Below are 72,089 nucleotides of genomic sequence, written 5' to 3'. Positions count from 1 at the left end.
AGTACACACCTCAGTGACCTGGGAGTACACACCTCAGTGACCTGGGAGTACACACCTCAGTGACCTGGGAGTACACAGCCCAGTGACCTGGGAGTACACAGCTCAGTGACCTGGGAGTACACAGCCCAGTGACCTGGGAGTACACAGCTCAGTGACCTGGGAGTACACACCTCAGTGACCTGGGAGTACACAGCCCAGTGACCTGGGAGTACACAGCCCAGTGACCTGGGAGTACACAGCTCAGTGACCTGGGAGTACACAGCTCAGTGACCTGGGAGTACACGGTTCAGTGACCTGGGAGTACACACCTCAGTGACCTGGGAGTACACAGCCCAGTGACCTGGGAGTACACACCTCAGTGACCTGGGAGTACACAGCCCAGTGACCTGGGAGTACACAGCTCAGTGACCTGGGAGTACACAGCTCAGTGACCTGGGAGTACACAGCCCAGTGACCTGGGAGTACACAGCTCAGTGACCTGGGAGTACACAGCCCAGTGACCTGGGAGTACACAGCTCAGTGACCTGGGAGTACACAGCTCAGTGACCTGGGAGTACACGGTTCAGTGACCTGGGAGTACACAGCCCAGTGACCTGGGAGTACACACCTCAGTGACCTGGGAGTACACAGCTCAGTGACCTGGGAGTACACAGCCCAGTGACCTGGGAGTACACAGCTCAGTGACCTGGGAGTACACAGCCCAGTGACCTGGGAGTACACAGCCCAGTGACCTGGGAGTTTCTACCTTGTGTATCATAATCGATAAAACATTGTTGTTGTTGTTGTTGTTGTTGTTGAACGTGTTTGCCTGTTTCTACAACTCCAACACACCAGCACAAGACCAGCAGTGAGAGGTGACCAACACACCAGCACAAGACCAGCAGTGAGAGGTGACCAACACACCAGCACAAGACCAGCAGTGAGAGGTGACCAACACACCAGCACAAGACCAGCAGTGAGAGGTGACCAACAGACCAGCACAAGACCAGCAGTGAGAGGTGACCAACAGACCAGCACAAGACCAGCAGTGAGAGGTGACCAACAGACCAGCACAAGACCAGCAGTGAGAGGTGACCAACAGACCATCACAAGACCAGCAGTGAGAGGTGACCAACACACCAGCACAAGACCAGCAGTGAGAGGTGACCAACAGACCAGCACAAGACCAGCAGTGAGAGGTGACCAACAGACCAGCACAAGACCAGCAGTGAGAGGTGACCAACAGACCAGCACAAGACCAGCAGTGAGAGGTGACCAACAGACCAGCACAAGACCAGCAGTGAGAGGTGACCAACAGACCAGCACAAGACCAGCAGTGAGAGGTGACCAACAGACCAGCACAAGACCAGCAGTGAGAGGTGACCAACAGACCAGCACAAGACCAGCAGTGAGAGGTGACCAACAGACCAGCACAAGACCAGCAGTGAGAGGTGACCAACAGACCAGCACAAGACCAGCAGTGAGAGGTGACCAACAGACCAGCACAAGACCAGCAGTGAGAGGTGACCAACAGACCAGCACAAGACCAGCAGTGAGAGGTGACCAACAGACCATCACAAGACCAGCAGTGAGAGGTGACCAACACACCAGCACAAGACCAGCAGTGAGAGGTGACCAACAGACCAGCACAAGACCAGCAGTGAGAGGTGACCAACAGACCAGCACAAGACCAGCAGTGAGAGGTGACCAACAGACCAGCACAAGACCAGCAGTGAGAGGTGACCAACACACCAGCACAAGACCAGCAGTGAGAGGTGACCTCCCTCCCTGTACACTACATGATCAATTATTACCACGTAAACACGTTGGAATCACATGTTGTACCAATTATTCTATGATTTATTAAGAAATGTTTTATTAGTTTATAACTTATAAAGATGACACTGAAATATCAACTGATGAGCAAGATGTCTGTCATTATACTGTACTTCTTTTAATAATGAATATGTACGATTAATTACGTATTCAGATATACGAAAGACGAAGCTGGTGCTCATTTGCTTAACATTAGACGAATTTAGGAAACTGATGAACAGTTGTTCTTGCCTAAAACTTCTTATGTTCTTTCATGAACAAGAGAAAGGTTAAGGTAGACGTTGACATGCTATTGAACTTCACCTTATGACAGAACCTTGTTTATTAATCTGTAAAAACTGACGTTTAATCATGAAGGAAAATGTCAATGTAATTGTCCAACCAACACCTGAACTCACAAGCTACGTAAGTACAAGTGTTCTTTGTTCCACCTGGAGATGGTGAGCAGGCCAGGAGAAATATCTCTTGTGTAGGTAAGGTTGGGAAGGAGACTTAGATGGTTAGTTGTAGAAACAGATAATGTTGTGTAAATATCTGTAGTGTAGATTGGTTGACGAGTGTGTGTCATGTACTGGATATACATTTTTTTTTTTTTTTTACCTATTCTTTGTAGCCTTAGAAGGAGACAGATATCTTGTATAATCTAGGCTGTACTGTTCATTGTAGGAATTGGTAGTTGGTATTTATCTCAGGGATTTGATGCTCCATGACAACCAACTCATGTCTTCCAATGTTATGCAGCTATCAAGATTTTGAATATGATGTCTAGATTGTATGTTTGATTCCTGCCATATTATGTCTAGATTGTATGTTTGATTCCTGCCTTATTATGTCTAGATTGTATGTTTGATTCCTGCCATATTATGTCTAGATTGTATGTTTGATTCCTGCCATATTTTGTGTGGTGCTGCTGTACCAGTTGGCAGGTCGCCCACTTAATGTGGGTCTTGGCGTTGGGTTGGCATATTCCCAACCCCCAAAGGGCCACATAATCGTTGTTGAGATATAAGTTGGTCTTCATAATGTAATGCACTGCAGGTATTTACCATTTGTGACAAATCAAAGCACCACATTTCATAACCTCTTCAGCATCAACATTTGGTGATTAGGAAGCGAGGTGATTGAGAATTGAGTGAGGGGGAAGAAGGCGGGATGGGTTGTTTAACAAAGGACTTATCTTTTACCACATTCTGTTCAAGCAAGGCTGGGATATAGTAGGTGGATGACTCAAATTTATCCGTTAACCCTAGATTTAAACAGTAAACAAAAAAGAAAATGATACAGGAGCCTTGCAATCAATATTGTTTTTCAAAACATTAATATGTAAACTATAATCATTATACATAAGCACTATATATTCCCAGGACCCCCTCTATGGGGCTTCTGCAGCTTAGAGGCTGTGCTTTATATGGGAACAGGGTAAGTTATGCTCCTTTGGACGAGAAGGTTTTACCATCCACTGACAATCATTCAACTTTCTTGAAGGTGATTTCTCACTTGTGGTCTTACCACTCACAGGCTGAGTCCACTTACGTTGTATGATTCATTAAGAAAAACATGCAAGAAATTTATTATTATTATTATTATTATTATTATTATTATTTTTCCTTTTTTTTTTATACCTCGTCGCTGTCTCCCGCGGTTGCGAGGTAGCGCAAGGAAACAGACGAAAGAAATGGCCCAACCCTCCCCCCCATACACATGTACATACACACGTCCACACACGCAAATATACATACCTACACAGCTTTCCATGGTTTACCCCGGACGCTTCACATGCCTTGATTCAATCCACTGACAGCACGTCAACCCCTGTATACCACATCGCTCCAATTCACTCTATTCCTTGCCCTCCTTTCACCCTCTTGCATGTTCAGGCCCCGATCACACAAAATCCTTTTCACTCCATCTTTCCACCTCCAATTTGGTCTCCCTCTTCTCCTCGTTCCCTCCACCTCCGACACATATATCCTCTTGGTCAATCTTTCCTCACTCATTCTCTCCATGTGCCCAAACCATTTCAAAACACCCTCTTCTGCTCTCTCAACCACGCTCTTTTTATTTCCACACATCTCTCTTACCCTTACCTTACTTACTCGATCAAACCACCTCACACCACACATTGTCCTCAACATCTCATTTCCAGCACATCCATCCTCCTGCGCACAACTCTATCCATAGCCCACGCCTCGCAACCATACAACATTGTTGGAACCACTATTCCTTCAAACATACCCATTTTTGCTTTCCGAGATAATGTTCTCGACTTCCACACATTTTTCAAGGCTCCCAAAATTTTCGCCCCCTCCCCCACCCTATGATCCACTTCCGCTTCCATGGTTCCATCCGCTGACAGATCCACTCCCAGATATCTAAAACACTTTACTTCCTCCAGTTTTTCTCCATTCAAACTTACCTCCCAATTGACTTGACCCTCAACCCTACTGTACCTAATAACCTTGCTCTTATTCACATTTACTCTTCACTTTCTTCTTTCACACACTTTACCAAACTCACTCACCAGCTTCTGCAGTTTCTCGCATGAATCAGCCACCAGCACTGTATCATCAGCGAACAACAACCCAAGCTCTCTCATCCCCAACAGACTTCATAACTGCCCCTCTTTCAAGAAATACAGTTACTTTTAAAATTTATTATTTACACAAATCCCAGAGTTCATCTCCATCTCATATCTTTAACTTTATTCCTTTTTACACAGGGAGGATCAAAAGCAAGCAACCTCTCAGTTCATAGAGCACAACCTTAATTGATATTTTGGTGTGCTAATGCTAACACAGGCTCCTACACTAATACCATAAGAATGTTCCATGGAACAATTATGTCACCTGCAGTGCAGCAAAGTTATTCATTGTGAAATAAGCAGGGGTGAAAATATATTAGGAAAATGTTCAAAACATATGCATTATGATCCATGGCTATAAGTGGTATCTTCTTTAGTCACTGGAACTATACTTACATGAGTTCAGCATGGCGAGTGCAACCATTTTATGGGTTTCCTCTTCAAGGCCTCAGGTAAATTAAAAGGTGTGCTTTTTTCCTGTCTATCTGCCAACCATCCCTGATGCTCGTTCCTTCCGGGGACTTCCATCAAGGGGTTGGTCGTGACAAAAGTCCCCACTTATCCCTGTCCTTACATGCCTCCCTCACATACACCATTCCATGCTTTCTTCCACCATTTCTTTCCCTCCAGTACTCTTCTGTATTATTTCCCCATGTCACAGCTGGTCTTCCTCTCATATCAACCCCTTTAATTGTACTATAAAACACTCTTCTTGTAAACTCCCCATCTTGCATTACTTCCTTGTGCCCAATCTACCTCGAAAGTATTGTTTCACCTATTCTACCACTGCACAATTCATTCATTTTGCATTACCTGCCACACCACATCTCTCATACACCCCCTCATTTCTTTCTTCATATTACCTAGATATACTACTTGCTCCTATCAAATAGCTATTTCCACAGCCTGGATTCTTGACCTCTGTGTCTCATTCCATGTCCATGGTTTGGTTGTCCATTAATCCTTTCTTTGATAACATACTTACATCTCTAGCCTTTATTCTATTAAGATACCCAGTGACTCTTCCACCCTGTAATTGCTCTCTCCCTTACGTTTCCTTCCTTATCACCAATCTTACCCAAAATAGCTCCTAAATACTTAAATTCTCTCACCTCCTTGAGTCTTTTACCCCCTTATCTTTAACACAGTTTAGTGTACTTTCTTCTTTCACCCTAAAGGGGTTTGCAAAATCTATAATCATACTGTTTCCTTAGAAATTCCATTACTTTACGTTTACTTGCATTCACCTTCAATTGGCTATGCTTACACACATCATAAAAAGACGCTTACATCCTTCAACTCTTCGCTCTGAGCAAACAGCACAGTATCATCTACAAAAAGGCTTGTCGCTAGCCACCATACCTCATGCAACACTCCATCTCTGCACCCACTTTCCCAAGTTTTGCTTATCACTCTACCCATATATATGTAATAAGCCATGGTGACATGTATTATGAAACTTTTGCTCAACTCTCCATCCACTCTTACACATGCATTTGCTACTCTACAGAAGGCTTTCATACCATCCAACAGCTGTCCCCCTATACTATATATTCTTAACACATCCCATAAAGCATTTCAAGCAGCTCTGCTGTATGCTTTCTCCAGATCCATAAAAGCTGCATACAACTTTTATTGTCATTTTCTTCACAAAACTCTGATCCACATATCCCTACCTTTCCTAAAACCCACTTGCTCCTCACTTATTCTGCATTCAGTTACTTCTATAACTCTGTCAACACTCTTGCATACACTTTTCTTGGGATACATAACAGAATTATTTCTCTAAAATTGCTACATACAGCCTTAGCATCTCTTCTTTTGAATAAAGGAACAACAGTAGCTTTCAACCCATCCCCAAGCACAACTTTTGTGATTCCATGCTAAATTACACATCGAATGCATCCAGCCTATCACACTTTCTTCTTCACACATGAGCATTCCAGCCTTAATCCCATCCACTTCAGGTGCCTTTCCTAACTTCAGTCTCATTGTTGCCTTTTTACCTCCCTTTTTTGCTATAGGTACTTGCACTTGTATCCTCTTCCCTCCATTGTCTGTAACCACGCATGTAACAACTGCTGCCTAACCTAACCTGTTCATTAGTTTTTCAAAATATTAATTCCATCTGCCTTTCACTTCCTCTTTTTGATTCACCAATTCCCCTTCCTTAATTCTCACATCAACATTTCCAGTCTTGCATTAACCTCTTTCCTTTTTCACCTCCTTCTAGTACAATTTTTTATTTTCCTAAACTTTTCACTCAACATTCTTCCAAAATTTTCATCTACTCTTTCTTATGCCCTTAAACCCTTCATTTTCTTTCACGAGGTTGAGGCTAATGGCCTTAGGCAATTTTGTCATCATACCAAATTGGTGTGATCTTAAAGTCATTGCAGAAATCAGAAATTTTTGATGCACCCCAAATATTTCAAACCACTCTTTCATAATATCCTTTATTCTAAGACAGAAGATTATTCTCATCGTAAAGCTCTCAACAACACTCAAGTTTTCCATGCACACTGTAAAGCAAGGCATTTCCAGAGTGCCTTTTTACTACTGTTACTTCATTTAAAGCTTTTCCATGTTCAATACTGCTGCATAGGTAGAATTCTCTTCGACCTGCTTTGTTCAGAGAACTGGTCTATACACCCTCTTTTCATTCTAAAGCCAATTTTTCTCCACCAACAAAATGTTCCTTTAAGCTTCCAAAGTGACCAGCCACAGCCCAACCATATACCTTTCCAACTGTATTAAGACCAGTTCCTCTATAATATTGTGGAATAATAAGCTACTCAAATAATAAAAGCATATGCAACTTCAAGAAATGTAATGTCGAAGGAGTGAGGAAAAGAAGAGTATTAATTTTTTTTCTATAAACATTCGAAAGTCAACTCACAGTAACCAGAAATATAATTCTCATACATTCACATGCTTTTCTAAGTATTTCTCACATACATTCTTCAAAGCAAACACCTGATCCACACATCCTCTACCACTTCTGAAACCACACTGCTCTTCCCCAATCTGATGCTCTGTACATGCCTTCACCCTCTCAATCAATACCCTCCCATATAATTTGCCAGGAATACTCAACAAACTTATACCTCTGTAATTTGAGCACTCACTCTTATCCCCTTTGCCTTTGTACAATGGCACTATGCACGCATTCCGCCAATCCTCAGGCACCTCACCATGAGTCATACATACATTAAATAACCTTACCAACCAGTCAACAAATGGATTTGTATGTAGCATTTATGGATCTGGAGAAGGCATATGATAGAGTTGATAGAGATGCTCTGTGGAAGGTATTAAGAATATATGGTGTGGGAGGCAAGTTGTTACAAGCAGTGAAAAGTTTTTATCAAGGATGTAAGGCATGTGTACGTGTAGGAAGAGAAGAAAGTGATTGGTTCTCAGTGAATGTAGGTTTGCGGCAGGGGTGTGTGATGTCTCCATGGTTGTTTAATTTGTTTATGGATGGGGTTGTTAGGGAGGTGAATGCAAGAGTTTTGGAAAGAGGGGCAAGTATGAAGTCTGTTGGGGATGAGAGAGCTTGGGAAGTGAGTCAGTTGTTGTTCGCTGATGATACAGCGCTGGTGGCTGAATCATGTGAGAAACTGCAGAAGCTGGTGACTGAGTTTGGTAAAGTGTGTGAAAGAAGAAAGTGAAGAGTAAATGTGAATAAGAGCAAGGTTATTAGGTACAGTAGGGTTGAGGGTCAATTCATTTGGGAGGTGAGTTTGAATGGAGAAAAACTGGAGGAAGTGAAGTGTTTTAGATATCTGGGAGTGGATCTGGCAGCGGATGGAACCATGGAAGCGGAAGTGGATCATAGGGTGGGGGAGGGGGCGAAAATTCTGGGAGCCTTGAAGAATGTGTGGAAGTCGAGAACATTATCTCGGAAAGCAAAAATGGGTATGTTTGAAGGAATAGTGGTTCCAACAATGTTGTATGGTTGTGAGGCGTGGACTATGGATAGAGTTGTGCGCAGGAGGATGGATGTGCTGGAAATGAGATGTTTGAGGACAATGTGTGGTGTGAGGTAGTTTGATCGAGTAAGTAAGGTAAGGGTAAGAGAGATGTGTGGAAATAAAAAGAGCGTGGTTGAGAGAGCAGAAGAGGGTGTTTTGATGTGGTTTGGTCACATGGAGAGAATGAGTGAGGAAAGATTGACCAAGAGGATATATGTGTCGGAGGTGGAGGGAACGAGGAGAAGAGGGAGACCAAATTGGAGGTGGAAAGATGGAGTGAAAAAGATTTTGTGTGATCGGGGCCTGAACATGCAGGAGGGTGAAAGGAGGGCAAAGGATAGAGTGAATTGGAGCGATGTGGTATACCGGGGTTGACGTGCTGTCAGTGGATTGAATCAAGGCATGTGTATGGGGGTGGGTTGGGCCATTTCTTTCGTCTGTTTCCTTGCGCTACCTCGCAAACGCGGGAGACAGCGACAAAGCAAAAAAAAAAAAAAAAGAAAAAAAAAACATTCACATGCTGGATAACAAGTTTGGAAATTAACCCTAAGGATTTTTTTTATTTTTATTTGTCGCTGTCTCCCACTTTAGCGAGGTAGCGCAAGGAAACAGATGAAAGAATGGCCCAACCCATCCACATACACATGTATATACATACACATCCACACGCAAATATACATACCTAAACATCTCAACATATACATATGTATATACACACACAGACATATACACACATGTACATAATTCATACTGTCTGCCCTTATTCATTCCCTGTCGCCACCCCGCCACACATGAAATGAAAACCCCCTCCCCCTCATGTGTGCGAGGTAGCGCTAGGAAAAGACAACAAAGGCCACATTCGTTCACACTTAGTCTCTAGCCGTCATGTATAATGCACCAAAGCCACAGCTCCCTTTCCACATCCATGCCCCACAAAACTTTCCATGGTTTACCCCAGACGCTTCACATGCCCTGGTTCAATCCATTGACAGCACGTCGACCCCAGTATACCACATCGTTCCAATTCACTCTATTCCTTGCACGCCTTGCACCCTCCTGCATGTTCAGGCCCTGATCACTCAAAATCTTTTTCACTCCATCTTTCCACCTTCAATTTGGTCTCCCACTTTTCGTTCCCTCCACCTCTGACACATATATCCTCTTTGTCAATCTTTCCCCACTCAATCTCTCCATGTGACCAAACCATTTCAAAACCCTCCTCTACTCTTTCAAACACACTCTTTTTTATTACCACACATCTCTCGTACCCTTTCATTACTTACTCAATCAAACCACCTCACACCACATATTGTCCTCAAACATCTCATTTCCAGCAGATCCACCCTCCTCCACACAACTCTGTCTATAGCCCACGCCTTGCAACCATATAACATTGTTGGAACCACTATTCCTTCAAACATACCCATTTTTGCTTTCCAAGATAACGTTCTTGCCTTCCATGCATTTTTCAACGCTCCCAGAACTTTCACCCCCTCCCCCACCCTATCATTTACTTCCGCTTCCATGGTTCCATCTGCTGCCAAATCCACTCCCAGACATCTAAAACACTTCACTTCCTCCAGTTTTTCTCCATTCAAACTTACCTCCCAATTGACTTGCCCCTCAACCCTACTGTACCTAATAACCTTGCTCTTATTCACATTTACTCTCAGCTTTCTTCTTTCACACACTTTACCAAACTCAGTCACCAGCTTCTGCAGTTTCTCACCCGAATCAGCCACCAGCGCTGTATCATCAGTGAACAACAACTGACTCGCTTTCCAAGCTCTCTCATCCACAACAGACTTGCCCCTCTTTCCAAAACTCTTGCATTCACCTCCCTAACAACCCCATCCATAAACAAATTAAACAACCATGGAGACATCACTCACCCCTGCCATAAACCAACATTCACTGAGAACTAATCACTTTCTCTCTTCTTACACATACACATGCCTTACATCCTCAGTAAAAACTTTTCACTGCTTCTAACAACTTACCTCCCACACCATTTATCCTTAATACCTTCCACAGAGCATCCCTATCAACTCTTATCATATGCCTTCTCCTGATCCATAAATGCTACATACAAATCCATTTGCTTTTCTAAGTATTTCTCGCATACATTTTTCAAAGCAACCACCTGATCCACACATTCTCTACCACTTCTGAAACCACACTGCTCTTCCCCAATCTGATGCTCTGTACATGCCTTCACCCTCTCAATCAATACCCTCCCATATAATTTCCCAGGAATACTCAACAAACTTATACCTCTGTAATTTGAGCACTCACTTTGCCTTTGCCTTTGTACGATGGCACTATGCAAGCATTCCGCCAATCCTCAGGCACCTCACCATGAGTCATACATACATTAAATAACCTTACCAGCCAGTCAACAATACAGTCACCCCCTTTTTTAATAAATTCCATTGCAATACCATCCAAACCCGCTGCCTTGCTGGCTTTCATGTTCTGCAAAGCTTTTACTACCTCTTCTCTGTTTACCAAATCATTCTCCCTAACCCTCTCACTTTGCACACCACCTTGACCAAAACACCCTATGTATGCCAATCTATCATCAAACACATTCAACAAACCTTCAAAATACTCACTCCATCTCCTTCTCACATCACCACTACTTGTTATCACCTCCCTATTAGCTCCCTTTACTTATGTTCCCATTTGTTCCTTTGTCTTACGCACTTTATTTAACTCCTTTCAAATCATCTTTTTATTCTCCTTAAAATTTAATGATACTCTCTCACCCCAACTCTCATTTGCCCTCTTTTTCACTTCTTGCACCTTTCTCTTGACCTCCTACCTCTTTCTTTTATACATCTCCCAGTCATTTGCATTATTTACCTGCAAAAATTGTCCAAGTGCCTCTCTCTTCTCTTTCACTAATAATCTTACTTCTTCATCCCACTACTCACTATCCTTTCTAATCTGCCCACCTCCCATGCTTCTCATGCCACAAGCATCTTTTGCACAAGCCATCACTGCTTCCCTAAATACATCCCATTCCAACCCCCACTCCCCTTACGTCCTTTGTTCTCACCTTTTTCCATTCTGTACTCAGTCTCTCCTGGTACTTCCTCACACAAGTCTCCTTCCCAAGCTCACTTACTCTCACCACTCTCTTCACCCCAACATTCTCTCTTCTTTTCTGAAAACCTCTACAAATCTTCACCTTCGCCTCCTCAAGATAATGATCAAACATCCCTCCAGTTGCACCTCTCAGCACATTAATATCCAAAAGTCTCTCTTTCATGCCTATCAATTAACACGTAATCCAATAACGCTCTCTGGCCATCTCTCCTACTTACATACGTATACTTATGTATATCTCTCTTTTTAAGCCAGGTATTCCCAATCAACAGTCCTTTTTCAGCACATAAATCTACAAGCTCTTCACCATTTCCATTTACAACACTGAACACCCCATGTATACCAATTATTCCCTCAACTGCCACATTACTCGCCTTTGCATTCAAATCACCCATCACTATAACCCAGTCTCATGCATCAAGGAATTGTGCATTATTACCTCCCTTGATGATTGGGGCTGGGGACCCTAGATCTGCAAAATCTATTCCCACAAAAGATGCATGCCTGCATGCACTTGACCCACTCTGCGTAACTAAGAATTGAGTTTATGATACCATAAAAAAAATGCAATGGCATGTAACATGCATACCAAAAAAATAAAAAAACTGTTTCTTGCTTGTAGTATAACATCCTATATTCTCCAAATTTCTTTTATTCCTTAACCTGACTCTGCTCTTTAACTAAAATGTGGTCCACCTCAGAATTTCTACCACTCTATCTGTATTTCTAATGCCCATTCCCTCAGAACTCCCATGAAGGGGATGGCAACAGCAAAAAGTCTTGACATTCCCGTCCTTACATGCCTCCCTCACATACACCATTCCAAACATTCTTCCATCACTTCTCTCCCTCCAGTGCTCTTCCACTTTATTTCCCCATGCCACAGGTAGTCTTCTACTACTCAACTATACAGTATTTATTATCAGTAATTCTCACCAGTCATTCATAATCAGGTTATACTGCATGATACTGTTATTCATAATTCACTTACGTTTTATAACATTACTTATACTCTTCTAACCCACGTAGCAGTCTTTTCTTTCTGCCTTACCCACACATGGACTGCTGGCATTCTGTCCACAGATATACAGTCTCTCCTTGTCACGCATGACATTTGACAACATTTAACTCACACAACCATTCTTCATAAATCTAGATTTTACTGTGGTGAGCATTATGTGCTAGCCCTGCCCTTTGGCAATATGGTTGGAGCAATAAATAGTATTAGGTAAGCATTTGACAGGAGCATTTGGTAGAAAAAATAGGTAGAAGTGATAGACAGGAGCATTAGTTCGGGAGCACTAAGTAAACGTAGTTGGTTGGAGCATTAAGCGGAAGTAGTAGGTTTGAGCATTTAGCAGATACATTAGGTTGAAGTAGTTGATAGGAACATTATATAGGAGCCCCTGAAAACACTGCACAAGAGTTGCCTTCTGCCACTGGTGTGTTAATGGTGAGACACCAAAGGCTAAGAAGCAGCTGAAGTTCACCAGTTATAGAGACTCTTGCTGTGGCTACCCCGTTAAGGGAGTTCCAGAAGGGAAATAGGCATCAGAGATATAAATGGACAGATAGAGAAATAGATTTTATGACAAAGTGGGCATTTCTTGTATCACAAATCATGCAATTCTTGATACTATATGATGAATGAATAAATATACACAAATTTTGCCAACAGATTTATGCATTAAAACAGAGTACATAAAACATATATACATCAAAGTATAATTCAGTTCCCTGAATTTCAAAATCTACAAAATTCTCAACCAGCATACATTTATTTAACAAGATAAATATTCAAACATACATATTTATACAAAATGTTCAATGACAACACTAATGCGTTAATATATATGTTTCTTTTTAAAGTCTTTATACATATTATGCACCCATACTTATTTTGATTCAATAAAAATGATATTAAGTTTTTCATTATACGATTATACAAAGACTAATAGTTAGGATATATTTGACTGGCAAAATTCTCTCCTTAAAAGAGTCCTTATTTTCAGCAACCATAGAATTCTGTATGGTATTTTCATAGGAAATTATTGCTTACTAATATATTCACTGGAAATCTCACTCTTATATACATCCAAAAAAGAACAGAAGAAAAGCAGATCTAAGCAAACCATATTTTGAAAACAAAGATATAAGAAAGTACAGAAAAATAAAAGGTATGGAGTTTCTGATATATTTATTATATCAAATTACAGAGGTATAAGTTTGTTGAGTATTCCTGGTAAATTATATGGGAGGGTATTGATTGAGAGGGTGAAGGCATGTACAGAGCATCAGATTGGGGAAGAGCAGTGTGGTTTCAGAAGTGGTAGAGGATGTGTGGATCAGGTGTTTGCTTTGAAGAATGTATGAGAAATACTTAGAAAAGCAAATGGATTTGTATGTAGCATTTATGGATCTGGAGAAGGCATATGATAGAGTTGATAGAGATGCTCTGTGGAAGGTATTAAGAATATATGGTGTGGGAGGAAAGTTGTTAGAAGCAGTGAAAAGTTTTTATCGAGGATGTAAGGCATGTGTACGTGTAGGAAGAGAGGAAAGTGATTGGTTCTCAGTGAATGTAGGTTTGCGGCAGGGGTGTGTGATGTCTCCATGGTTGTTTAATCTGTTAATGGATGGGGTTGTTAGGGAGGTGAATGCAAGAGTTTTGGAAAGAGGGGCAAGTATGAAGTCTGTTGGGGATGAGAGAGCTTGGGAAGTGAGTCAGTTGCTGTTCGCTGATGATACAGCGCTGGTGGCTGATTCATGTGAGAAACTGCAGAAGCTGGTGACTGAGTTTGGTAAAGTGTGTGAAAGAAGAAAGTTAAGAGTAAATGTGAATAAGAGCAAGGTTATTAGGTACAGTAGGGTTGAGGGTCAAGTCAATTGGGAGGTGAGTTTGAATGGAGAAAAACTGGAGGAAGTGAAGTGTTTTAGATATCTGGGAGTGGATCTGGCAGCGGATGGAACCATGGAAGCGGAAGTGAATCATAGGGTGGGGGAGGGGGCGAAAATTCTGGGAGCCTTGAAGAATGTGTGGAAGTCGAGAACATTATCTCGGAAAGCAAAAATGGGTATGTTTGAAGGAATAGTGGTTCCAACAATGTTGTATGGTTGCGAGGCGTGGGCTATGGATAGAGTTGTGCAGGAGGATGGATGTGCTGGAAATGAGATGTTTGAGGACAATGTGTGGTGTGAGGTGGTTTGATCGAGTAAGTAACGTAAGGGTAAGAGAGATGTGTGGAAATAAAAAGAGCGTGGTTGAGAGAGCAGAAGAGGGTGCTTTGAAATGGTTTGGGCACATGGAGAGAATGAGTGAGGAAAGATTGACCAAGAGGATATATGTGTCGGAGGTGGAGGGAACGAGGAGAAGAGGGAGACCAAATTGGAGGTGGAAAGATGGAGTGAAAAAGATTTTGTGTGATCGGGGCCTGAACATACAGGAGGGTAAAAGGAGGGCAAGGAATAGAGTGAATTGGAGCGATGTGGTATACCGGGGTTGACGTGCTGTCAGTGGATTGAATCAAGGCATGTGAAGCGTCTGGGGTAAACCATGGAAAGCTGTGTAGGTATGTATATTTGCGTGTGTGGACGTATGTATATACATGTGTATGGGGGTGGGTTGGGCCATTTCTTTCGTCTGTTTCCTTGCGCTACCTCCCAAACGCGGGAGACCGTAAAAAAAAAAAAAAATTTATTTTGCTTTGTCGCTGTCTCCCGCGTTAGTGCAAGGAAACAGACGAAAGAATGGCCCAACCCACCCACATACACATGTATATACATACACATCCACACACGCAAATATACATACCTATACATCTCAACGTATACATGTATATACACGCACAGACATATACATATATACACGTGTACATAATTCATACTGTCTGCCTTTATTCATTCCCATCGCCACCCCGCCACACATGTAATAACAACCCCCTCCCCCCTCATGTGTGCGAGGTAGTGCTAGGAAAAGACAACAAAGGCCCCACTCGTTCACACTCAGTCTCTAGCTGTCATGTAATAATGCACCGAAACCACAGCTCCCTTTCCACATCCAGGCCCCACACAATTTTCCATGGTTTACCCCAGACGCTTCACATGCCCTGGTTCAATCCACTGACAGCACGTCGGCCCTGGTATACCATATCGTTCCAATTCACTCTATTCCTTGCACGCCTTTCACCCTCCTGCATGTTCAGGCCCCGATCACTCAAAATCTTTTTCACTCCATCTTTTCACCTCCAATTTGGTCTCCCACTTCTCCTCGTTCCCTCCACCTCTGACACATATATCTTCTTGGTCAATCTTTCCTCACTCATTCTCTCCATGTGCCCAAACCATTTCAAAACACCCTCTTCTGCTCTCTCAACCACACTCTTTTTATTACCACACATCTCTCTTACCCTATTATTACTTACTCGATCAAACCACCTCACACCACATATTGTCCTCCAACATCTCATTTCTAGCACATCCACCCTCCCGCGCACAACTCTATCCATAAGCCCACGCCTCGCAACCATACAACATTGTTGGAACCACTATTCCTTCAAACATACCCATTTTTGCTTTCCGAGATAATGTTCTCAACTTCCACACATTCTTCAACGCTACCAGAATTTTTGCCCCCTCCCCCACCCTATGATTCACTTCCACTTCCATGGTTCCATCCGCTGCCAAATCCACTCCCAGATATCTAAAACACTTCACTTCCTCCAGTTTTTCTCCATTCAAACTTACCTCCCAACTGACTTGGTCCTCAACCCTACTGTACCTAATAACCTTGCTCTTATTCACATTTACTCTCAACTTTCTTCTCTCACACACTTTACCAAACTCAGTCACCAGCTTCTGCAGTTTCTCACATGAATCAGCCACCAGCGCTGTATCATCAGCGAACAACAACTGACTCACTTCCCACGCTCTGATATATTATTTACATTTACCTTTTATCTCCCTGTCATATATATATATATTCATTCATTATACTTTGTCGCTGTCTCCCACATTAGCGAGGTAGCGCAAGGAAACAGACGAAAGAATATATATATATATATATATTTATTTATTTTTGTTTATTTTGCTTTGTCGCTGTCCCGCGTTTGCGAGGTAGCGCATATATATATATATATATATATATATATATTATCCCTGGGACAGGGGAGAAAGAATACTTCCCACGTATTCCCTGCATGTCGTAGAAGACGACTAAAAGGGGAGGGAACGGGTGGCTGGAAATCCTCCCCCTCTTGTTTTTTTTATTTTTCCAAAAGAAGGAACAGAGAAGGGGGTCAGGTCAGGATTATTTTTTTTTAATTTTCCAAAAGAAGGAACAGAGAAGGGGGCCAGGTGAGGATATTCCCTCAAAGGCCCAGTTCTCTGTTCTTAACGCTACCTTGCTAATGCGGGAAATGGCGAATAGTTTGAAAGAAAGAAAAAGATATATACTATACATGAATTATTTCAAAAGAACATGTTAGCTAAAGGATATCGTATAAAAAATGCTAAACCAGAACATAAAATCTGTAGCACCAGTAATTTGGTGGTGAGACTAGCCTCATGTTGTGGACCAAGGTTCATTAACACCAAGTTGATAAGAGTCAAATTATTTACTCGACACATTTCACCATCTTCCCCAATACCCTCTTCCAGGTGTGCAAGACCTAGCCTTGTTAAAATTCGAAGAACAACCAGGAGAGGTTTTTTAATTTCATCTGCTTTAAATTCAGCAACACTGGGTTCCAGTTTGTCTTCCTTTGCCACGTACCTACATTAAAAAGGAATCGAAAAATTATGAAAGGTTTTACTTGGTATCTGCTACTCACATGATTCATAAAACCATAGTTACAAAAGAATGAACCAGCATACTGTAAATGGATTTCATAAATTTAGAAATGAAGCAGGGGAAGAATCACAAACAAATAAGAAGTACAATTACAATTGAGTCATACACAAAACATTATTCATATCCTCAAAGACCCCTTCTTCTCCAGGTGCTCTTTCAGCTTCAAGGCTGCATTACATTCAGAAGCAGGGAGAAGATGAACTCCTTGGGAATAAGATTCTTTAACAAAATTGTACTCTGGTGATATAACTTTTTCAAGGGAGACTCTCCATTTGTGGCCTAACCTTAAGGAGGCAGAGTCCAGTATTGTGTAAGTGGTATCAACATACTGAGAAAGAATATGGATAAATAATGAAGTTTTTCTAAATAATGAAGTTTTTCTTCAGGAAGTGGGAAGGTAAAAATGAGGATCAAAAGAGTAAGGCAAAATATGTAATACTGTGGTTTCTTTATGGCAGTACAATGTAAAAATAAAAATGTCAAGATTTTTGAAGGTCCAAGCTGCTTAAGCAGTGGGATATCACATAAGATTCAGCTGGGGTTACAGGTGAGAGCAAAAGACTGAGGACCTCAGGAAGTCACAAATATGTACAGATACGCAAAACTGATATATGCGTCAGAAACAGACTTGAAGAAGACAAATTGGAGACAAAAAGATATAGTAAAAGATTTAAGTCCTTTGGGGCCTGGACAAGCAGGAGGGTAAACAGCATGCACAGGATAGAGTGAACAAAAGCGATGTAGTACACATGGGGTGATGCGCTGTTAATGCCTGAACCAGAGCATGTGAAGCAGCTGGGAGAAACCACAGAAAAGTCTTTGCAGCCTGGTTATGGATAGGGGTCTATGGCTTTGGTGCATTACACATGACAGCTAAAGAATGGATGTAAAGGAATGAGACCTTTCTTCATTTGTTCCTGGTACTAACTTGTGAATATAGGAAAATGCAAACAAGTTTGAAAAAAATACAAAATTAAAAAAACAACATAAATGAAAGATAGCACAGTGACAAATCTGATGTCCTGGTAATGGCAAAGACACAACTGTACAACACTGTCATGATATTAATTTATCTATTTTATTTTTTATTTATTCTACTTTGTTGCTGTCTCCCGTGTTAGCGAGGTAGCGCAAGGAAACAGACGAAAGAATGGCCCAACCCACCCACATACACATGTATATACATACACGTCCACACACGCACAGAGACATACCTATACATCTCAACGTTTACATATATATATACACACAGACATATACATATATACACATGTACATAATTCATACTGTCTGCCTTTATTCCTTCCCATCGCCACACAGCCACACATGAAATAGCAACACCCTCCCCCCACATGTGCGCAAGGTAGCGCTAGGAAAAGACAACAAAGGCCACATTCATTCACACTCCGTCTCTAGCTGTCATGTATAATGCACCAAAACCACAGCTCCCTTTCCACATCCAGGCCCCACAGAACTTTCCACGGTTTACCCCAGACACTTCACATGCCCTGGTTCAATCCACTGACAGCACATCGACCCCAGTATACCACATTTTTCCTATTCACTCTATTCCTTACACGCCTTTAACCCTCCTGCATGTTCAGGCCCCGATCACTCAAAATCTTTTTCACTCCATCTTTCCACCTCCAATTTAGTCTCCCACTTCTCCTCGTTCCCTCCACCTCTGACACATATATCCTCTTGATCAATCTTTCCTCATTCATTCTCTCCATGTGACCAAACCATTTCAAAACACCCTCTTCTGCTCTCTCAACCACACTCTTTTTATTACCACACATCTCTCTTACCCTATTATTACTTACTCGATCAAACCACCTCACACCACATATTGTCCTCCAACATCTCATTTCTAGCACATCCACCCTCCCGCGCACAACTCTATCCATAGCCCACGCCTCGCAACCATACAACATTGTTGGAACCACTATTCCTTCAAACATACCCATTTTTGCTTTCCGAGATAATGTTCTCAACTTCCACACATTCTTCAACGCTACCAGAATTTTTGCCCCCTCCCCCACCCTATGATTCACTTCCACTTCCATGGTTCCATCCGCTGCCAAATCCACTCCCAGATATCTAAAACACTTCACTTCCTCCAGTTTTTCTCCATTCAAACTTACCTCCCAATTGACTTGGTCCTCAACCCTACTGTACCTAATAACCTTGCTCTTATTCACATTTACTCTCAACTTTCTTCTCTCACACACTTTACCAAACTCAGTCACCAGCTTCTGCAGTTTCTCACATGAATCAGCCACCAGCGCTGTATCATCAGCGAACAATAACTGACTCACTTCCCACGCTCTGATATATTATTTACATTTACCTTTTATCTCCCTGTCATATATATATATTCATTCATTATACTTTGTCGCTGTCTCCCAAATTAGCGAGGTAGCGCAAGGAAACAGACGAAAGAATATATATATATATTTATTTATTTTTGTTTATTTTGCTTTGCGCTGTCCCGCGTTTGCGAGGTAGCGTATATATAATATATATATATATATATATAATATATATATATATATATATGTATATATATATATATATATATTATCCCTGGGATAGGGGAGAAAGAATACTTCCCCACGTATTCCCTGCATGTCGTAGAAGACGACTAAAAGGGGAGGAACGGGTGGCTGGAAATCCTCCCCCTCTTGTTTTTTTTATTTTTCCAAAAGAAGGAACAGAGAAGGGGGTCAGGTCAGGATTATTTTTTTTTAATTTTCCAAAAGAAGGAACAAAGAAGGGGGCCAGGTGAGGATATTCCCTCAAAGGCCCAGTTCTCTATTCTTAACGCTACCTTGCTAATGCGGGAAATGGCGAATAGTTTGAAAGAAAGAAAAAGATATATACTATACATGAATTATTTCAAAAGAACATGTTAGCTAAAGGATATCGTATAAAAAATGCTAAACCAGAACATAAAATCTGTAGCACCAGTAATTTGGTGGTGAGACTAGCCTCATGTTGTGGACCAAGGTTCATTAACACCAAGTTGATAAGAGTCAAATTATTTACTCGACACATTTCACCATCTTCCCCAATACCCTCTTCCAGGTGTGCAAGACCTAGCCTTGTTAAAATTCGAAGAACAACCAGGAGAGGTTTTTTAATTTCATCTGCTTTAAATTCAGCAACACTGGGTTCCAGTTTGTCTTCCTTTGCCAGGTACCTACATTAAAAAGGAATCGAAAAATTATGAAAGGTTTTACTTGGTATCTGCTACTCACATGATTCATAAAACCATAGTTACAAAAGAATGAACCAGCATACTGTAAATGGATTTCATAAATTTAGAAATGAAGCAGGGGAAGAATCACAAACAAATAAGAAGTACAATTACAATTGAGTCATACACAAAACATTATTCATATCCTCAAAGACCCCTTCTTCTCCAGGTGCTCTTTCAGCTTCAAGGCTGCATTACATTCAGAAGCAGGGAGAAGATGAACTCCTTGGGAATAAGATTCTTTAACAAAATTGTACTCTGGTGATATAACTTTGTCAAGGGAGACTCTCCATTTGTGGCCTAACCTTAAGGAGGCAGAGTCCAGTATTGTGTAAGTGGTATCAACATACTGAGAAAGAATATGGATAAATAATAAAGTTTTTCTAAATAATGAAGTTTTTCTTCAGGAAGTGGGAAGGTAAAAACGAGGATCAAAAGAGTAAGGCAAAATATGTAATACTGTGGTTTCTTTATGGCAGTACAATGTAAAAATAAAAATGTCAAGATTTTTGAAGGTCCAAGCTGCTTAAGCAGTGGGATATTACATAAGATTCAGCTGGGGTTACAGGTGAGAGCAAAAGACTGAGGACCTCAGGAAGTCACAAATATGTACAGATACGCAAAACTGATATATGCGTCAGAAACAGACTTGAAGAAGACAAATTGGAGACAAAAAGATATAGTAAAAGATTTAAGTCCTTTGGGGCCTGGACAAGCAGGAGGGTAAACAGCATGCACAGGATAGAGTGAACAAAAGCGATGTAGTACACATGGGGTGATGCGCTGTTAATGCCTGAACCAGAGCATGTGAAGCAGCTGGGAGAAACCACAGAAAAGTCTTTGCAGCCTGGTTATGGATAGGGGTCTATGGCTTTGGTGCATTACACATGACAGCTAAAGAATGGATGTACAGGAATGAGACCTTTCTTCATTTGTTCCTGGTACTAACTTGTGAATATAGGAAAATGCAAACAAGTTTGAAAAAAATACAAAATTAAAAAAACAACATAAATGAAAGATAGCACAGTGACAAATCTGATGTCCTGGTAATGGCAAAGACACAACTGTACAACACTGTCATGATATTAATTTATCTATTTTATTTTTTATTTATTCTACTTTGTTGCTGTCTCCCGTGTTAGCGAGGTAGCGCAAGGAAACAGACGAAAGAATGGCCCAACCCACCCACATACACATGTATATACATACACGTCCACACACGCACAGAGACATACCTATACATCTCAACGTTTACATATATATATACACACAGACATATACATATATACACATGTACATAATTCATACTGTCTGCCTTTATTCCTTCCCATTGCCACACAGCCACACATGAAATAGCAACACCCTCCCCCCACATGTGCGCAAGGTAGCGCTAGGAAAAGACAACAAAGGCCACATTCATTCACACTCCGCCTCTAGCTGTCATGTATAATGCACCAAAACCACAGCTCACTTTCCACATCCAGGCCCCACAGAACTTTCCACGGTTTACCCCAGCCACTTCACATGCCCTGGTTCAATCCACTGACAGCACATCGACCCCAGTATACCACATTTTTCCTATTCACTCTATTCCTTACACGCCTTTAACCCTCCTGCATGTTCAGGCCCCGATCACTCAAAATCTTTTTCACTCCATCTTTCCACCTCCAATTTAGTCTCCCACTTCTCCTCGTTCCCTCCACCTCTGACACATATATCCTCTTGATCAATCTTTCCTCACTCATTCTCTCCATGTGACCAAACCATTTCAAAACACCCTCTTCTGCTCTCTCAACCACACTCTTTTTATTACCACACATCTCTCTTACCCTATTATTACTTACTCGATCAAACCACCTCACACCACATATTGTCCTCAAACATCTATTTCCATCACATCCACCCTCCTCCGCACAACTCTATCTATAGCCCACGCCTCGAAACCAACCCTATCTATAGCCCACGCCTCGCAACCATATAACACTGTTGGAACCACTATTCCTTCAAACATACCCATTTTTGCTTTCCAAGATAATGTTCTCGACTTCCACACATTCTTCAACGCTCCCAGAACTTTCGCCCCCTCCCCCACCCTATGATTCACTTCCACTTCCATGGTTCCACCGGCTGCCAAATCCACTCCCAGATATCTAAAACACTTCACTTCCTCCAGTTTTTCTCCATTCAAACTTATCTCCCAACTGACTTGTCCCTCAATCCAACTGTACCAAATAACCTTGCTCTTATTCACATTTACTCTCAGCTTTCTTCTTTCACACACTTTACCAAACTCAGTCACCAGCTTCTGCAGTTTCTCACACAAATCAGCCACTAGAGCTGTATTATCAGCAAACAACAACTGACTCACTTCCCAAGCTCTCTCATTCACAAAAGACTGCATACTTGCCCCTCTTTCCAAAACTCTTGCATTTACCTCCCTAGCAACCCCATCCATAAACAAATTAAACAACCATGGAGACATCACACACCCCTGCCGCAAACCTACATTCACTGAGAACCAATCACTTTCCTCTCTTCCTACACGTACACATGCCTTACATCCTCGATAAATACTTTTCACTGCTTCTAACAAATTGCCTCCCACACCATATATTCTTAATACCTTCCACAGAGCATCTCTATCATCTCTTATCATATGCCTTCTTCATGATACTAACAGTTATTTAGTCAGTAGTTCCAATGTTTCCATAAATCATTATTCAAAGTCTACTGGTTTTATTAATGAACCATCCAAATGAATTCTTCAAATGTTACCACATATACTCTGGTAAAAGAAACAAAGAAGAAAGGTGAAACACTCAGAGGAAGAAAGTATCATGAAAACTACTGCTGATCACTCAATAACTCCAATCTTAACAAAAAACATCACCTCAAAACTAATGATGGTACCAAAGAACCTACAAATTGAATTCTTACAATTTTTTATTATTTATCTATTTTGCTTTGTTGCTGTCTTGCAATACTACTGTATATATATCACTAAAAAACAATCATCTACTACACTATGGTAAATAAGAATAAGAAAAACACATTTTTCTCATACTTTATCGTCATTTCCCGCATCAGTGAGGCAGCATTGGGAACAGACAAAGTAAGGCCACATCCACTCACATCCATTCTCTAGCTGTTTTGTGTAATGCACTGACACCACAGCTTCCCATCCATAACCAAGTTCCACAGATCTTTCCATGGTTTACTCCAGATGCTTCAGATGAGTAAGGAAATAAAATGAAAGAAAAAGATACTGACTGATAAAAAAAGCTGGCAGATGGCTGCAGAAGTTTGCTGCACACCCTATTGCAAATGATCCTGGGAAAGCTGTTAGTTCTGAATTGCCAGGAGGATATAAGTCAATGACATCACCCCCAAAGAATGAGTGAGTGGCTCTGAAAATCCTTAGGTCATTCAAAAAGGATATGTAAAGGTTAGTGCATCTTTGCCAAAAGTGAGTTGGAATAACCCTAAAAAATATTTCTCATACTTGTAAGACAGACCACAAATGAGATAACTAACTTTAGTAACAAAGTGGTAAGTACATGGAACAGACCAAGAGAGAAACATGTATGTGCAGACCTTATCCGTAAGTTTCATATATTTCATGATGAAAGAAATTACAAGATGGGGTCCCACAAGTGTAAAACCCTTTTCCATACTGCATAAAGAGGTTTCCACAAGTGCATAGATGTAAATTATCCACAAAGCTGTTCATGTCCTACATTAAGCCAAAACTATAATATGTTTCTCGAGTGTTACCAGACTCCACCTACTTGTGTCTGGCGAGGCTGTATCACTAGGAGTACAGTCTCATCGAAGAACTTTTCACTCTAAAGGAGTCTACATTTCCCTGCAAGTCAAAGTAGCACAGCCTTGGGCTGTAGGTGCCTTTACAGAGGTCTAAGGTAACACCAGGATTTCTTCAAAGGAATTGGTTCTCGGGTAATTGCAAGTAAATAAAATAAGTTTGGTACCACACTTAAAGAAATAAAAAGAACTAATAGAGAAGGTACATGACTTCAGAAAGCTGAGTTTCATGGAAAGGCTAGAGTCTGGGCAGCATAAAGGAGTTAAAAAATTTGTAAGATATTATAGAAAGTTCAAGATATGGGGCCACACAAGTGTAAACTTCCACACCTGTATGGTACACATGGGTAATTACACACACACACACCCAACAAGACACTCCCATATCTGTGACTATACCGACTTACCTTGGTAACCGATGTCTTGGGCAAGGTACAAAATGAAACAACTGAGGAACAGAGTATATAAAGTTGAATATCTGTGGTAGAAAAAATAGTAGGACTGTTTTGCTAAAGTGACCAATGATTGCTACTACTGCAAAAGTCATCCCCGCAAAGTAGGTAAATGTATCACCCACGAACGCTCTTGCTGGATATCTGTTTCAGAAAAAGAAATATCATTAATAAATTGACTAAGGAAATGATCATGATGTTGTCTGTCCAAAGTCTGTAATTCATGGTGATGTATACCTAAGCAAAAACAATAATTTTAGTACAATGAAACATTAAGAGCTTGTCTAATAAGAATCAGTCACTGAAACTTGACATGTTAAACATGTCTTACATGTACATCAGAATAGCAAATGCTAAATTATAAAACCTCATATATCTACACAGTTACAGTGTAAATTACAAAGTTATCAGCATCTTTTTCAGAAATATAAACAATATTGGTTTTGGTGAAAGATGCAAAAAACTGCAGTAAGGAAACTTACACTTTGCAATATGAATCTCTAAGCAACCTGCACAACAATTAACCTGGAAGCTATAATAATCTATAACTGTAAGTAATATAAACATATGTGAAAAGTGTGTTGATTGCTTTGCAAGGGAGGTTAACTACAAAAACAAGATGGGGTCTGACCTTCTGACCCAGGCAGTTCTTTTTTCTTTCTGCCTCATCCACACGTGGTCTACTGGCATTCTGACCACAAATATACAATCTTTCCTTCTCATACACACCACTTGACGACACTGAACTCGCACAGCTCATTCTTCGTAACTCTAGATTTTCTTGCAGTTAGCGTTGTGTGCTAGCACTGCCTTTTACAAAAATAGTAGGAGTAACAGACAAAAGAAGTAGATAAGAATATTTAGGTATGAGCATTAGGAAGAAATAGCACCAAAAACCACAGCTCCCTAGCCACATACAGGCCCCACAGACCTCCATGTATAAGTGTGTTATCCTTGGGGATAGGAGAGAAAGAATACTTTCCACATATTCCAGCGTGTTATAAAAGGTGACTGAAAGGGGAGGGGGTGGAGGGCTGGAAATTCTCCCCTCCAGTTTTTACTTTTCCAAAAGAAGGAACAGAGAAGGGTGCCAAGTCCTCTGTCCTTAGTGCTACCTCTATAATGCAGGAAATGGCAGATATGTGTGTGTGTGTGTGTGTGTGTGTGTGTGTGTAGGTGAGCAGATGTAGCCTTTTCTTCATCTGTTTCCTGGCACTACCTTGCTAACAAGGGAAACGGTGATCAAGTATGAAAAAAGAAAACATATTGAATCCTGTGTGCAACTGAATAAATGTTCTAGAGATTAAATAACGAGACAATCGTACATCTCTTAATATGTCATTACTATAATGGGACCATATATTTTCATAGGAAAAAAAGAGGAACAAAGTAAATCATTCTTGGATATGTACTCACCGGTTATAAAAGAATAATCCTAGAGATGAAGCAATGAAAGGAATGATAATACAAAGGGAGAAGTAATGGGACTTGGCCTGGTAGCCACCAAGCTCTACAACATTAAACACTGCAATGGATGCTCCAATAACGACCGCCTGTCCACACTCAAGCCCATTGATTCCAGCATATATGTTGATGGCATTTGTGCAAAACACTGCCAGCATCGACATGTACACATAGTACAATGGACCTGTAAAAGAAAAAGAGATGAGTGGTTTGTTTTTTATGTTATGCCATATTCATCATGTAAGTCTTACTTTGGCAGTGTGCCCTTATGACAAAACTTGTCCATTTATTCATCACTTATGCTATACCTGTGTATGAAATAAAACTAAACATTGCACCTCCTCTCCTCTTGATGATGGCTACAAGTTAATCACATCCCCTCCATCACTCATTCAGCAGACTAGGCCAACATAAACAAATTTAAATCTCTTCCCAAGTATTTTCTTCTATTCTTGCATGCTCATCATCTCTAGCTATCATTTCATTTTTTAATCACATACTGTTCCGGATGTTCTAGACCACACCCACCAATTAAGATTTCAAAAAAGGTGCAAACTTAAGTATACATGGGTACTTGGGACTAGAGATCCATGGACATTACTGGATCAACCCAGAGCCAATTGCCAGGCATGAAAAGGAGACGCTGCTGGATGTGAACATCATGAGAGAAGTAGATGGGATGTTTGATCATTTCTTGGCAGAAAAACATTAAAAGCCTGCAGTGGTTTTATGTAAAATTAAAGTAATGTATGTGAAAGAAGTGTTGAAAGTAAATGAGCTTGAAAGCAGAGGCCTGTGTGCAGAGTTACTAAGGGAAATGAGTGAAGAGTGGCATAGGATAAAAAGTAAATAAAATAAAGGGAGTGAGCAAGGAGTGGAATGTATTTATGGAAGCAGTGCTTCAATGTGCAGGTGGGTGGGATGTGAGCATATGAGAAATGATAATGAGGTGGGAGGAAGAAATTAAACTGCTTGTGAAACATAAAGAAGAGGTGCATGGACATTACCAGCAGGGAAAGAGTGAATGACTAGAGGGTATATAAGATCAACTGGCATGAAGTCAAGAGAAAGGTACAAGAGCTGAAATAGAGGGCAAATGAAAGATGGGGTATCAGAAAGATGGGAGAATCAGAATTGAGGAGAATAAGAAAATGTTTTGGATGAAGCTGAACACTGAGAAGAACAAGACACCACTGACAGCAACAATGAGGGAAGAAGTGGTAACATGTACAGAAGAGATGAAAAAGAGATGAAGTGAGTACTTTGATGGTCTTTTGAATGTATCAGATGATAGGGTCATGGATGTGGTGTGTTTGTGATAAGGTGGAATGAAGAATGGGGCAATCTTGGTGAAGGGTTTGGTGACAAGAGCAGAAGTAGTAAAAACCTTGCACAAAATGAAGGATGGCAAAATGGCAAGAAGGAATGGGATTCTAGCTCAGTTTTTCATATAGGGGATGACACCATTTATAACTGGTTAGTGAGGCTATTCAACAACTGTGTGGAGGGAGTTAACGTGCCTGAGGACTGGTAAAATTCATGTATAATGCCTTTAAGCACATGCAAGGTGGATGAAAGAGAATGCTTGAATTACAAAGATAAAAGTCAGATGAATGCACTTGATAAAGTGTATGAGAGAGTAATGACTGCATGGGGGTAATCTGCACAGAACATCTGATGGGGTGAAGACATAAGGCTTTATGAAAGGTACAGGAAGTGGGGACCAGGTGTATGCTTTGACAAATTTGGATGACGGATACTTGGAGAAAGAAAATGAAATGCGTGTTGCATTGAAGGACCTGGAGGATGCATATGTTAGGGTTGACAGAGAGACCTTTTGGAAAGTGCTACAAATATATGGTGTAAATGAAAAGTTACTAAATACAACAAGGAGTGTCTGCCAAGACAGTAAAGCATGCTTGCTAATATGAAATAGGGAGAGTTAGCATTTCTCAATGAAGCTGGCTTTGCAACATGGATATCCAACATTACCAAGGAAGTGTAATATCCTCATGGACTGAGCAGTAAGGGGCAGTAAGGGCCAAATTTATGACATGCTGGAGGCCAGGTGAATCAAGTTACTTTTTGCATATGACAGCACTGGTGGCAGACTTCAGAGAGATAATCCAGAAACTGGTGACAGGTTGGGAAAATGTGTGAAAGGAGAAAGTCAAGGATACAATGTGAACAAAAATAAGATAACAGAAGAATGGCTAGCCAATGAGACATGATGGTTTGAGTGTATGTCTGAATGGGGAAAACCTGGAGGAAGAGTGCTTTAGGTACCTAGGAGTGGACATGACAGCAGATGGAACCATAAGATCTGAAGTGAATCATACTGTGGAAGAGAGGGGGAAAATGTCCTGGAGTGCATTGTGGCATGTACAGATGTCACTGTCTATTAGAGCAGCGATGGGTATGTCTGAAGGTATAGTAGTCCCAATGTTGTTGTATGGATGCGAGTCTTGGACCCTGAATGCAATGCATGAATGAATGAATGAGTGGAATGAGAAAATGTTATCTGGGAGGGCAAAAATGGGTATGTTTGAAGGTATAGTAGTCCCAACAATATTATATGGATGAGGTATGGGCTATAGATGAGGATGTGAGGAGGGTGGATGTGCTGGAAATGAACACACTCCTTTATCTCCCTTGTCTTTATACAATGGTACTATACATGCATTCCACCAATCCTCAGGCACCTCAACATTATCCAAACACACACTGATCATCCTGACAAACCAACCAAAAACACAGTCATGTATTTTCTGAATAAATTCAACTGCAATACCTTCCACCACCGCCACCTTACCACAATACATTTTATGTAAGACTTTTGCTAACTCTTCTATATTCACCAAACCACTCTCTGTAGCTTCCTTTTTTATAATACCCAGACCTAAACACCCAAATCTGCCAACCTATCATCATACACATTCAACAGTACTTCAAAATACTCACTTCATCACTACCTGTCACCTTTTTACCTTTTGCCCCCTTCACCGACATTCCTAATTGTTCTCTTGTTTTTCCATAATGTTTACCTCCTTCCAAAACATCTTATTCTTCCTAAAAATTAGGTGGTGTCTGTGCTTATTCCATCAAAACCTGTTACACACCTCAAGAACCTTGAGTCCCCAAACATTTCATGTTATGTGTCTCATGGTCTGTCCCTCAACTACCACACTTCCTCTGTTTCCCCTACTGTTCTCCTAATTCTACAAATTCTATATCTCTCTTCGACCATCTAAACTCCTGCCATGAAACTGTGACATCCTCTCAACCACAAGCCAAGATCCTCTACCTCGGGGATTTCAACGTTCACCATAGGGAATGGTTGAATTCCTACCATATGGATGGTGGAGGGATTGAAGCCCTCTTGTTCTCCATTCTCAATGATTTAGAGCAAATCATTTCTCATCCTACCAATATTCCTGACTGCTGTGACCACTCTCCTAACATTCAGGATTAGTTTTTCACTTCTAGTCCATTCTGCTGTAAGTACACAATCTTGCCCCCAATTGGTTAATATGATCACAATGCATCTAATTGTATCTGTTCTAGTGGCACCTTCCCCTCCAGCAGCCCCTTCTAAGCATGAATACTGGCACCTCAACAAAGCTAACAGGAATAACTTACATAACTCCTTTTCTGACTTTCCTTTGGAAAATTACTGTCTCTTATGCGAAGATGTTTCTGTCACTGCCAAATGCATAGCAGAGGTTATTCTTGTGAGAAAGGAAGCACTCATCCCATCTTCCTCCAAGATGAGCTCTTCATCCAATCCATGGTTCAACCATTCAGGCAAGGGGTCAAGGAATATCAGGCATGGGAAAACTCTCCTTCCTCTGGTTCCCATTCAGCTTTTATCACTGTCCATAATCACTACAAGCACATTATCCATGAGGCAAAGAATTTCTTTATTCAAAGAAGTGCGAAAAACCTCTCCCCATCATCATCTGATAGGTATGTCCAGTCTTTAGCTAAAGGCATCTCTAACAACTTCTGTTAGTCTACCTTTCCTTCATATTTCTATTTTGACAGCACCATAGCTGTCTCTCCCATAAAAAAGCAACTCTCTTTGGTTCCTGTTTCTCCTCTAACTCAAACTTAGATGACTCTAACATTCCTTCAACCTGATGCTCCTTTTAATAATCCTATGCCTGTTCCCATAATCTCTTTTCTGTCTGAAAAGTGCTTCTCTTTCTGGACACAAGCAAGGCTTATGGTCCTCATGGCATCCATATCCATGTACTAAGTGTGGCTCTGAATTTGCACCTGTGCTTGCTTATCTGTTCTGTTTCTGTTTAAGAACCATAAATTTTCCCTCTCCTTGGAAGCATGCACTGATACATTCTATTCTAAAAAGGGTGCCTTTTTTTACCCCCCCCCCTCTAACTACCATCTGATGGCTTTGACTTCTACCATTTCCAAAGTCTTTGAATCCCTCCTCAACTCCCATATCCTTAGACACCTCGAAAATCACAGTCTTTTCTTTGATCACCAAGTATGATTTCCGTGAGGCACGATCCACTGGTGATATTCTTTCCTAACTTACTAATGTCTGGTCATCATCCTTGAAAGATTTTGGGAAGTCATGTGTGGTTGCCCTTGACATATTCAAAGCTTTTGATAGAGTGTAGCATCAGGGTCTCATCTTTAAGGTCTCCTCTTTTGGCTTCCCTCCCTCACTTTGCTCCTTCATATCTAGCTCCCTCTCTAGCCAATCTACCTCCGTGGTTGTTGATGGACCAGCCTCCAGCCTTTTCTCCATCAACAGCAGTGTCCCTCAAAGTTCTGTCCTGTCCCCTACACTTTTTCTCTTTTTTTTTTAATGATTCCCTCTTCTTCAAAAATAATCAAATGCACTCATACACTAAGGACTCAACACTGCAATCATCCACATCCTTCAATTCTGCTCCTTTTTCTCTAACTCAATCTGCATCTCGTCTTGACACAGCTTCCTCAATAAACTCAGACAGGGACAGGATATCTCAGTGGTACTGATGAAATCTAGGTAAGTTTAAAGCCAAGACCCAGTTTCTACCCATCTCTATCGAAAACTCCATACAACTCTCGTCTCTCCTTTGACAGTTCTGTAATTCGACGTCTTGAGTCAATGAACATTCTTTGTATTACTGTAACATCCACTGTTTCATGGAAACCCCACATTACGGGAATAGCTAATTATACCTCTAAAAAAAATGGGTGTCCTGTTTAGACGTTGAAACTTCTTATCTTCTGAACAGTTACTCAGTTTATACAAAGGATTGATTTGTCCATGTACAGAATACTGTTCTCACATCTGAGGCAGTTCGAGTTCTGCATCTTTACTTGACAGAGTTGAGTCAAAAGCGGTCCAATCTATAAACTGCCCCAAACTAACTTCCAAAATTGAAGCTCTTGTCCTACGCTGCAATGTTGGTTCACTTTCCTCTCCTATTGGTATTACTTTGGTTTTTGCTCCCAAGAGCTGGCTGCTTATGTGCCCTCACCACTAGCTAAACCATGCAATACTCAGCAAGCTGCTGCATCACATGACTACTACGTGGCCATCGGCAACTTAGGGTGGCCTGTTTTGACAACTGCTTCTTTCACTACATGCTGAGGCTTTGGAACCCTCTACCTTCTCATATCTTTACCAATAACTATGACCTGGCACATTTTAAAAGATATGTTTTTCACTTCCTCCAAAATTTGTAAATATTTTCCCTTGTGTTTTCTATTTTACTTTCAATATTCTCTATTAAGGCCCTGCCTTGATGTGGACTTTTTGTCCATTACTGAAGCCTTCAACATAAAATAAGAAAAAAAAATGCCCTCCTTTTCAACCCCTACATCTTCTTGACCTCCTGCCGCTTTCTCTTATACATCTCCCAATCATTTGTGCTCCTTCCCTGTAAGTACCATCCAAATGCCTCCCTTTTCTATTTCACTAGTAACTTTACTTCATCCCACCACTCACTGCCCTTTTCACTCTGCCCATCACCCACCTTTTGAATACCACATGAACCTCCCATTCCTCACCCACTCTCCTTGCTTCATTTATTTTCACCTTTTGCCAGTCTACTCTCAATTTCTCCTGGTATTTCTTCACACAAGTTCTACGTCCACTGAAGAATGTGCTGAGAGTTTGTTATATGGGAGGGCAAAAATTGGTATGTTTGAAGGTATAGAAGTCCTATCAATATTATATAAATGTGAGGCATGGGCTGAATGTGTTGCATGTGCAGATGTGTTGGAAATGAAACGTTTAAGAACAATAAGTGGTGTGAGGTGGTTTAATCGAGCAAGCAATAATAAGGTGAGAGAGAAGTGTGGTAACAAAAAGAGTGTGCTTGAGAGAGCTTTAGAGGGTGTGCTGAAATGGTTTGGACATTTGGAGATAATGAGTGAAGAAAGGTTAACAAAGAGGATATATGTGTCTGAAGCGAACAGAACAAGGAGATGGGGGAACCAAAATGGAGATGTAAGGATGGAGTGAAAAAGATTTTGAGTGAAAGGTATGCACAAGACAATGAACTGGAATGATGTGGTGTACAGTGGTCAACATGCTGTCACTGGACTGAATCAGGGCATGTGATGCAGCTGCGGTAAACCATGGAAAAGTCTGTGGGGCCTGGATGTGGATAAGGAGGTGTAGTCTTGGTATATTACACATAAGTGAATTGGTCTTTCTTCATCTGTTCCATGCACTACTATGCTCCTGCAGGAAATGGCAATTAAGTATGAAAGAAAAGAAAGAATAATGATGTGGTATGCATAGGTCAAAGTGCTGAAGCATCAAAGAAAAACCATTAAAATGTCTATGCAGCCTGGCTGCGTATAAGGAGTTTTGGTTTTTAATGCACTACATTACATAACAGCTGGAGGGTGGATGAGAGTGAACGAAGCCATTGTTTGTCAGCCCCTGGTGCTACCTTACTACGTTAGAAAACAGAGAAATATGAACATTTCTTTAAAAGAATACTTCCCACGTATTCCCCATGTGTCACAGAAGGCAACTAAAGGGGGCGGGAGTGGAGGGCCGGGAACGGATGAAGGCAAGCAAATATGAATATGTACATGTGTATATATGTATATGTCTGTGTATATGTATGCATATGTAAGTATATGTGTATATGAGTGGATGGGCTATTCTTTGTCTGTTTTCTGGCGCTACATCACTGATGCAGGAAACAGTGATTAAGTATAATAGAAAAATTATAAATAACAACAATAATAATAATTTTTTTTTTTTTTTTTTTTTTTTTTTTTTTTTATACTTTGTCGCTGTCTCCCGCGTTTGCGAGGTAGCGCAAGGAAACAGACGAAAGAAATGGCCCAACCCCCCCCCCCATACACATGTACATACACACATCCACACACGCAAATATACATACCTACACAGCTTTCCATGGTTTACCCCAGACGCTTCACATGCCTTGATTCAATCCACTGACAGCACGTCAACCCCTGTATACCACATCGCTCCAATTCACTCTATTCCTTGCCCTCCTTTCACCCTCCTGCATGTTCAGGCCCCGATCACACAAAATCTTTTTCACTCCATCTTTCCACCTCCAATTTGGTCTCCCTCTTCTCCTCGTTCCCTCCACCTCCGACACATATATCCTCTTGGTCAATCTTTCCTCACTCATTCTCTCCATGTGCCCAAACCATTTCAAAACACCCTCTTCTGCTCTCTCAACCACGCTCTTTTTATTTCCACACATCTCTCTTACCCTTACGTTACTTACTCGATCAAACCACCTCACACCACACATTGTCCTCAAACATCTCATTTCCAGCACATCCATCCTCCTGCGCACAACTCTATCCATAGCCCACGCCTCGCAACCATACAGCATTGTTGGAACCACTATTCCTTCAAACATACCCATTTTTGCTTTCCGAGATAATGTTCTCGACTTCCACACATTTTTCAAGGCTCCCAAAATTTTCGCCCCCTCCCCCACCCTATGATCCACTTCCGCTTCCATGGTTCCATCCGCTGACAGATCCACTCCCAGATATCTAAAACATTTCACTTCCTCCAGTTTTTCTCCATTCAAACTCACCTCCCAATTGACTTGACCCTCAACCCTACTGTACCTAATAACCTTGCTCTTATTCACATTTACTCTTAACTTTCTTCTTCCACACACTTTACCAAACTCAGTCACCAGCTTCTGCAGTTTCTCACATGAATCAGCCACCAGCGCTGTATCATCAGCGAACAACAACTGACTCACTTCCCAAGCTCTCTCATCCCCAACAGACTTCATACTTGCCCCTCTTTCCAGGACTCTTGCATTTACCTCCCTAACAACCCCATCCATAAACAAATTAAACAACCATGGAGACATCACACACCCCTGCCGCAAACCTACATTCACTGAGAACCAATCACTTTCCTCTCTTCCTACACGTACACATGCCTTACATCCTCGATAAAAACTTTTCACTGCTTCTAACAACTTGCCTCCCACACCATATATTCTTAATACCTTCCACAGAGCATCTCTATCAACTCTATCATATGCCTTCTCCAGATCCATAAATGCTACATACAAATCCATTTGCTTTTCTAAGTATTTCTCACATACATTCTTCAAAGCAAACACCTGATCCACACATCCTCTACCACTTCTGAAACCGCACTGCTCTTCCCCAATCTGATGCTCTGTACATGCCTTCACCCTCTCAATCAATACCCTCCCATATAATTTACCAGGAATACTCAACAAACTTATACCTCTGTAATTTGAGCACTCACTCTTATCCCCTTTGCCTTTGTACAATGGTACAATGGTTATTTCCCGCGATAGCGAGGTAGCGTTAAGAACGGAGGACTGGGCCTTTGAGGGAATATCCTCACCTGGCCCCCTTCTCTGTTCCTTCTTTTGGAAAATTAAAAGAGAAACGAGAGGGGAGGATTTCCAGTCCCCTGCTCCCTTCCCTTTTAGTCGCCTTCTACGACACACAGGGAATACGTGGGAAGTGTTCTTTCTCCCCTATCCCCAGGGATAATCTTCCTTTATTATAGCATAAAAATTTGAATATCCAAATTTAGTACGAAAAAAAAAATCAGGTGATTTCTTGTATTAGCACAGATTCCATTCCCACCTCCATCTGTGCACTTTTTATGAAAATAAATTTTACGGAATTGTGGGTCTCAAACTGAATTACATAAGGTGGCGAAGGGAAGGGAAGCCCAGTTCTACTGGGATTTATCTTTATTTAAACAGATATTACAGTGTGGAAGGCAATCTCTTTCAAAAAATATATTCTTATTTCACCCACATATACATTCTTCAGAATCATCCTGCTAATTCAGTACAAAAATACACTTTTGGAATGACTGGGGAGACACCCTACACCTAACTTTAGCCATGAGCACTTCAAATTATTCTTGACTTATTGAGGAATAAGCTCAAAGGAAATTGTATAACTGAGCTATACAATCTCCTCTACTAGCCAACTCACAATAACAATAATAATAATTATAAATAATAATACTAAATACACCTAGTGTTCCTAGACTATATTACATACATCACACGGAAAAGGTGTATAGTGTTATAAAGGACCCTTTTGTCCAAAAAGAAGTACATCATACTTTGAACTTGTGAGGAGTGCAGCCATGAACACTGCAGGATCCCCATAAAATGGTTCCTGGGCATAATTAACCATATAAAAACTGGAAAATATAAGAAGCACTGATAATGATACATAATAATCTTTCATATCTTCCTTACCAATGTTGAGCATTTGACCCATCCATGTTCGAAGAGGCTTTGGGACAATAACAGTTGTTGAACCCATGTTTATGTAGTATACTATTAGCAGAGGTAAAGATGCAAGAGTGGGGAGCACCAACTTATATCTGTGAAAAGTAAGATTTTCTGAAGATTATTAAAGCCAACTTATATCTGTGAAAAGTAAGATTTCCTGAAGGTTACTAAAGTTTCCATCAAATCACAATACTTCTTTCTAGGGGGTTTGGAAGAATTCAAGACCTACATGATCAGGCTTTGGTGCTCATAATCTTTTTTACTCCATTCTTCCACCTCCAATTTGGTTGCCTGCTTCTCCTTGTCCCAACCACCTCTGACATATATATCCTCTTTGTCAACCTTTTCTCACTTGTTTTCTCCATATGTCCAAACCATTTCAACAAACCTTTTTCTACTCTCTCATCCACACTTTCCTTACTTAATCAAACCATGTCACACAACAAACTGTCCTCAAGCATTTCATTTCCAACAGCCCATGCCTCGCAACCATAAAATATTATTGGAACCACTATTACTTCAAACATACCCATTTTTGCTCTCTGAGATAATGTTCTCTCTTTCCACACACTCTTCATAGCTCCCACAACCTTCCCCCTCTCCCCACCCTATGACTCACTTCTGCTTCCATGGTTCCACTTGCTCCCAAGTTCACTCCCAGATAATGAAAAAAATTCAATTCCTCCAATTTTTTTCCATTCAAACTTACATCCCAACTAACTTGTCCCTCAACCCTGCTGAACCTAATAACCTTGCTCTTATTCACATTTACTCTCAACTCTCTCCTTTCATACACTTTTCCAAACTCAGGAAAACTCAGTCACCAACTTCTGCAGTTTCTCACTTTAATCAGCCACCAGTCCTTACCATCAGCAAACAACAACTGACTCACTTCCCAGGCCCTCTCACCCCTGACAGACTGCATACTCACCCCTTTCTCCAAATCTTTTGCATGTTTCTCTCTCTTTTTAAACCAGGTATTCCCAATCACCAGTCCTTTTTCAGCACAAAATCTACAAGCTCTTCACCATTTCCATTTACAACACTGAACACCCCATGTACACCAATTATACCCTCAACTGCCACATTACTCACTTTTGCATTCAACTCACCCATAACTATAACCCAGTCTCGTGCATCAAAGCTGTTAACACACTCACTCAGTTGCTCCCAAAACACTTGCCTCTCATGATCTTTCTTCTTATGACCAGGTGCATAGGCACCAATAATCACCCAATTTTTCTCCATCCACTTTCAGTTTTACCCATATCAATCTAGAGTTTACTTTCTTACACTCTATTACACACTCCCACAACTCCTGCTTCAGGAGTAATGCTACTCCTTCCTTTACTGTTGTCCTCTCACCAATGCCTGACTTTACTCCCAAGACCTTCCCAAACCACTCTTCCCCTTTACCCTTGAGCTTCGTTTCACTCAGAGCCAAAACATCCAGGTTCCTTTCCTCAAACATACTACCTATCTCTTCTTTTTTCTCATCTTGGTTACATCCACACACATTTCTAATTTATAACCATTAAGCTTTCTAATCTCAGGGCATTACAAATGGACACTATTCATGGTAAACACATGCATCCTAACCTGTGCATAATGTGAATGACCACTGGTCACTGGAATTAAATGTAATCTATGAATAAAGCACATTACTCATTAGGAAATAACAAAACTGATGTCAGCCTATCTTTGAAATTAAAAATTTCAACCATAACAGTTGATGTGAAAAAAACAATTTCTTAAGCATATTCATGGAAAAACAAGTACCATCAGCTCATTATTATATAACATCACAGAAACAATCCTTACCTCCATTTCAAATTGAGAACATCATCTGCAAAGCCAAGGAAAAGCATGCAGCATATGGAAAGCAGAGATGTCAGATACTCTGCAAATGCTGCATGGGGGAAGGGAATGCTTGGGTGCATAAAATGTTGGCCGAAAGGAACACCCAAGAATAAAAACATGATGATGAGGAAAACTGATCCACTCACCATCCCCATTGACTCTGGTCTGTTGAAACGAAAAAAATATGGGTGATCCTATTTCATGTGCATTACATGTACATAAATGCCATTAAAGAACTTTCAATAAACAAAGAAGTAAATACTTCAAGATATGAACTGGAAATTGAGTATTACATGAGGTGCATTTGGTTATTCTCCTCGCTGAAACCACAAGAAGATGGTTCACATAAATTGCCCTTTAAGTACCATATTTTAGACATGGCACACACCCTCTATATCTGCTACCTGTATACATACCTGACAAAAACCTTGTATTCCTTATCAATACCTACAAATGTATTTCATACATGACATTTCCAAAGTGAAGGGTTTTACATGAGTGATGTCAAGAAATCATCCAAAGATTAACAGATACATATAACCTAATATCTTTCATGAGAGTAATCTGGCAATGGGAATGAATAAAGGCAGACAGTATGAATTATGTACATGTGTATATATGTATATGTCTGAGTGTGTATATATATGTATAAGTCGAGATGTATAGGTAAGTATATGTGCGTGTGTGGACGTATATGTATATACATGTGGATATACAAAACAAAACAAAAAAAAATTTAATTAATCTTGGTATTCACAATTATGAATTATCAGAGCTCCTTTTACCAAAAGAGACAAGCAAGATTTTACATTATGATATGTAATACAAAGTATTTTACCATTCCACTGTATCATTCTTCTTCATAAATAGATTTCCTGTAGGTAGACCTCATTCAAATTCTCTCCATGACACATCCTTAATTTCCTTCTCTTTTTTACAGAAAAAAAATGCTTTAGCACAATAAAAACTTCAGCTTCACAGCTACCCAAATGGGGTTTTTGAATCAAATATCTTCATCAACACTCACATAAGTTTACAGGCTTTTTATCTTTCTAGTGTAGGAACCAACAACTATAATTCTAAACTCACATTTTTGTACTGCGGTCTCGTTTGCAGAGATCCCTTCCAAACAGCCCAGCATTAATGAACATGGTGGAAACAGCTGGGATAGTTTGCACCACTACCCCAGACCCTACGACAGACAACACTATGTTGACACATAGTGATACTAACATTTCTGAAAAGTAAAAGAACATTTTTGGAATAAAAGCCACCTAACATATTAATGTAAACTCTGCAGTGATACTGTAGATACTGCAAATCTGTGACAGTTCACCCATCAATAAATAGGTAATTCTCAGCTGACCTACGTGATATCTGTTGTAATACTTTGTCAACATAATCTTTTTGTAATTACCCCTATGACTTCCTTCTAAGAAAAATAATCCTAGTATCATCCAAGGTCTTTCTCTCGAGATGCTTCTGCAGCCCAAGGCTGTTGTACTTCTCACCGCTTTTGAGTGAAATGTTTTTCGACAAGCCTCTGCTCCCAATGATACAGCCATACCAAAAGTGACTTTCCACTGCAGGCAAAGCCCAGTAACATCCATTAACATAATTCATTATACATACAAACACATCATTCACTCAATCACAGGATATTAAAGACACAATGATCAAAGTAACCAACTCTGCATGAAAAAGTAAATATCTTTTTTCCAAATCAAATTACTTATTTCCAAATAAAGTTACAGCTGTCACAGTTTTACAAGAAGCACAGAAAGTAATGATCATAATATGACTGCTCATTTTATACAGAATGATATGTGGAGATTTTTATAAGCCAATATTTATATTTATTTATTCATTATACTTTGTCGCTGTCTCCCGCGTTTGTGAGGTAGCGCAAGGAAACAGACGAAAGAAATGGCCCAACCCCCCCCCATACACATGTATATACATACGTCCACACACGCAAATATACTTACCTACACAGCTTTCCATGGTTTACCCCAGACGCTTCACATGCCTTGATTCAATCCACTGACAGCACGTCAACCCCGGTATACCACATCGCTCCAATTCACTCTATTCCTTGCCCTCCTTTCACCCTCCTGCATGTTCAGGCCCCGATCACACAAAATCTTTTTCACTCCATCTTTCCACCTCCAATTTGGTCTCCCTCTTCTCCTCGTTCCCTCCACCTCCGACACATATATCCTCTTGGTCAATCTTTCCTCACTCATTCTCTCCATGTGCCCAAACCACTTCAAAACACCCTCTTCTGCTCTCTCAACCACGCTCTTTTTATTTCCACACATCTCTCTTACCCTTACGTTACTCACTCGATCAAACCACCTCACACCACACATTGTCCTCAAACATCTCATTTCCAGCACATCCATCCTCCTGCGCACAACTCTATCCATAGCCCACGCCTCGCAACCATACAACATTGTTGGAACCACTATTCCTTCAAACATACCCATTTTTGCTTTCCGAGATAATGTTCTCGACTTCCACACATTCTTCAAGGCCCCCAGAATTTTCGCCCCCTCCCCCACCCTATGATTCACTTCCGCTTCCATGGTTCCATCCGCTGCCAGATCCACTCCCAGATATCTAAAACACTTCACTTCCTCCAGTTTTTCTCCATTCAAACTCACCTCCCAATTGACTTGACCCTCAACCCTACTGTACCTAATAACCTTGCTCTTATTCACATTTACTCTTAACTTTCTTCTTCCACACACTTTACCAAACTCAGTCACCAGCTTCTGTAGTTTCTCACATGAATCAGCCACCAGCGCTGTATCATCAGCGAACAACAACTGACTCACTTCCCAAGCTCTCTCATCCCCAACAGACTTCATACTTGCCCCTCTTTCCAAAACTCTTGCATTTACCTCCCTAACAACCCCATCCATAAACAAATTAAACAACCATGGAGACATCACACACCCCTGCCGCAAACCTACATTCACTGAGAACCAATCACTTTCCTCTCTTCCTACACGTACACATGCCTTACATCCTCGATAAAAACTTTTCACTGCTTCTAACAACTTTCCTCCCACACCATATATTCTTAATACCTTCCACAAAGCATCTCTATCAACTCTATCATATGCCTTCTCCAGATCCATAAATGCTACATACAAATCCATTTGCTTTTCTAAGTATTTCTCACATACATTCTTCAAAGCAAACACCTGATCCACACATCCTCTACCACTTCTGAAACCACACTGCTCTTCCCCAATCTGATGCTCTGTACATGCCTTCACCCTCTCAATCAATACCCTCCCATATAATTTACCAGGAATACTCAACAAACTTATACCTCTGTAATTTGAGCACTCACTCTTATCCCCTTTGCCTTTGTACAATGGGACTATGCACGCATTCCGCCAATCCTCAGGCACCTCACCATGAGGTGTATATTTGCCTGCTAAGTGACACCTAAAAATGCAATGCATATTGTTTACTGCTACTTTTCTGAAAACTGACCAAATGTTAGCTACATTTTTTCATATTTGATCAACATTTCCCACGTTAGCAAGGCAGCGCCAGGAACAGAAGAAGAAAGGCCACATTCACTGACACCCATTCTCAAGCTGTCAAATGTAATGAGTATTTATTTTACTAAATTCTACCTTTTAACAGACAGATATTCATGCAAGGTGAAGGACACCTCTAAGCAGATATTTAAACATCAAGTTTTGCACCTCAATTTCAAGGTAGTGCACTGAGCCCAGGTGGTGATGCTATGTTGATTTCTTCCTAAAATCAGTCACCCTCCAGCTATGCCAATGAGAACACATTTGCATAAGTTTTCTAGGAAGGAAATCACACAGCTTTTGGCAAGACTTCAAGGACTAGGTTGATCTGTCTTTGGATTGTAGGGAGTGATTTTATAGACAATTACTCATTCAGCTTTGATGTCAAAAGTTGTCCAAGATGAAGCACGAAAGTTTTTCTTGGCAAAATTGGAGAAATTGTTGCCAGTGCCTGCCTGACCGTGACAACACTGCAGCTAGTAGTTTTACAAACGTATAGTTTTGCCCTTATGAAAAATTCATCAATGAAAGACAGTGATTATAACAAAAAGATTTATCATACATACATATATGATAAAACGTGATAATAATCAGTAATCAATTTTTTAGTGCATGTAGAATAAACAATAAATCATATGTAGAGGCAAGTCACTTGATACTCAGGCCTCATTCTTACACTGATTCTGAAGAGATTTTTTTTGTCACTGTGAATAATGTAAATTTGATGCTGAAAAGGATAACTTAGTAGGAAGTTAAGCATCAAAAGACTGCATTTATGAGACAAGGAAATGGATTATGACATGAATCTTCATACTCTTCCTTTTAAAACCAAAAGAAATTGCATGAAAAATAATTACAATTACAACATAGTTCCATTTCCTATAGGATTACAAATCAAACCATAAGCTTCAACTCAATTAAAAGACAAAACTTTTAAGTACTTATATACAATGAGTATGAGATGTACAGTTCATTGTTACCCAGAGTATTAACCGTATGCATATCGAATGTGATACTCTCTCTTGTATTCATATGCCCAGGAATTTGTAGCCATTGATACCTGTATAATCCAACAAATCAAGCCTTGTGTAGCTGCTCTGACCAAGATTATCAAAGACTTTGATGATTTTCAATACATGTACCGACATGAGTGAGGATCAGGTCAGTGTGGTATAGGCAACACCTTGGCCAGATGACCAATATTTTAGCCCTAAAGACAGTTCTTCCCATCATATTCATCAAAATTTTAGCCTCTACTAATAGTTCATCCCTTACCCTATGTTTGGTTTGGCTTAGTTAAGTTAGGCAGTCAGGTTAAGTTTGGTTAAGGTGGGATAAACATTGGAAAATCACGTCTTGAAAAACTGAAACTGACAGGATTCAGATGATAATAATTCAACTGTACGACACAGCACAAAGACTTCATGTCAGAAAAAAATGGCTATCTTGTGTTGATCTTTAATGTATATACAACACAGTAATATTGTAATATCTGTGCTCTTCTGGTTTAAATATCAGAATATTACTGATAACTTGGTACTCAAACAACTGTCCATTCTGTACTATACTAGATAATACTCAACAAAACTATTTACGAGTATACCAGTGTTATTGTTATGGACTCTTTAGTGAGTTGTGGGAATATGGTTAAATACATAATAAACTTATGTGAATTTGGAAAAAATGTCTCTTCTTGTAACATGTTCCTGGGTTTGGTTGACAGAAGTGGAGGTAAATGATGGAGGAGCAGGTGTTGGGGTCCCAAGTGTAGATAAATAATGGAGGAGCAGGTGTTGTAGGGATGGAGGAGCAGGTGTTGTTGGGGCCCCAGGTGTAGGTAAATGATGGAGGAGCAGGTGTTGTAGGGATGGAGGAGCAGGTGTTGTTGGGGCCCCAGGTGTAGGTAAATGATGGAGGAGCAGGTGTTGTTGGGGCCCCAAGTGTAGGTAAATGATGGAGGAGCAGGTGTTGTAGGGATGGAGGAGCAGGTGTTGTTGGGGCCCCAGGTGTAGGTAAATGATGGAGGAGCAGGTGTTGTTGGGGCCCAAGTGTAGGTAAATGATGGAGGAGGACCTGTAGGTATGGTAGACGGTACAAGGTGGCTGGAATCCATCTCAAAACTGTAGTAGATGGTTGGGTTTCCCTCACAGACGGTTTGGTATCATACCAGATCACAAGTTTGGTCTCATGTCAATATATATCAAGTGAACATCTCTCGTGCACACTTACTAAGATAATCTCGTCAACAAACACCTAATACCACAGTTATTACCAGCCTCTGTATTTATCCCATTAAAATGTCCACAGATCACTTATATTCGTGCTAGACTTGGGTAAAATATCCAAATTTAGTTCACTGATTCCAGCAAGAGGTATCTGCATAAACATATTGTTTACCTTACCTCTAGCTATGGGGTCTATGGTTATTAAGGTAAATATTGGGGTACGTAGCCCAAAACAGCTGATAGCTTGCTTATCACCATGGCAACATTAAAAATGTTTTATCTCATGATAAAATCCTTCATTAATGTTCACTTGTCCATCTGTTTGAACTTAAATGATTCTCATATTTGACCTTTCATCATCATTGCTCAATAATTCGTGAGTATCAATCATTTTCTTGGAGGATGTGTTTACAAAGATATACCCCCAGGCCATATTATTTAGTTTTTGTAAATATTACATATTCATTGATCCCTTTTGATACAGATAGGGTCTATGGTATTATTGAAGATTACCGGCATATTTTGTATATATTTTTTTCTTATGGTGAATTTTACTGCCTTAATGTAGATAATATAATTAAAGTTGTGCAAAAAGAAATGAAGCATAATATAAAGATTTATAGAAATATTATTTTATGTACAGAAAACAATATTATTGATTTAGTTTTCATGGTAGATAATCAATTAAACTCATTCCTATAATTTTATAAAGTTTTTAGAATATTTGTGACACAGTGAACGCGAGCTTCTCATTGGCTCATTCCGTTTGCGCGGCAAAACCCTCAGTCGTGAGTGGCTGGCCGGACGGACCGCTGCCGCCATTGGTCCACACTATATTTTCAATACTGATTCCGCGCACAGAAAGATCACGAATACCGGGAAGAGGAGGAGGAAGTGAATTGTCTTGCTAGATTTTCCCCAGCTTGTAAAATGTCTGGCCGTGGCAAGGGTGGTAAGTGGTCATCGATGGTTTAGGTTCTTTATGATGGTGGTTCCTGGTAAGTTATAAGTGAGGAGTTGTGATATATGGCGGTCTTACAACTGTTGTTGATGAGGGATACGGTAACAGTTGTTCAGCTTTGTTGGGCGCTACATTTGAAATACATGTGCACCACCTTGTCATAGAAAACCTCTAATTTCTTACGTTCGATAGATTGCACTATCTATCGTGGATAGATCTTAAAGTTCTTCCGACAACCCTATTGGTTGACCTGCTGGAGGGTAGAGTGCTTCCATACTCTTCCGCTGGGGGTCAGAGCACATGCTTCCTCTTCAATCCCCAATTTATATATTCTCATGGTGTAATGCTGCTCTGGGGGTACGGTAGTGACTGCTTGACCTCATATGAGGATGGATATAACCCACAGTCTTTAATTTTGTAGGATAAACTAACATCTTGTGTGTTATGCATATGGCAATGGCGTCTCTCGATTCCCATGTGTGTGTGTGTGTGTGTGTGTGTGTGTCAGATGGAAGTGAGAGTTTATAAGTAGAACGATAACACTTAAATACAACTCAGCAACCCTAACTGTGGCCACGGCTGACACAGCAGCCACCACAGCCTTAGCCACAACTGAGTCGGCCACCACAGCCAACCCAGCCACAGCCACACATCACCACTCACACAGTGCTGGACCTAACTACCACAGCTAGATCAGCCACATTTACCACAGCAGAGTCAGCCACACACCACTCTTACCACCACAGCAGTCAGCCACACATTACCCTTTGCTGCCACAGCAGAGTCAGCCACACGTTACCCTTTGCTACCACAGCAGAGTCAGCCACACATTGCTACCACAGCAGAGTCAGCCACACACCACTCATTGCTACCACAGCAGAGTCAGCCACACATTACCCTTTGCTACCACAGCAGAGTCAGCCACACACCACTCATTGCTACCACAGCAGAGTCAGCCACACATTACCCTTTGCTACCACAGCAGAGTCAGCCACACACTACCCTTTGCTACCACAGCAGAGTCAGCCACACACTACCCTTTGCTACCACAGCAGAGTCAGCCACACACTGCCCTTTGCTACCACAGCAGAGTCAGCCACACACTACCCTTTGCTACCACAGCAGAGTCAGCCACACACTGCCCTTTTGCCACCACATGAGTCAGCATACAATTCTGCTGCAGCTGCGTCAGCTGTAAGTGACATTGCTACCTCAGCTGATTCATCTACATGTAGCATCTCTACAGCAGCCAGCCACGCAGCAAGCACCCTGTGCAGTCACAGCAAAGTCATCCACACAATACCGTGTTATCACAGGAGAGTCATCCACACCCTCCCAGCTGCCACACACGGGTGAAGCTCCTTACATGGTCGACTCTTCTCACCCCCATACATTGTCTTGGCAGTCATTTCCAACACATGCATCCACTCCCTCTTTTTTTTTTTTATGTATTTAGGTCCTGTTACTAACAACCACACAACACAGTTGGGACTGCTGTACTCCTGGTCCACATATCTCCTAATCTGAAATGTCCCACATCTACCACTCAAATATCAATCCTACAACAGTCCTTTAGAATACTCCGCTTCTTCCTTGTTTGTCGTCACTTACCCTTTTGTTCCCCTCACTTATGCTTCCTTTAGTGCTCATCTCGCACTGTTCACCTTTCAAGACATTTTCTTGTTCCAGAAGTTTGTCGATACCCTTTCATAGTACAATACTGTGTTCCTGTGTACACAGTAACAGTGTTACTTTGTGCCTAAGAAAAATTGATACTCTGGTATTTACTTGAGTTTGGTTCCACCCAGATTATTGGTAATCTACCAGAGCAGTATAACAATCATTAGACAAGTTGAGAACATCAGCAAAAACTGAAAGATGCTGAATTAGAAGTCATTCACTGATACTTATTTGAGAGATATAGGTGGTAGATGGTATGCAACCAACAAGCAGGGAGGTATATTACCAGCATAACTCGCATGGGTATCGGGAGGGTTAGTGACAGCTAAGTAGCGGGGTAGCACTTCAGTGATTGTCAAGTTACACTCCTCTGACTGAGGTAGCTGTCTTTTCTTTCTGCCTCACTTACATGTAGACTACTGGCACTCTATCCACAAACATACAATATCTCCTTGTCGTACATAACACTTAATACTACTTGACTCGCAGCTCATTCTTCGTAACTAGATTTTCCTGCATTGAGCACTATGTGTTATCCCTGCTTTATTGGAAAATGGTAGGAGCAATAGATAGTAGTAGGTAGGAACATTTAGTCAGAAGCAGTAGGTGGAGACATAAGATAGATGTAGCAGATAGGAACATTAGGTAGTAGTGGTCAGTAGGAGCATAGAAGAATTAGGTAGGAGCCTCGGCAGACACTGTGCTAGAGTTTCCCTCTGTCAGTGGCCTATTAAGGGTGAGGCACTAAAGGATGAGAAGCGGCACTGGAGTTCACTAGTTATGCAGACTCTATTACCGTGGCCACCCCCTTGAGGGAGTTCGAATTGGGATAAGGCTTCAGAGACATAGAGAAAAACTTTGTACAAGTGATAACTGACAAATCACTTTTGAGGTAACTCATCGTAGTTTACAGTGCTGGTGAACAAAAAGTTGCAAAAAAATATCAGATTTTCGACTGCAAATTTCACAGGTCTTATTGCTTTTGACAGGCAGACCTTGAATGAAGATAAGGATGTAACTTAGAAAAGATTTAGTAATACTTTCACTGTAGGGGAGAGAACATGCACCACTGTGTATAAGTTGGTGACTGAGTTTGAAAGTGTGTGAAAGTAGGTAGTAGAGAGTATATGTTAAAAAACAAGCTTATTAGGTTTAGCAAGGTAGAGGGGCAAGTTAGATTGGGTGTGAGTTTGAATGGAGAGAAATTGGAGGAAGGGAAGAGTTTTAGATGTGTGAATGGATATGGTGGCAAATGGAAGCAGAAGTGAGTTACAGTGTGGGTGAGGGGATGAACGTTCTAGGAGCAGTGAAGAATGTGTGGTATGAGAGGTCGTTATCTGAGAGGGCAAGAATGCATATGTTTGAAGGTATGGCACCTCCAACAAATGTTATTTGGATGTGAGGTTATAGATAAGAAGTTAGAGGAGGGTGGATACGTTTGAAATTAGATATTTGAGGACAGTTTTTTGTTTAAGGTGGTTTAAATGGGTAAGTGATAAAAGGGTCAGAGAGTGTTGATAAAAAGTGTGGTTGAGAGCACTGAAGAGACTATACTGAAATGAATTGGACATGGAGAGAATAAGAGATTAGAGGGTGACAAGGGGTTGTATGTCTCAGAAGTGGAGGGAACAAGAAGTGGGAGACCGAATTGGAGGTGGAAGGATGGAATGAAAAAGATTTTGAGTGATTGGGGCTTGAATGTGCAGGAAGGTGAAAAGCGTGCATAGAATGGAGTGAATTTGCCTGCTTTGGTCATAGGGCACATCAAATCAATCCTCCACCACAAAGTTTAATGGCAATTTTACTGTATCGGGTATCGTAGGATTTGTTTCTGCCCAGGAATCATTGTGTTAGCTTGCCTTCGTGCACAAAGCACCCCCCCAAAAAAAAAAAAAAAAAAAACTTGAGGATAGGGTTGAATCATTGACTAGAATAGGATGAAGATAGGGTTGAATCATTGACTAGAATGGGATGAAGATAGGGTTGAATCATTGACTAGAATAGGATAGTTTCCCTAGACTTGAATTCATTATACCTATCTATGAATCTAAGTGTTAGCTCTCTTTACTGCTTCTGTGCACTGCGTACTTGGCTTCAGGTCACTAGAGGTTATTGAACCGTTCTTTTTTCCTCGTGTACCTTTTGTTGCATAACAAAATTGATACTGTAGTTTGCCTTTTCATTTTTTACTGCTGACATTTAAAACATTGATCATCTCGCTATTAAATTTCATTTGCCAAGGTGCACTTAGGTCAAGATTGACATTGGCTAAGATGAATTTATATTCACAGTATACACTATATTAAATGTCATAATGAAAACTATGTGTAGGTCTTCAGAAGGAATGGAGACAGCTAGAACAAGGGTAATTATATATGAGGTAGTGGAGCAGGGGGCCAAAGGTGTCTGGCATCTCAAGGATATATCCACTTATCCATTACTTAGGGGTCATGGTAATGACAACAATTTCTTAATTGCCAGAATATAGCAACTGTTATTTATAATTGGAAAGTGGGTAAGAAACAAAGCAGGGAAGGTACAAACAGCTTTGTAGCAGTTGTTGTGGAACAAGGTGAATGAAACAATGCTGAGAGCATTGGGAAGTTTGAAAGCCTGGTATTGAAATATGAAGTTAGTGTAAAGGTCCATACCCAGATACATGTTGGTACACATACGCCAACTGACACACAGTGAGTGAGAGCAAGTGCAGGCTTTTGTATTAATTGACAGACAGTGGCTGGAGCAAAAGATTCATTAAACATTCTTTAAATTATTGTGTAATGATTTTGCTGTGCCAGTAATTTAGCCATTATACTCACTGCATTTATGAAATTTGATATGAAAGTACATTAGTGAGTTAAAACCAGGTCTCTTTATATCTTAGGTAAAGTGAAGGGAAAGTCTAAGTCTCGATCAAGTCGAGCAGGTCTACAGTTTCCTGTTGGGCGAATACATAGATTGTTACGCAAAGGCAATTATGCTGAGCGTGTAGGTGCTGGTGCCCCAGTGTATTTAGCTGCTGTCATGGAGTACTTGGCTGCTGAGGTCCTAGAGTTGGCAGGTAAGTTGATCCATGTAACACATAATTGATTCATTTTATAATTATAATTTTTATCTATTTCCTTTTACATATACAGATAAATTTGTAAATTCATCAGTAGAAGCTTAGGGTAATTGTTGATCCAATTGAACATTTGTCAATAGCATAGCCATGTATTTGAATATGGTATACCAGATAGCTCAAAGAATGCTTAATTTTTCGGTTGACTCGAATGGTTAGACTTTAGAACATTCATAAGGGAGTTGAAAGGTTGGTGCTTGGTAATGCACATAGTGAAAGTGAAATATTGACTGCTTTTATGTAATTTCTTGTTACTTTTCACGTTCAGCATTATTTGATGAATGAGAAATGCCTCCATTGACAATATTTGATAAATGAGAAACATCTCCATTCACCAACCATTCTATGCAAAATGTTTCCACTCTGCTGTATTCCAAATCCTGCCTCTGGTATCATATGATGTGTTAACCCAAATTGATTATCACAGCATCTGCCCATCTCTTTTAAGTCTTCCTTTCCTTTTTCTTTTTCATATACTTCTGCCATTTCCCTCATTAGCATGATAATGTTCTTGACTAACATTTCATCTGCCTTATGTTCTGCATGACCATACCATCCCAAAAGACCCATTTATGCTCGTTTTGAAAGCATTTTCTTGCACCACAAATACTTATCTTCATTTTTCACTATAATGATAATTCCTATTGTAATCCTTCCCCCCCCTACTGCCACTTCTGACTTTCATAATCTGGGTTTCAACATTGACACTTCAGGGTAGGGACAGGTTCTTCGTGCAAGCATCTTGCACACTTAGCACGAAGAGCACCAGAACTTTAGAACACTTGATTTTCCATTTTTCTAAGACTACTTTCAGCTCATTTTTCCGTCATTTTCTATTTATCGCTATCTCTGACTCCTGTTCCTTTTGGGAACTCCCTCAAGAGGGTGGCCAAAGCAAAACTCTCCATAACTGGTGAGCTCCAGTGCCACTTAGCCTCAAGTACATCAACCTTATCACATCAGAAGCAAAGGGCTATTGTAACTTAGTGGTAGAGGATGTGTGGATTAGGTGTTTGCTTTGAAGAATGTAAGAGAAGTACTTAGAAAAGGAAATGGATTTGTATGTAGCATTTATGGATCTGGAGAAGGCATATGATAAAGTTGATAGAGATGCTCTGTGGAAGGTATTAAGAGTATATGGTGTGGGAGGCAAGTTGTTATAAGCAAAAAGTTTTTATCGAGGATGTAAGGCATGTCTACGTGTAGGAAGAGAGGAAAGTGATTGGTTCTCAGTGAATGTTGGTTTGCGGCAGAGGTGTGTGATGTCTCCATGGTTGTTTAATTTGTTTATGGATGGGGTTGTTAGGGAGGTGAATGCAAGAGTTTTGGAAAGAGGGGCAAGTATGCTGTCTGTTGTGGATGAGAGAGCTTGTGAAGTGAGTAAGTTGTTGTTCGCTGATGATACACCTCTAGTGGCTGATTCGTGTGAGAAACTGCAGAAGCTGGTGACTGAGTTTGGTAAAGTGTGTGAAAGAAGAAAGTTAAGAGTAAATGTGAATAGAGCAAGGTTATTAGGTACAGTAGGGTTGAGGGTCAAGTCAATTGGGAGGTAAGTTTGAATGGAGAAAAACTGGAGGACGTGAAGTGTTTTAGATATCTGGGAGTGGATTTGGCAGCAGATGGAACCATGGAAGCGGAAGTGAATCATAGGGTGAGGGAGGGTGCAAAAATTCTGGGAGCCTTGAAGAATGTGTGGAAGTTGAGAACATTATCTCGGAAAGCAAAATGGGTATGTTTGAAGGAATAGTGGTTCCAACAAGGTTGTATGGTTGTGAGGCGTGGGCTGTGGATAGAGTTGTGCGCAGGATGGTGGATGTGCTGGAAATGAGATGTTTGAGGACAATATGTGGTTTGATCGAGTAAGTAATAGTAGGGTAAGAGAGATGTGTGGTAATAAAAGAGTGTGGTTGAGAGAGCAGAAGAGGGTGTTTTGAAATGGTTTGGTCACATGGAGAGAATGAGCGAGGAAAGAATGACAAAGAGGATATATGTGTCAGAGGTGGAGGGATCGAGGAGAAGTGGGAGACCAAATTGGAGGTGGAAGGATGCACCCAAGGATGGAGTGAAAAAGATTTTGTGTGATCGGGGCCTGAACATGCAGGAGGGTGAAAGGCGTGCAAGGAATAGAGTGAATTGGAACGATGTGGTATACCGGGGTCGATGTGCTGTCAATGGATTGAACCAGGGCATGTGAAGCGTCTGTGGTAAACCATGGAAAGTTTTATGGGGCCTGGGTGTGGAAAGGGAGCTGTGGTTTTGGTGCATTATTACATGACAGCTAGAGACTGAGTGTGAACGAATGTGGCCTTTATTGTCTTTTCCTAGCGCTACCTCGCACACATGAGGGTGGAGGGGGTTGTTATTTCATGTGTGGCAGGGTAGCGATGGGAATGAATAAAGGCAGACAGTATGAGTTATGTACATATGTATATATGTATGTGTGTGTGTGTATATATATGTATACGTTGAGATGTATAGGTATGTATATTTGCGTGTGTGGACTTGTATGTATGTATGTGGGTGGGTGGGACCATTCTTTCGTCTGTTTCCTTGCGCTACCTCGCTAACGCGGGAGACAGCGACAAAGCAAATTAAAAGAAAAATAAACCTCTTAGAGCACTCAAATGCAACTGAGAGATGAGCTATCCCTTTGTGGGTTGGGCCAGTGAAATCCAAGCTATCATGCACTTATCACCTGATCGACATGAGGCCTGCGGATAAAGAGCACATAATTGGCTTTTCTGAGGAAATAGTGTTCTGTGCTTGAAAGAACTTTACTCTAAGTATTTAATGGGAAACTAATTGAGCTGGAATTTACACAGACTTTGCACTTTTGGATGGAATAATCTGTAGCTTTCATCATTCATTGATTAGAGAAGTTGTTGAAATGTTTATCTTAAACTTTTCATAGTACTTAGATATTCTCAAACATTATTATAGCACATATGGCTGAAAGATGTTGCAATTAGATTTTTAGCAATTTTTATGAAATATGTGGTATTTTTAGTAAGTTAGTTGTTCACTAACTTCCAGAGTTTAGAATTACTTCATTAAAGTATATTTCTATAAGAGTAAAGATATTTTTAGCTTTGTATTTTTTCTGTAAATATGCATTTTTGATACTTTTTTTTTTCTTCAATTTTTGAGACCCTCTAGGTGGGTACAGATGTTGGTGCAGAGAACTCATATTTTCAGAATTTTTCCTCATGGATCCACGACTTCACTGAACTACCCCCATATGAATATTAAAAGTGCGAAAAGATCCACCGTACTCTATAGGCTTCAAGTAGTGGTATAAAAAGTTAGCTTGATGTTTAAATATAGCTGGGAAAGGTAAATTGTGTTGATTGGAGCAGCTGCAAGTTCATGTCAGTGTCTTACCTGTTATTCTTTCTGCTGCCATTCAGTAATCATGAGTTATGGATGTTTCACAGCTGTTACATATTAGATTATTACAGGTAATGCAGCTAGAGACAACAAGAAAACTCGAATTATTCCACGTCACCTACAGCTTGCCATTCGCAATGATGAGGAACTTAACAAACTGCTATCTGGAGTTACTATTGCTCAGGTAAGTTTTCAGCTCTAAAAAATGTAGTAATCTGCACCAGTGTGTATGTAATGCTTGGTAGTTTTGGTCACTGGTAGTATCTGATTGGTTCTAGTAGGTTTTGATTTTATAACTTATGCTCATTAAATGGTTTGGTTACATGGAGAGAATGAGTGAGGAAAGATTGGCCAAGAGGATGTATGTGTCGGAGGTGGAGGGAACGAGAAGTTGGAGACCAAATTGGAGGTGGAAAGATGGAGTGAAAAAGATTTTGAGTGATCGGGGCCTGAACATGCAGGAGGGTGAAAGGTGTGCAAGGAATAGAGTGAATTGGAACGATGTGGTATACCAGGGTTGACGTGCTGTCAATGGATTGAACCAAGGCATGTGAAGCATCTGGGGTAAACCATGGAAAGTTCTGTGGGGGCCTGGATGTGGAAAGTGAGCCGTGGTTTCGGTGCATTATTACATGACAGCTAGAGACTGAGTTTGAACGAATGGGGTTTTGATGTCTTTTCCTAGCGCTACGTCGCACACATGCGGGGAAAGGGTGTTGTTATTTCATGTGTGGCGAGGTGGCAATGGGAATGAATAAAGGCAGACAGTATGAATTATGTACATGTGTATATATGTATATGTCTGTGTGTGTATATATATGTATACGTTGAGATGTATAGGTATGTATATTTGCATGTGTGGACGTGTATGTATATACATGTGTATGTGGGTGGGTTGGGCCATTCTTTCATATGTTTCCTTGCGCTACCTCGCTAATGCGGGAGACAGCGACAAAGCAAAGTAAAATGAATATATATATTTTTTTTTTTTTTCGCTGTCTCCCGCGTTTGCGAGGTAGTGCAAGGAAACAGACGAAAGAAATGGCCCAACCCACCCCCATACACATGTATATACATACGTCCACACACGCAAATATACATACCTACACAGCTTTCCATGGTTTACCCCAGACGCTTCACATGCCTTGATTCAATCCACTGACAGCACGTCAACCCCGGTATACCACATCGCTCCAATTCACTCTATTCCTTGCCCTCCTTTCACCCTCCTGCATGTTCAGGCCCCAATCACACAAAATCTTTTTCACTCCATCTTTCCACCTCCAATTTGGTCTCCCTCTTCTCCTCGTTCCCTCCACCTCCGACACATATATCCTCTTGGTCAATCTTTCCTCACTCATTCTCTCCATGTGACCAAACCATTTCAAAACACCCTCTTCTGCTCTCTCAACCACGCTCTTTTTATTTCCACACATCTCTCTTACCCTTACGTTACTTACTCGATCAAACCACCTCAAACCACACATTGTCCTCAAACATCTCATTTCCAGCACATCCATCCTCCTGCGCACAACTCTATCCATAGTCCACGCCTCGCAACCATACAACATTGTTGGAACCACTATTCCTTCAAACATACCCATTTTTGCTCTCCGAGATAATGTTCTCGACTTCCACACATTCTTCAAGGCTCCCAGAATTTTCGCCCCCTCCCCCACCCTATGATCCACTTCCGCTTCCATGGTTCCATCCGGTGCCAGATCCACTCCCAGATATCTAAAACACTTCACTTCCTCCAGTTTTTCTCCATTCAAACTCACCTCCCAATTGACTTGACCCTCAACCCTACTGTACCTAATAACCTTGCTCTTATTCACATTTACTCTTAACTTTCTTCTTTCACACACTTTACCAAACTCAGTCACCAGCTTCTGCAGTTTCTCACAAGAATCAGCCACCAGCGCTGTATCATCAGCGAACAACAACTGACTCACTTCCCAAGCTCTCTCATCCCCAACAGACTTCATACTTGCCCCTCTTTCCAAAACTCTTGCATTCACCTCCCTAACAACCCCATCCATAAACAAATTAAACAACCATGGAGACATCACACACCCCTGCCGCAAACCTACATTCACTAAGAACCAATCACTTTCCTCTCTTCCTACACGTACACATGCCTTACATCCTCGATAAAAACTTTTCACTGCTTCTAACAACTTGCCTCCCACACCATATATTCTTAATACCTTCCACAGAGCATCTCTATCAACTCTATCATATGCCTTCTCCAGATCCATAAATGCTACATACAAATCCATTTGCTTTTCTAAGTATTTCTCACATACATTCTTCAAAGCAAACACCTGATCCACACATCCTCTACCACTTCTGAAACCACACTGCTCTTCCCCAATCTGATGCTCTGTACATGCCTTCACCCTCTCAATCAATACCCTCCCATATAATTTGCCAGGAATACTCAACAAACTTATACCTCTGTAATTTGAGCACTCACTCTTATCCCCTTTGCCTTTGTACAATGGCACTGTGCACGCATTCCGCCAATCCTCAGGCACCTCACCATGAGTCATACATACATTAAATAACCTTACCAACCAGTCAACAATACAGTCACCCCCTTTTTTAATAAATTCCACTGCAATACCATCCAAACCTGCTGCCTTGCCGGCTTTCATCTTCCGCAAAGCTTTTAGTACCTCTTCTCTGTTTACCAAATCATTTTCCCTAACCCTCGCACTTTGCACACCACCTCGACCAAAACACCCTATATCTGCCACTCTATCATCAAACACATTCGACAAACCTTCAAAATACTCACTCCATCTCCTTCTCACATCACCACTACTTGTTATCACCTCCCCATTTGCGCCCTTCACTGAAGTTCCCACTTGCTCCCTTGTCTTACGCACTTTATTTACCTCCTTTCAGAACTTTTTTTTTTTTTTTTGCCGCTGTTTCCCGCGTTTGCGAGGTAGTGCAAGGAAACAGACGAAAGAAGTGGCCCAACCCACCACCATACACATGCCTTGATTTAATCCACTGACAGCACGTCAACCCCGGTATACCACATCGGTCCAATTCGCTCTATTCTTTGCCCTCCTTTCACCCTCCTGCATGTTCAGGCCCCGATCACACAAAATCTTTTTCACTCCATCTTTCCACCTCCAATTTGGTCTCCCTCTTCTCCTCGTTCCCTCCACCTCCGACACATATATCCTCTTGGTCAATCTTTCCTCACTCATTCTCTCCTTGTGACCAAACCATTTCAAAACACCCTCTTCTGCTCTCTCAACCACGCTCTTTTTATTTCCACACATCTCTCTTACCCTTACGTTACTTACTCGATCAAACCACCTCACACCACACATTGTCCTCAAACATCTCATTTCCAGCACATCCATCCTCCTGTGCACAACTCTATCCATAGTCCACGCCTCGCAACCATACAACATTGTTGGAACCACTATTCCTTCAAACATACCCATTTTTGCTTTCCGAGATAATGTTCTCGACTTCCACACATTCTTCAAGGCTCCCAGAAATTTCACCCCCTCCCCCACCCTATGATCCACTTCCGCTTCCATGGTTCCATCCGCTGCCAGATCCACTCCCAGATATCTAAAACACTTCACTTCCTCCAGTTTTTCTCCATTCAAACTCACCTCCCAATTGAATTGACCCTCAACCCTACTGTACCTACTAACCTTGCTCTTATTCACTTTTACTCTTAACTTTCTTCTTTCACACACTTTACCAAACTCAGTCACCAGCTTCTGCAGTTTCTCACATGAATCAGCCACCAGCGCTGTATCATCAGCGAACAACAACTGACTCACTTCCCAAGCTCTCTCATCCCCAACAGACTTCATACTTGCCCCTCTTTCCAAAACTCTTGCATTCACCTCCCTAACAACCCCATCCATAAACAAATTAAACAACCATGGAGACATCACACACCCCTGCCGCAAACCTACATTCACTGAGAACCAATCACTTTCCTCTCTTCCTACATGTACACATGCCTTACATCCTCGATAAAAACTTTTCACTGCTTCTAACAACTTGCCTCCCACACCATATATTCTTAATACCTTCCACAGAGCATCTCTATCAACTCTATCATATGCCTTCTCCAGATCCATAAATGCTACATACAAATCCATTTGCTTTTCTAAGTATTTCTCACATACATTCTTCAAAGCAAACACCTGATCCACACATCCTCTACCACTTCTGAAACCACACTGCTCTTCCCCAATCTGATGCTCTGTACATGCCTTCACCCTCTCAATCAATACCCTCCCATATAATTTGCCAGGAATACTCAACAAACTTATACCTCTGTAATTTGAGCACTCACTCTTATCCCATTTGCCTTTGTACAATGGCACTATGCACGCATTCCGCCAATCCTCAGGCACCTCACCATGAGTCATACATACATTAAATAACCTTACCAACCAGTCAACAATACAGTCACCCCCTTTTTTAATAAATTCCACTGCAATACCATCCAAACCTGCTGCCTTGCCGGCTTTCATCTTCCGCAAAGCTTTTAGTACCTCATGTCTGTTTACCAACTCATTTTCCCTAACCCTCTCACTTTGCACACCACCTCGACCAAAACACCCTATATCTGCCACTCTATCATCAAACACATTCGACAAACCTTCAAAATACTCACTCCATCTCCTTCTCACATCACCACTACTTATCACCCCACTTGCGCCCTTCACTGAAGTTCCCATTTGCTCCTTTGTCTTACGCACTTTATTTACCTCCTTCCAGAACATCTTTTTATTCTCCCTAAAATTTAATGATACTCTCTCACCCCAACTCTCATTTGCCCTTTTTTTCACCTCTTGCACCTTTCTCTTGACCTTCTGTCTCTTTCTTTTATACGTCTCCCACTCAGTTTCATTTTTTCCCTGCAAAAATCGTCCAAATGCCTCTCTCTTCTCTTTCACTAATACTCTTACTTCTTCATCCCACCACTCGCTACCCTTTCTAATCAACCCACCTCCCACTCTTCACATGCCACAAGCATCTTTTGCGCAATCCATCACTGATTCCCTAAATACATCCCATTCCTCCCCCACTCCCCTTACTTCCATTGTTCTCACCTTTTTCCATTCTGTACTCAGTCTCTCCTGGTACTTCCTCACACAAGTCTCCCTCCCAAGCTCACTTACTCTCACCACCCTCTTCACTCCAACATTCACTCTTCTTTTCTGAAAACCCATACAAATCTTCACCTTAGCCTCCACAAGATAATGATCAGACATCCCTCCAGTTGCACCTCTCAGCACATTAATATCCAAAAGTCTCTCTTTCGCGCGCCTGTCATTTATCACGTAATCCAATAACGCTCTCTGGCCATCTCTCTTACTTACATAAGTATACTTATGTATATCTCGCTTTTTAAACCAGGTATTCCCAATCATCAGTCCTTTTTCAGCACATAAATCTACAAGCTCTTCACCATTTCCATTTACAACACTGAACACCCCATGTATACCAATTATTCCCTCAACTGCCACATTACTCACCTTTGCATTCAAATCACCCAACACTATAACCCGGTCTCGTGCATCAAAACCACTAACACACTCATTCAGCTGCTCCCAAAACACTTGCCTCTCATGATCTTTCTTCTCATGCCCAGGTGCATATGCACCAATAATCACCCATCTCTCTCCATCAACTTTCAGTTTTACCCATATTAATCGAGAATTTACTTTCTTACATTCTATCACATACTTCCACAACTCCTGTTTCAGGAGTACTGCTACTCCTTCCCTTGATCTTGTCCTCTCACTAACCCCTGACTTTACTCCCAAGACATTCCCAAACCACTCTTCCCCTTTACCCTTGAGCTTCGTTTCACTCAGAGCCAAAACATCCAGGATCCTTTCCTCAAACATACTACCTATCTCTCCTTTTTTCACATCTTGGTTACATCCACACACATTTAGGCACCCCAATCTGAGCCTTCGAGGAGGATGAGCACTCCCCGCATGACTCCTTCTTCTGTTTCCCATTTTTATTCTCCCTAAAATTTAATGATACTCTCTCACCCCAACTCTCATTTGCCCTTTTTTTCACCTCTTGCACCTTTCTCTTGACCTCCTGTCTCTTTCTTTTATACGTCTCCCACTCAATTGCATTTTTTCCCTGCAAAAATCGTCCAAATGCCTCTCTCTTCTCTTTCACTAATACTCTTACTTCTTCATCCCACCACTCACTACCCTTTCTAATCAACCCACCTCCCACTCTTCTTATGCCACAAGCATCTTTTGCGCAATCCATCACTGATTCCCTAAATACATCCCATTCCTCCCTCACTCCCCTTACTTCCATTGTTCTCACCTTTATATATATATATATATATATATATATATATATATATATATATATATATATATATATATATATATATATATATATATATATGCTCATTAAAAACTCCGTGGAAAAGAACATCAACAAGAAACTCGCCCACATTCTTCAGGCTGATTTAGATAAAGGGTTTCCTGTCAGGAGCTAAATTCTCTTACATGCTAAAAGATTTTCATGGAACATTGATTTGTGAAAATTATCAATTGTTCCATCTTTTAGAGGGGTGAATGAAGAAAGGTTGACAGGGTATGTGTCAGAAGGGAAGGGAACATGGAGAATGGGGAAACCAAATTGGAGAAGGGAGGATGGAGTGAAAAACCATTTTGAACTGTTGGGGTCTGAACATGCAGGAGGGTGAAAGACATCCTCGTGATAGAGTAAATTGGAATGACATGGTATACAGGGGTCACTGTGCTGTCAGTGGACTATGAATGGCATGTGAAACATCCTGAGTAAACCGTGGAAAGGTTTGTGGAGCCTGTTTGTGGGTAGGGTGCTGTGGTTTCGATGCATTATACATGACAGATAGTAAAAGGATTTGAGCAGATGCAGCCTTTCTTTGTCTGTTCCTGGTGATGCCTCATGAAAAGGAGAAATGACAATGTTATGAAATATTAGCAAGGGTAATGAAAATCTGATTTATTCCATCAAGGTTTGAAATTTTTAGGTAGTAGGAAAGATAATTCTAAATCAAAAAGAAAAAGCACCAGGGTCACCTGAATCCTCCCATGGTCAGATATAGGGCTTACATGAGATGTAGGCCGTTCTCCTAACACTCTTGATGCTCAGTCATTTCCAGCTTCTCAGCAGTGCTGGATCTCTTAATGCATGCAATGCTGATACCACTCATATCTCAAATTCAAAAGGACACCTTTGTACCATAAAAATTCACCGGTTGCATAAGAATAGGCACCAAGTTGATCTAGCATTAGCCTATCTCAGACTGGCTGGCAGTGAACAAGTTTTTTTTTACGAGAAAATATTGCCCTATTTGATATTTGGAAAGTGTAAAAATGTGTTTTTGTGCAGGTAGAGCATTTTATGATGGTAAGATTAAGAATGCATGCATAGTGCCATTGTACAAAGGCAAAGGGGATAAGAGTGAGTGCTCAAATTACAGAGGTATAAGTTTGTTGAGTATTCCTGGTAAATTATATGGGAGGGTATTGATTGAGAGGGTGAAGGCATGTACAGAGCATCAGATTGGGGAAGAGCAGTGTGGTTTCAGAAGTGGTAGAGGATGTGTGGATCAGGTGTTTGCTTTGAAGAATGTATGTGAGAAATACTTAGAAAAGCAAATGGATTTGTATGTAGCATTTATGGATCTGGAGAAGGCATATGATAGAGTTGATAGAGATGCTCTGTGGAAGGTATTAAGAATATATGGTGTGGGAGGCAAGTTGTTAGAAGCAGTGAAAAGTTTTTATCGAGGATGTAAGGCATGTGTACGTGTAGGAAGAGAGGAAAGTGATTGGTTCTCAGTGAATGTAGGTTTGCGGCAGGGGTGTGTGATGTCTCCATGGTTGTTTAATTTGTTTATGGATGGGGTTGTTAGGGAGGTGAATGCAAGAGTTTTGGAAAGAGGGGCAAGTATGAAGTCTGTTGGGGATGAGAGAGCTTGGGAAGTGAGTCAGTTGTTGTTCGCTGATGATACAGCGCTGGTGGCTGATTCATGTGAGAAACTGCAGAAGCTGGTGACTGAGTTTGGTAAAATGTGTGAAAGAAGAAAGTTAAGAGTAAATGTGAATAAGAGCAAGGTTATTAGGTACAGTAGGGTTGAGGGTCAAGTCAATTGGGAGGTAAGTTTGAATGGAGAAAAACTGGAGGAAGTAAAGTGTTTTAGATATCTGGGAGTGGATCTGGCACCGGATGGAACCATGGAAGTGGAAGTGGATCATAGGGTGGGGGAGGGGGCGAAAATCCTGGGAGCCTTGAAGAATGTGTGGAAGCAGAGAACATTATCTCGGAAAGCAAAAATGGGTATGTTTGAAGGAATAGTGGTTCCAACAATGTTGTATGGTTGCGAGGCGTGGCCTATGGATAGAGTTGTGCGCAGGAGGATGGATGTGCTGGAAATGAGATGTTTGAGGACAATGTGTGGTGTGAGGTGGTTTGATCGAGTAAGTAACGTAAGGGTAAGAGAGATGTGTGGAAATAAAAAGAGCATGATTGAGAGAGCAGAAGAGGGTGTTTTGAAATGGTTTGGGCACATGGAGAGAATGAGTGAGGAAAGATTGACCAAGAGGATATATGTGTCGGAGATGGAGGGAACGAGGAGAAGTGGGAGACCAAATTGGAGGTGGAAAGATGGAGTGAAAAAGATTTTGTGTGATCGGGGCCTGAACATGCAGGAGGGTGAAAGGAGGGCAAGGAATAGAGTGAATTGGATCGATGTGGTATACCGGGGTTGACGTGCTGTCAGTGGATTGAATCAGGGCATGTGAAGCGTCTGGGGTAAACCATGGAATGCTGTGTAGGTATGTATATTTGCATGTGTGGACGTATGTATATACATGTGTGTATATACATGTGTACGGGGGTGGGTTGGGCCATTTCTTTCGTCTGTTTCCTTGCGCTACCTCGAGCGACAAAGCAAAAAAAAAAAAAAAGATTAAGAAACAGTGCAGAGAAGTGATGTGCTAATACGCTGTCACATTTTCCTGAGCTCACCGCTTACACTTGTCACCTCCAAAATAACTTTCATGACTGTACCAAGGAGAAATGTGTACCAATCTCTTTCATCTACAGTGTCCGCAAAAACCCTTTTCTGCCTCCTTTTACATTTTCAAAGGCAATGTCACATTTAATTCTAAGCTTTGTCACCTCTCCTGTGGCCTTGATTACTATTTGCAGACATCTGGGCATGGAATTAGCAGAGTTCCTGTAGTATTTAAGGTCAGTGTTTTGGGTCCATAGGGTCTTGATCTGAATTTGGAGAGGCACTGATGAAGCGTTGTAGGAAGCAGGTGCCTGATCAAGTTTTCCCAGTGCGCCAAGAAATTTCAAGTGTGTTAACATTTTCTTGCTTCTAGGCTAGAATTTAGGCTTTCTCCTCCTCAAAAAGGTAAGAGCCAACAATCTAGAAGCTTAGGTGGAAGAAATGCAGTGCCCAGAAATGAAATTCCAGAATGAAGTGGCAGCTAGGGAAAGTAAAGAGAGAACATCCTTCCCTCGTGATAGCCTGAGGTTCATTGTTGATGTTCACGCTATTAGAAATACTAGTCAACAACAAGATGCACAGTGATTTCACCTTAAGTATGTCATATTCTTATCATCATGACAAATCGTAGCCATGTATCTCGAAAACATAATTGGGGATGAACAATGTTTTTTGCGGACAATGGATCTTTTTGGCATTACTTTTTATATTGTCGTGTTTATACCAGTTGATAGGTACCCATGGTAACACTTGTTTTTCCTGTTATTGTAACCGTTATCTCATTATTTCGTGACATGCTTGCTTTTGTTCAAGTTCTTGTGCAGAGCTCTGCTTTGATGTTTTAAGCAGCTGTTGCATGTGTTTGTTGTGTTTCCTATGTTAAAAAAGGTAGTGCCAGGAACATACAAAGAAAAAGCCTCATTTGCTCACATTCATCTTGCTGCTGTCATGTATAATGCACCAAAATGCAATCCCTTATCCACAGCCAGGCCCCACATATCTTTCCATGTTTCTTTTTTGGCTGTTTTATTATGCCCCAGTTCGGTCCATTGACATGTTGCTCTCTGTATACCACATCCCTCTAATTCACTCTATCTTGTGCATGTATTTCACCCTTCTGCACCTTCAGGTCCTATGCACTAAAAATCTTTTTCACTCCATGCTTCCATTTCCAGTGTGGTCTCCCCCTTTTCCATGTCCCCTCCACTTCTGACACAAATATTCTCTTCAGCTTTCAACCATTATGTTTTTTTTTTTTTTTTACACCACCTCTCTTTTACTTCTGTCTTACCATATCATTACTTTTTCACTACATTCCTTCAATCTCTGATTCAGGCTTTCCCTTTTCCTTGTCCTCTCCATTAAAGATACAAAAACTTTCTTTTCAACCTTTGCTCATTCATTTGCTCCATATGTTCAAACCATATCGCATTCCTTCTTCAGTTCTTTCAAACCATACTTATTACCATACCTCTTAACACATCATTTCTTAGAATTTTTTTCACTCTGTCCTTCCATCTACAGTTTGGTTCCCACTTTTCTTTGTTCATATCACTTCAAACACATGTATCCTCTTTGTCAATCTTTCTTCACTCTTTCCCTCCACATGTTCGAACCATTTTAGCACACCCTCATCGGCTCATTCAACCATAATATACTTTTTACCTCACCTCTCCCATACCCTATCATTACTTACTTGATTAACCCAACTATTTATTTTATCTGTATCTCTGATCTTTGTTCCCTCTAGGAACCCCCATCAAGGGGATGGCCACTGCAAAAGTCTCTATTCCTGTCCTTACATTCCTCACTCACATACACCATTCCATGTATTCATCCACTTTTTCTCTCCCTCCAGTATTCTTCCACTATTTGCCCATGGTCTTCCTCTCATGCCAATCCCTTTGATTGTATTATCCTACTCTCTCCTTGTGAACTTTGTCTTGCATTCTTTCCACATTCCCAAATCAACTCAAAAGTATTACATTTCACCCACTCTACCACTATACAATTCATTCTCGTTTCCTTCCCTGCCATAGCACATCTTTCATACACCTATTCATTTCTTTCTTCGTTCCATCCAGTCATATGCACTCAGCTTATTTTTACAGCCTGAATTCTTGACCTCTGCAACTCATTTCATATCCATGTTTCAGTAGCATAGTCATTGGAATGACTAATGCTGCCCCTTGATCCTCTCTTCACTTCCATACTTACACCTCTACCCTTCCCTCTCCTTCCAGCTGACCTAACTTACCCAAGACAGATCTTAGATACTTAAGTTCAGCCACCAGCGCTGTTTCATCAGCAAACAACAACTGACTCGCTTCCCAAGCTCTCTCATCCACAACAGACAGCATACTTGCCCCTCTTTCCAAAACTCTTGCATTCACCTCTCTAACAACCCCATCCATAAACAAATTAAACAACCATGGAGACATCACACACCCCTGCCGCAAACCTACATTCACTGAGAACCAATCACTTTCCTCTCTTCCTACACGTACACATGCCTTACATCCTCAATAAAAACTTTTCACTGCTTCTAACAACTTGCCTCCCACACCATATATTCTTAATACCTTCCACATAGCATCTCTATCAACTCTATCATATGCCTTCTCCAGATCCGTAAATGCTACATACAAATCCATTTGCTTTTCTAAGTATTTCTCACATACATTCTTCAAAGCAAACTCCTGATCCACACATCCTCTACCACTTCTTAAACCACACTGCTCTTCCCCAATCTGATGCTCTGTACATGTCTTCACCCTCTCAATCAATACCCTCCCATATAATTTACCAGAAATACTCAACACTTTTTTTTTTTCCGCTGTCTCCTGCGTTTGTGAGGTAGCGCAAGGAAACAGACGAAAGAAATGGCATAACCCACCCCCATACACATTTATATACATACGTCCACACACGCAAATATACATACCTACACAGCTTTCCATGGTTCACCCCAAACGCTTCACATGCCCTGATTCAATCCACTGACAGCACGTCAACCCCGGTATACCACATCGATCCAATTCACTCTATTCCTTGCCCTCCTTTCACCCTCCTGCATGTTCAGGCCCCGATCACACAAAATCTTTTTCACTCCATCTTTCCACCTCCAATTTGGTCTCCCACTTCTCGTTCCCTCCACCTCCGACACATATATCCTCTTGGTCAATCTTTCCTCACTCATTCTCTCCATGTGCCTAAATCATTTCAAAACACTCTCTTCTGCTCTCTCAACCACGCTCTTTTTATTTCCACACATCTCTCTTACCCTTACGTTACTTACTCGATCAAACCACCTCACACCACACATTGTCCTCAAACATCACATTTCCAGCACATCCATCCTCCTGCGGACAACTCTATCCATAGCCCACGCCTCGCTACCATACAACATTGTTGGAACCACTATTTCTTCAAACATACCCATTTTTGCTTTCTGAGATAATGTTCTCGACTTCCACACATTCTTCAAGGCTCCCAGGATTTTTGCTCCCTCCCCCACCCTATGATCCACTTCCGCTTCCATGGTTCCATCCGCTGCCAGATCTACTCCCAGATATCTAAAACACTTTACTTCCTCCAGTTTTTCTCCATTCAAACTTACCTCCCAATTGACATGACCCTCAACTCTACTGTACCTAATTACCTTGCTCTTATTCACATTTACTCTTAACTTTCTTCTTCCACACACTTTACCAAACTCAGTCACCAGCTTCTGCAGTTTCTCACATGAATCAGCCACCAGCGCTGTATCATCAGCGAACAACAACTGACTCACTTCCCAAGCTCTCTCATCCCCAACAGACTTCATACTTGCCCCTCTTTCCAAAACTCTTGCATACACCTCCCTAACAACCCCATCCATAAACAAATTAAACAACCATGGAGACATCACACACCCCTGCCGCAAACCTACATTCACTGAGAACCAATCACTTTCCTCTCTTCCTACACGTACACATGCCTTACATCCTCGATAAAAACTTTTCACTGCTTCTAACAACTTGCCTCCCACACCATATATTCTTAATACCTTCCACAGAGCATCTCTATCAACTCTATCATATGCCTTCTCCAGATCCATAAATGCTACATACAAATCCATTTGCTTTTCTAAGTATTTCTCACATACATTCTTCAAAGCAAACACCTGATCCACACATCCTCTACCACTTCTGAAACCACACTGCTCTTCCCCAATCTGATGCTCTGTACATGCCTTCACCCTCTCAATCAATACCCTCCCATATAATTTACCAGGAATACTCAACAAACTTATACCTCTGTAATTTGAGCACTCACTCTTATCCCCTTTGCCTTTGTACAATGGCACTATGCACGCATTCCGCCAATCCTCAGGCACCTCACCATGAGTCATACATACATTAGATAACCTTACCAACCAGTCAATAATACAGTCACCCCCTTTTTTAATAAATTCCACTGCAATACCATCCAAACCTGCTGCCTTGCCGGCTTTCATCTTCCGCAAAGCTTTTACTACCTCTTCTCTGTTTAGCAAATCATTTTCCCTAACCCTCTCACTTTGCACACCACCTTGACCAAAACACCCTATATCTGCCACTCTATCATCAAACACATTCAACAAACCTTCAAAATACTCACTCCATCTCCTTCTCACATCACCACTACTTGTTATCACCTTCCCATTTGCGCCCTTCACTGAAGTTTCCATTTGCTCCCTTGTCTTACGCACTTTATTTACCTCCTTCCAGAACATCTTTTTATTCTCCCTAAAATTAATGATACTCTCTCACCCCAACTCTCATTTGCCCTCTTTTTCACCTCTTGCACCTTTCTCTTGACCTGTCTCTTTCTTTTATACATCTCCCACTTAATTGCATTTTTTCCCTGCAAAAATCGTCCAAATGCCTCTCTCTTCTCTTTCACTAATAATCTTACTTCTTCATCCCACTACTCGCTACCCTTTCTAATCAACCCACCTCCCACTCTTCTCATGCCACAAGCATCTTTTGCACAATCCATCACTGATTCCCTAAATACATCCCATTACTCCCCCACTCCCCTTACTTCCATTGTTCTCACCTTTTTCCATTCTGTACTCAGTCTCTCCTGGTACTTCCTCACACAAGTCTCCTTCCCAAGCTCACTTACTCTCACCACCCTCTTCACCCCAACATTCACTCTTCTTTTCTGAAAACCCATACAAATCTTCACCTTAACCTCCACAAGATAATGATCAAACTTATACCTCTGTAATTTGAGCACTTACCTTTGTCCCCTTTTCCTTTGTACAATGGCACTATGCAAGCATTCCGCCAATCCTCAGGCACCTCACCATGAATCATACATACGTTAAATAACCTTACCAACCAGTCAACAATACAGTCGCCCCCTTTTTTAATAAATTCCACTGCAATACCATCCAAACCCGCTGCCTTGCTGTATATAAGTTTGTCTGTGTATGTATATGTATGTATACGTTGAAATGTATAGGTATGTATATGTGCATATGTTGGCGTTTATGTGTATACATGTGTATGAGGGTGGGTTGGGCCATTCTTTCGTCTGTTTCCTTGTGCTACCTCTGTAATGTGGGAGACCGACAAAGTATAATAATCTTTAAAGTATTTCTTGCACAATATGCAAATTAAAACATTGCAAAGCTTCTTGAAGGAAATGCAGTGGAAAGTGATGTAAAGCCTGCTGCCATTACCATATGCTTCAAATATACTTCAGTTTCCTCTGTGAAACGGGAGAGATCCTTTTCTACCCTGAAGGATATTTTCTCTTACAAGAAGCAAAGTTTTATGTTTGAGAATTTAAAGAAGTCATCTTATGCAGTTGATGATTGAATTTCCCAACATTTTCCACATTTTTATGAGAGTAGATGCTGAATGAAAGCAGAATTATATTTTCATGCAGTAAAAGCATTCATTGTTTTCATAATTTCTCCAAAAGGAAATGAAGTTTGTTAGAATTGGAATTTTTCCATGTGCAGGAAACTACCCATTTTGTCGTGTACATTTTTTAACAGAAAACAGTGAAAGTTGAGAATTTTATAAAATTTTTGTAGACAAATGCATGCACAGATGTTTTGTGCATGTTTTCTGTCATAGAAGAAGCAAAATTTCATTTGAGAAAATAGAAATCTACAATTTGAACAACCAGTAATGAAACTACCAACAGTTTAGCTCACTGAGAGTGTTGTGCATTATTTATTTTTTTTTTTTTATTATACTTTGTCGCTGTCTCCCGCGTTTGTGCATTATTATTATTATTATTATTATTATTGTGGAGTGGATCTGGCAGCGGATGGAAACATGGAAGCGGAAGTGGATCATAGGGTGGGGGAGGGGGCGAAAATTCTGGGAGCCTTGAAGAATGTGTGGAAGTCGAGAACATTATCTCGGAAAGCAAAAATGGATATGTTTGAAGGAATAGTGGTTCCAACAATGTTGTATGGTTGCGAGGCGTGGACTATGGATAGAGTTGTGCGCAGGAGGATGGATGTGCTGGAAATGAGATGTTTGAGGACAATGTGTGGTGTGAGGTGGTTTGATCGAGTAAGTAACGTAAGGGTAAGAGAGATGTGTGGAAATAAAAAGAGCGTGGTTGAGAGAGCAGAAGGGGGTGTTTTGAAATGGTTTGGTCACATGGAGAGAATGAGTGAGGAAAGATTGACCAAGAGTATATATGTGTCGGAGGTGGAGGGAACGAGGAGAAGAGGGAGACCAAATTGGAGGTGGAAAGATGGAGTGAAAAAGATTTTGTGTGATCGGGGCCTGAACATGCAGGAGGGTGAAAGGAGGGCAAGGAATAGAGTGAATTGGATCGATGTGGTATACCGGGGTTGACGTGCTGTCAGTGGATTGAATCAAGGCATGTGAAGCGTCTGGGGTAAACCATGGAAAGCTGTGTAGGTATGTATATTTGCGTGTGTGGACGTATGTATATACATGTGTATGGGGGTGGGTTGGGCCATTTCTTTCGTCTGTTTCCTTGCGCTACCTCGCAAACGCGGGAGACCAAAAAAAAAATTATTATTATTATTATTTTTTTTTTTTTTTTTTTTTTTTTTTTTTTTTTTTTTTTATACTTTGTCGCTGTCTCCCGCGTTTGCGAGGTAGCGCAAGGAAACAGACGAAAGAAATGGCCCAACCCCCCCCCCCCCCCATACACATGTACATACACACGTCCACGTCCGTTATTATTATTATTATTATTCTTTCTTTTCTTTCATACTATTCGCCATTTCCTGCATTAGCGAGGTAGCGTTTAGAACAGAAGACTGGGCCTTTGAGGGAATATCCTCACCTGGCCCCCTTCTCTGTTCCTTCTTTTGGAAAATTAAAAAAAAAAAGAGGGGAGGATTTCATTATTATTATTACCAGTTGTATTGGGAGTAGTATTTTTTATTTCTTTTTCGAATGTTAGCATGGTATTGTTGTAGATGAAGAAAGGTAACATCCATTCTTTAGCTCTCATGTGCAAAACACTAAAGTCACAAATACTTATCCTCTACCAAGCCCTACAGACTTTTCCATGGTTTCCCCATCTGCTTTACATGCCCAGTTTCAGTTTATTTGCAGCATATTGCCCATATAAACCACATCGTTCCAATTCACTTCATCCCATCTGTGCCTTTCATCTTCCTGTATGTTCAGGCCCATATCAGTCAAAATATTTTTCACTCCCTCATTCTATCTTCAGTTACCTTCCCCTTCTCCCTGTTCCCTCCACTTCTGACATATATAAACTCTCTGTGGACCTCTTCCCACTCATTGTCTCCATGTGTCCACACCATTTCAGGACACCCTTGTCTTATTACCTCACAATACATTCTCCCTCCTTTCCATGTCCTTATTAATACCCGATCCCTCATATCCATAGATCATTGATGGGACTACCATACCTTCAGACATACCCATTTTTGCCCTCCTGGATAACGACCTCTCTTTTCACACAGGGAGGTGTACTACCAAATATTCAGGCTGTGTTGCTGCCAAAGAAGACAGAAACAAAGGTGGGGAAGCTAAAGAGTCAGTCTCAGGAATACTAGATACGTGGATCTACAGAATGTATTGTGTGGTCTGGATGAACAAGGGACATTACTTAGGGATGAAATCCAATGTATATCCGAGAGATGTTTAAAGTGAATGTAGCCAATTTATCTTTTTTGTGAACACCACTTTATTTTTCTTCCTGAAAATGAGAAGGGAACACTTTCCGTAATATTGGACAACAATGGTGACCCCTTTTGGATGTCTTTAATTCGGTGTATTGTTTGTTGGAATGGTCTTTTTACTTGGCATTGTTCTGGAAGTGTGAAGGGCAGTTCATAATTGCTCAAATGCTCAGCATTGTCAGGTTGGAATTACTATTATGCCTGATGTTGAGCAGTTTTTACCCATTCCAAGGTTGACTCATTGCTGTACCTTCAATGTTTAATCTACTGAATAATTATTCCTATGATATTGGAGTTTTGGATAAGGTCCTGGCAATGCACTGTCCTGGCTGTTCACTATTATTATACCATTTTGATCTGTCATTTCTCGTCTACCATGGTTCATTGAAGTACAATTTTTAGTTTAAGGTCATTTCAGAATGTGACATTATTTTACTGCCAGACTGGTCATGTTTTGTGCTTTTGTATTAAATAAATGATTTTATTGTTGTTTTTAATGTTTCCACTTATATTTCAGCAGATATCTAAGTTTAGGTAAATTGTTTACAAGTACGTATGAAATGACAAGGAAAAATGTTAAAACAATATGTTTACTAGCCATTATGATGAATTTGAACATTGAAGAGGAGAATAGAAATTGATGGTTGGTGGTAGTGATGGTAAGATTAAAGTTGGAAAATGAGATGGTATCTACATGTTTGGCCCAACTTTGACCACTATATTATCAGAATATATATTTATTCTATGGAAAGTTTTGTGGGGCCTAGATGTGGAAAGGGAGCTGAGGTTTCGGTGCATGACACATGACTAGCTAGAGACTGAGTGTGAACGAATTTGCCCTTAGTTGTGTTTTCCTAGCGCTACCTCACACACGCGGGGGGAGACGGGAGTGCCTTTCATGTGTTTGGGAATGGATGAAGGCAGCAAGTATGAATATGTACATGTGTCTATGTCCCTGGGGATAGGAGAGAAAGGATACTTCCTACGCATTCCCTGTGTGTTGTAGAAGGTGACTAAAGGGGATGGGAGCAGGGGGGGCTAGAACCCCCCCCCCCCCTTTGTATTTTAAATTTCTAAGCGCGGAAACCGGATGAGTTATGCGGGTAGAGCTCATCCTCCTCAAAGGCTCAGATTGGGGTGTCTAAATGTGTGTTGATGTAACCAAGATGAGGAAAAAAGGAGAGATAGCATGTTTGAGGAAAGGAACATGGATGTTTTGGCTCTGAGTGAAATGAAGCTCAAGGGTGAAGGGGAAGAGTGGTTTGGGAATGTCTTGGGTGTAAAGTCAGGGGTTGGTGAGAGGACAAGAGTAAAGGATGGAGTTGCACTACTCCTGAAGCAAGAGTTGTGGGAGTATGTGATAGAGTGTGAGAAAGTAAGCTAGATTGATATGGATAAAACTGAAAATGGATGGAGAGAGATGGGTGATTATTGGTGCCTATGCTCCTGGTGATGAGAAGAAAGATCATGAGAGGCAAGTGTTTTGGGAGCAGCTGAGTGAGTGTTAGCAGCGTTGGTGCACGAGACTGGGTTATAGTGATGGGTGATTTGAATGCAGAGGTGAGTAATGTGGCAGTTGAGGGTATAACTGGTGTACATGGAGTGTTCGTTGTTGTAAATGGAAATGGCGGGGAGCTTGTAGATTTATGTGCTGAAAAAGGACTGGTAATTGGGAATACTTCGTTTAAAAGGGAGATATACATAAGTATATGGAAAGTTTTGTGGGGTCTGGATGTGGAAAGGGAGTTGTGGTTTCGGTGCATTACACATGACAGCTAGAGACTGAGTGTGAATGAATGTGGCCTTTGTTGTCTTTTCCTAGCGCTACCTTGCATGCATGTGGGGGGAGGGGGGTGCCATTTCTTTTGTGGTGGGGTGGCAGCGGAATGGATGAATGCAGCATGTATTAATATGTACATGTGTATACTGTAGATGTCTGTGTATGTATATGTATGTATACGT

General features: G+C 41.0%; 2 protein-coding genes across 3 annotated transcripts; one reads left to right on the top strand and one right to left on the bottom strand.

Annotated features, from left to right (window-relative positions):
- Positions 1-14,483: 14,483 nt before the first annotated feature.
- Alg7 (Alg7 dolichyl-phosphate N-acetylglucosaminephosphotransferase) lies at positions 14,484-44,171 on the bottom strand. 2 transcript variants are annotated; one of them, XM_071686901.1, is made up of 7 exons: positions 43,928-44,171; positions 39,055-39,202; positions 37,927-38,130; positions 36,070-36,197; positions 26,282-26,513; positions 24,821-25,009; positions 14,484-17,254 (listed from the first exon to the last, which is right to left on the bottom strand). In XM_071686901.1, exons 2-7 carry the CDS (start codon positions 39,198-39,200, stop codon positions 16,951-16,953), a joined length of 1,203 nt encoding a protein of 400 aa, XP_071543002.1. In that variant the 5' UTR covers positions 39,201-39,202; positions 43,928-44,171; the 3' UTR covers positions 14,484-16,950. The 2 variants fall into 2 exon arrangements, with proteins under 2 accessions (XP_071543002.1, XP_071543001.1); XM_071686900.1 differs by lacking the exon at positions 14,484-17,254 and adding an exon at positions 19,998-20,534 and having other exon boundaries at positions 43,928-44,169.
- Positions 44,172-44,544: 373 nt separating this feature from the next.
- Positions 44,545-70,611, top strand: LOC139762300 (histone H2A-like). The gene is made up of 4 exons (XM_071686899.1): positions 44,545-44,702; positions 49,276-49,452; positions 52,971-53,083; positions 69,909-70,611. The coding sequence occupies exons 1-4, from the start codon at positions 44,681-44,683 to the stop codon at positions 69,999-70,001; spliced, it is 405 nt and encodes a 134-aa protein (XP_071543000.1). The 5' UTR covers positions 44,545-44,680; the 3' UTR covers positions 70,002-70,611.
- Positions 70,612-72,089: the final 1,478 nt, after the last annotated feature.

The sequence above is a fragment of the Panulirus ornatus genome, chromosome 43 (genome assembly GCF_036320965.1).
Source record: "Panulirus ornatus isolate Po-2019 chromosome 43, ASM3632096v1, whole genome shotgun sequence".
Classification (NCBI taxonomy): Eukaryota; Metazoa; Arthropoda; class Malacostraca; order Decapoda; family Palinuridae; genus Panulirus; species Panulirus ornatus.
The sequence above is the reverse complement of the archived record's forward strand: the minus strand, read 5'-3'. Positions and strand labels throughout refer to the sequence as shown.

Bases quoted from the DNA above. Each gene is read 5' to 3' on its own strand.
- LOC139762300 (XM_071686899.1), top strand. From the start codon at position 44,681: ATGTCTGGCCGTGGCAAGGGTG. The intron at 44,703-49,275 runs GTAAGTGGTCAT...TTTATATCTTAG, and splicing joins GTCTGGCCGTGGCAAGGGTG to GTAAAGTGAAGGGAAAGTCT. The intron at 53,084-69,908 runs GTAAGTTTTCAG...CTTTTCACACAG, and splicing joins CTGGAGTTACTATTGCTCAG to GGAGGTGTACTACCAAATAT.
- Alg7 (XM_071686901.1), bottom strand. From the start codon at position 39,200: ATGTTAGTATCACTATGTGTCAACATAGTGTTGTCTGTCGTAGGGTCT. The intron at 36,198-37,926 runs GTAAGGATTGTT...TACTTTTCACAG, and splicing joins GTTCTCAATTTGAAATGGAG to ATATAAGTTGGTGCTCCCCA. The intron at 25,010-26,281 runs GTGAGTACATAT...TTTCTGAAACAG, and splicing joins GGATTATTCTTTTATAACCG to ATATCCAGCAAGAGCGTTCG.